At 36.6% G+C, this 72,089-nt stretch overlaps 1 protein-coding gene and 1 long non-coding RNA gene across 4 annotated transcripts; one reads left to right on the top strand and one right to left on the bottom strand.

Annotated features, from left to right (window-relative positions):
* The first annotated feature begins 35,342 nt into the window (after positions 1–35,342).
* LOC110897770 (probable transcriptional regulator SLK2) lies at positions 35,343–40,881 on the top strand. Of its 2 annotated transcripts, XM_035981541.1 has the most exons (11): positions 35,343–35,492; positions 35,970–37,049; positions 37,140–37,271; positions 37,772–37,820; positions 37,970–38,184; positions 38,270–38,338; positions 38,946–39,046; positions 39,177–39,270; positions 39,790–39,859; positions 39,970–40,202; positions 40,278–40,881. In XM_035981541.1, exons 2-11 carry the CDS (start codon positions 36,144–36,146, stop codon positions 40,752–40,754), a joined length of 2,346 nt encoding a protein of 781 aa, XP_035837434.1. In that variant the 5' UTR covers positions 35,343–35,492; positions 35,970–36,143; the 3' UTR covers positions 40,755–40,881. The 2 variants fall into 2 exon arrangements, with proteins under 2 accessions (XP_035837434.1, XP_022000194.1); XM_022144502.2 differs by having other exon boundaries at positions 39,970–40,881.
* Positions 40,882–66,851: 25,970 nt separating this feature from the next.
* On the bottom strand, positions 66,852–68,559 carry LOC118485436. Of its 2 annotated transcripts, XR_004876099.1 has the most exons (4): positions 68,272–68,559; positions 67,910–67,943; positions 67,404–67,450; positions 66,852–67,127 (listed from the first exon to the last, which is right to left on the bottom strand). It is a non-coding gene; the product is annotated as an uncharacterized LOC118485436 (long non-coding RNA). The 2 variants fall into 2 exon arrangements; XR_004876098.1 differs by having other exon boundaries at positions 66,852–67,450.
* Positions 68,560–72,089: the final 3,530 nt, after the last annotated feature.

Below are 72,089 nucleotides of genomic sequence, written 5' to 3'. Positions count from 1 at the left end.
CTAGTCAAATTTACTGTTCCGACAACTCAGATTTAAATAAATACATAAATATTGTTCAAATGCTTCTAGAGACTCGATCGACAAGATCTACAGACAACTATGCTCTAGACGCTTATTCCTAGCTCGCTTTCCTAGCAGATAAGCATCCTAATTGCCTGTCACATACGTTAAAATAAAGTCAATACATAAAATGTAAAGGTGAGCATACAAGTTTGTTATAGAATATAGAGTTCGAAATAGTTTACGCATAACCAGCACGTACATAGAGGAAAACGAAGCATGTTAATTATCGACATGGATCAATCGATACCGGTGACTGCGGGTTGACTGTCCGAGACAGTACGCAATACATGATTACCACCGTAATCCATGCAAGTAATTGTCCTTAACAACCCCCGTGTGACCGGGTGCTGAGTCCAAACTATAGTACTACGTCGTTAAGGCAGGTAGACAGCATTCCACGTGTAAACATAACAACAAGCATTCATTTAGTCACGTAATACATGCGAATCGGTTAGCATTCAAATAATTGAGTAGTGTGTTCGATCGTGATTTAGATAAGTAACGTATGTAACACCCAAAAGTGCTAAAGCAAAAAGGGTTCGAGTATACTCACAGCGGTTGATTGATGGATTGAAGGGATCGCTTGAGAGTAGGGTTAGCCTGAATAGTTCGATAGCATAACGATGAGTAACATTTAACGTGTTACAGGGTAACAAGTGATGATGGGTCGAACAGCCTGGTCGTTTCGAACAGCAGGTTCGATCGAACGGGTTGTTCGGTCGGTTGGACAGTCCGTTCGGACAGCCTGTTCGATCGGTCGGTAGGCTCGATCGGTTAGACTGTTCGAGTGGATTCTTTCTTCCTTTGAGTAGGATGTGTTTGTGTATGATGGCTTGCCCTTTCGAAGTTTTCGTTGTAGTATTTGAGAACACTGAAGTGTCCTTACCTTTCAGGTCGGTCGATCGATCGAACGGCCTGTTCGATCGGTCAGCTTAACCGATCGGTTAGGGACTTCAGAAATGGGTCCTCAGTAGGATGTCACCTGATCGGACAGCATGTTCGATCAGGTGGCACTTCAATACGTCGAACGAGTTGAAAATCGATTAAGGGTTGAAGCATAGTATCTCATGATCCGAAGAGTAATTCAACCCAACTCGTAGTTCGATCGAACAGCACTTCGTTCAATACTAGACTTCATGAAATTTTCAAAGTGTGGGGCCATATGCTAGCCGATCGGCTGGCATGGTCGATCGGCTGACATGTCCGATCGGCTGGGCTGTTCGTTCGAACAGCCTGTTCGATCGGTCAGCATCCGGACCTGGTCGGCCTGTTCGTCTAACACTTGGCTGTTCTGATTGTTTGACGTTATATCGAGGTATTTTGACAACGAGCTGAACCATAACACTTTCGTTCTTGCTTGTTTCTCTTGCTCGGACAGGAATCACCCAAGTCCGGCCGGTGAACGGTTCAGAACGGTAGTTTAACGTTTAACCCGAAATCGGTGAACCTCGTAGATAAAATCCGAATCTTGAACCACTCAATCATTAGAATGATTAGTGAGTTGACTCAAGCTCCGTTTCTACCGGTTTGAAGACATTGAGTGTAAAAGAGTTGAAAGAAAGTTAGAAATCCTTCTTTCAATCCTTCACACCATGTAAATGTTCAGATCTATGATAGATCTTAGTTTGTTTATGTAGAAATCGGCTAGATCCAAGTGATTCTTGGTGGATTGAGGCCAAAACATGAAGTTCTTGAAGAACACCATGATGACATCATCTTAGAATGCTTAGATCTTGATGATTTCACGGTTAGAAATCAAGATTTGAAAGATAGAAAGGTGTAGGAGTGCGTATTGATCAAGAAAGTACAAGATTTAGGATGAAAACTTACCGGAATCGAGAGAAATATGAGAAAAGAGGAGGAGCACGAGCTGGTCGTTCAGAGAGTTTCCAAAAGTGGAAAGAATGACAATGACAGGCCTATTTATAGGCTCCAAAAGAGGAAAAGGCTGGCCAATCGGCCAGGCATCCCGATCGGACAGCCTGATCGATCAACAGCGTGGTTCGAATGTTCGGTGCGATGATTTCTGATATTTCGATTTCGATTGAAGACGATACGAGTATGATAGAGTTTCCTATTCAAATTCCTTTTAATCCCAACCACTATATCTACATACAAGCATTTATATTTCACACTATCCTTACGCTACCATTCGTCATAATTCTATTTCGATTGAGTTCGATTGAGTTTCGAGTTTCGATTCGATTTATTCGATTGATTACCACACAAAACATAAAGTAAGCACGCACAGGTAACACATAAGGCACACACACACGTAGTATAACACCAAATTAGCATAGTTCGAGTTTCGAGTTCGATTGATGTTTTGATTAGCGTGATTATTGATTGATTAACTTTATCGCATTGTTACTTCCTACTATTCACAGTCGTAAATTGTTTCGCGTCGATTAAACATTCGATTACTTCGATTTCTCTGATTAACAACACTTACTCCACATGATACAAATAAAACATAAAATAGACTAATTACAGTCAAAGAAGTCAAAGTTGACTTGGACTTTGACTTTGACTTTGACATTCGAAAACACGGGGTGTTACAGCCTCCCCTTGTTTAGGGAATTTCGTCCCAAAATTAGGCTCGAAGCTGCACAGCACCGTGAATGATATTACCAATTTCTCGCTTCAGGTCTTCATTTAAACAACTGTGGGTACTTAGCCTTCATGTCGCTTTCGAGTTTCCAAGTGAACTCCGCGCCTCGTTTGCCTTCCCATCGGACTTTCACGATAGGGATGCAAGAGCGTCTGAGTTGCTTGGTTTGGCGATCCATGATTTCGACAGGCTTCTCCACAAAGTGTAGCGTTTCGTTGACCTGAAGGTCGTCGAGAGGTACAATCAGATCATGATCAGCTAGGCATTTTCGGAGGTTTGACACATGGAAAGTCGGGTGGACGTTACTAAGTTCCCCCGGTAGTTCGAGTCTGTAGGCGACTTTTCCGATCCTTTCCAGAATCTTAAAAGGTCCAACATATCGAGGCGTCAGTTTCCCTTTCTTGCCGAATCTGACCACACCCTTCCAAGGTGATACCTTTAGGAGTACGTAGTCGCCAACGTCAAATTCAAGGGGCTTGCGTCTTCTATCGGCGTAACTTTTCTGTCTATCCCTGGCTTTCGACAGGTTGTCTCGAATCTGGAGGATTTTGTCAGTCGTTTCTTGTAGTAACTCGGGACCGGTTAGTTGCGAATGACCGATCTCGTGCCATACAATAGGCGATTGACATCTTCTTCCATATAAAGCCTCGAATGGTGCCATTTGTATGCTGGCATGATAGCTGTTGTTGTACGAGAATTCGACTAACGGTAGGTATTTGTTCCAACTACCACCGAAGTCTATAACACATGCACGGAGCATGTCTTCAAGAGTACGGATCGTTCTTTCAGTTTGTCCGTCGGTTTGAGGATGAAATGCGGTACTTAAGTTAAGCGACGTACCAAGATCTGCTTGAAACGTTTCCCACAATCGCGAAGTAAACCGAGCGTCGCGGTCTAAAATGATGTCACGAGGCGTACCATGATTACAAATGATCTCGTTGGTGTAGATTCGGGCTAGTCGTTCTACCTTGTAGTCTTCCCGTATTGGCAAAAAGTGGGCTGATTTGGTCAAACGATCAACTATAACCCAAATGCTGTCGTGACCTGATGGCGTGGGCGGTAGTTTGGTTATGAAATCCATAGCCATACTCTCCCACTTCCATATAGGGATTCGAGGTTGTTCGAGTAAGCCAGAAGGTCGTTGATGTTCGACCTTAACTCTTGCACAAGTCAGGCAACTTCCAACATAGAGGGCAACATCACGTTTCATGCCCGGCCACCAGTACTTGTAACGAAGGTCCTGGTACATTTTGTCGGCACCGGGATGAATAGAATAGCGGGATTTGTGGGCTTCGTCCATTATAATCTTTCGCAAATCGGTCCGCTTAGGGAACCAAATTCGGTCCAGATAATAGAAAATCCCATTCGCTTTGCTTACAAGCTGAGCTTCATCGTGACAGATCCTCTCTTTCTTCAAAGTGCGTTCGTTAAAACAAGCATGCTGGGCTTCGCGGATGAGGGTTTCGAGATTATGCTGGGCTTGGGTATTGCGAATACTGAGCAAATAACTCCGTCTTCTGAGCGCGTCGGCAACAACATTTGCCTTGCCTGGGTGATAACGAATCTCATAGTCGTAATCGCTAAGAAGTTCTACCCTATCGACGTTGACGCATGTTAAGTTCTTTCTGATTAAAGATGTGTTGTAGACTCCTGTGATCGGTGAAGATCGTACACTTGGTATCATACAGGTAGTGTCACCAAATCTTCAATGCAAAAACAACTGCGCCTAGCTCGAGATCATGGGTTGTATAGTTCTTCTCGTGGATTTTGAGCTGACGAGATGCGTAAGCTATGACCTTGTCCCGTTGCATGAGAACACAGCCAAGACCAAGGTTGGAAGCATCACAATAAACAATGAAATCGTTGTTTCCGTCTGGCAACGTGAGAACAGGAGCATTGCAAAGCATATGCTTGAGAGTTTGAAAGGCAGACTCTTGTTCGGTTCCCCAAACAAAAGACCTGTCTTTATGCGTAAGGGCGGTAAGCGGCACAACGATCTTAGAGAATCCTTCGATAAATCGTCGATAATAGCCCGCTAGTCCGAGAAAAGAACGAACTTCGGACGGTTTCTTAGGCGTAATCCAGCTCTTAACTGCGCCAATCTTCGCAGGATCGACATGAATACCTTTACTATTAACGATGTGACCCAGAAACTGAACCTCCTCCAGCTAGAATTCGCACTTGGAGAACTTGGCATAGAGTTGATTCCCCTGGAGTAGCTCGAGAACCAAATGTAGATGTTGCGCGTGTTCGGCTTTCGATTTAGAATAAATCAAGACATCGTCGATGAACACAATGACGAAACGGTCAAGATAAGGCTTACACACGCGATTCATCAGATCCATAAAAACTGCGGGTGCGTTGGTTAAATCAAAAGGCATAACAACGAACTCATAGTGGTCGTATCGGGTTCGAAAGGCAGTTTTAGGGATGTCTTCCTCTTGAATGCACAATTGATGATAGCCTGAACGTAAATCGATCTTCGAGAAACACTAGGCACCTTGTAGCTGGTCAAACAAATCGTCGATTCGAGGTAGAGGGTAACGGTTCTTGATGGTTAACTTATTCAATTCCTGGTAGTCGATGCACATCCTGAACCACCCATCCTTCTTTTTGACGAAGAGGACTGGTGCGCCCCAAGGAGAGGTGCTCGGGCGAATAAAGCCTTTTTCAAGTAACTCCTGGAGTTGGTTCGAAAGTTCCCTCATTTCAGATGGCGCGAGTCGATAAGGAGCTTTAGCAACAGGGTTAGCTCCAGGAATAAGGTCGATACGAAAGTCGATATCACGACTTGGCGGTAGTCCGAGAAGATCATCAGGGAACACCTGAGGAAATTCACGAACCACTGGAACGTCTTTGACTTCGGCCTTCTTTTTCTTTTCCTTCTCCGCTACTACAATGTTAGCCAAGAAAGCTCTGTATTCCTTGTGGAGATACTTGCTAGCTTGGACGCATGACATGAGCTTGAGACCTTTTGAAGCTGTTTCACCATATATACATAACAGATCACCATTCGCGAGCGAGAATCGAATCATCTTATCAGAACACACAACTTCAGCATGGTTTTCACGAAGAAAGTCCATGCCTACTATGGTGTCGAAACTTCCGAGTTGCATCGGAATAAGGTCGATAGGGAAGATATGATTGTTGAGCTCGAGAGTACAATCACGGAGAACAGAGTTAACGGCGATAGTTCTTCCAGTAGCGACTTCAACTTCGAATGACGAGGGGAGATAAGAACGCTTACGACTAAGAAGCTTCTGGAATTCAAACGACACAAAGCAGTTATCGGCTCCAGTATCAAACAAACACGATACATAAATACCATTCACAAGGAACGTACCATTAACCACGTTGTTGTCAGCCTTAGCTTGGCGGGCGTTGATGTTGAAGGTTCTGGCACGGGCTACTTGCTGCTGCTGTTGAGGCTGCTGTTGGTGCTGTTGGGGCTCTTGCTTCACAACCCTATTCGGGCACATGTTTGCAAAATGGTTAGGATCACCACATGCAAAGCAGACTCGAGCACTGACCGCGGGTGCTTGAGCTGCAGTTTGGCCTTGAGGGGCTGGGAGCAGAGCTTGTTGAGCAGTGGCTTGAACTGGGGCTTGACGAGGACCATAGCGACAGTTAGCAGTGAAATGACCGTACAGATTGCAGTGAGCGCAGAAACGACAGGCGATTCCCACCGGATGATGATATGAGCATGTCGGGCAGAGCGGGTGGGGACCTGTGTAAGCACGCTTTGCTGGCGGTGCATTGGTCGCTGGAGCTGGTCGGTGATGAGATTGCTGTTGAGCCGGTACGGCTTGCAGAGGAGCAGCAGTTGTTGTGACAGCACAGTTCTTGTTGCTGGAGCTGTTGTTGTTGTTGTTGTGCTTCTTCTTGCGGCGTGATGACTTGGAGGGTTGAGCAGTGGAGTCGGTGGTTGGTGCGGTAGTAGCTTGATGCAGAGACTTGGATGGCTTATCCCAGAAACCAGCTTTTACTCGCCTGTCATTGATCTCGGCGGCAAGCAAGTAAGTCTCTTCAATTGATGATGTCTTGGCGGCGTGAACAAAGTCGGCAACACAATCAGGTAGAGCTCGAATGTACTTCTTGATGGCCATGTCTGGCATCTTGACTTGATCGGGACAGATGATACTAAGCTGCTTGAAGCGAGCAGTTAAAGCAATGTTGTCTCCGTCCTTCTGCTTGATGTTCCAAACTCGTCCTCCAGCTTTTGGCGTTCATGGGGAGGGCAGAATTTGTCCATCATGATAGCCTTTAGCTCTTCCCAGATCAGCTCATAAGCTGCATCATTCCCGCATTTGTTTTGTTCGGTCGTCCACCAGTCTAGAGCTCGGGACTGGAAGACACCGGTCGCGTTGAGGGTACGGAGATTTTCAGGACAGCCGCTTTGGTGCAGAGTGACTTCAACCGAATCAAACCATTGAAACATGGCGGTAGGGCCATCTTCTCCGGTAAACTCTTTTGGTCCGCATGCCTTAAACTGTTTGAAGCTGAAAACGGTCTTGTTAGCATCCTTAGGAGTTTCGGTTCGTGACTCCTCAAACGATTTGCTGACGTTTTCATACACCTCGCTTACAGCTTTTGCCACACTCTTGGTAATGATAGCAGCAAGACATTTGTCTCTCTTCTCTTGGCGGGTAAGTGGGGTTCGGTGTCCAGATGATGACATGGTCTGCAACAGACATTGTCGTGGGTCTCAGACACAACAAATCGAATCTCACCTCACACGTCTACTACTTACTAAAGCTTAGGAACACGTCGAAACACGTATCACACAAACACATAGGCACATAACCACAGATTCACGTAATCACAGAAGCACATAAGCACATAAGCACGTAGGCACGTAGAGCACAAAGACACATAAACACAGAAGCACATACACATTCAATCGCAGATGCAGTCAGAATACAGAAACCTATCATTCAAGCTCGTGTGTCGTTTCGTATAGTAGATCGAGTAGTATAGTATAATCGTATGGCATGTCAAGCATAGTATAAGCGTATATTGTAGCATAACTTCGTCTAGATTCGCAGCGATTTGTTACCGTTTTGAGATAGGTGGGCAAGGCGAGTCGTGTGTGTCGATCGAAGTGATAGCAAAAATCGAATGATGTTCCAAAAATTTAAACAAACATAAGCAGATAAGTACACGTAAAACACATAAAATCGATGAACAATCAGAGTAGGCAATTGCGGGCTCAGAATCGAAACACATAAAATCGTGAAATGGATTGTCTGCGGCTACTAGACATCGACTACCCAAAGCGATTCGACTATTCACAATAGACTTGTAGTCACATTTCAACTTTCGGGATCGTGTTTCTGCCTCGATTCTTGGGCATTCAACACCTACTCCCTAGGTCATACTCTTGAGTTCAGGTCGTTGGAGCCCGTCGAGGCTTTGGTGAGAAAAATAAAATCCAGAACAAGTTGTCAAGGTTAGGGTTTCACCCCCAGCTTAGCAACTTCTTCCTTGTTTTAGTAAAATTTGAGGAGATTATTCATCAAAATATGGATTTCACTCCTGATTTGGTATAATTCTCCTCGTTTGTTACCGAAAATAATAAGGAAATCATTGATAAATTGATAAAACCAGCATTGACCAAGCAATTCAGTCGAGAGTTTGCGGCTTTCACACCTAATCTCGACTAAATCGCTTGACTCTATTTGAAAATTCGAGTGCAGTGATAGCGAGAAGTATAGCTGGGGATAACCTATAAGCTTCGGTCTGTTGGTTCCTAACTATAGTCTAGGTCTCTAAGATAGCGACCCGGACTAGGTCGTGTCTAGCCTAATTCCCTATAGTTATGGCTCTGATACCAATCTGTCACACCCCAACCGGTGGCGGAATCATCGGGGCATGGCACTGAGCGAAACAGATTGTCCAGAAGTTTCCACAACAACTATCATTACTATTTAGTTTAAATGATACGTCCCATACCGTATCCCAAATAATAAAACAAGTTATTACAGATAAACATCTAGTCAAATTTACTGTTCCGACAACTCAGATTTAAATAAATATATAAATATTGTTCAAATGCTTCTAGAGACTCGATCTGCAAGATCTACAGATAACTATGCTCTAGACGCTTATTCCTAGCTCGCCTTCCTAGCAGATAAGCATCCTAATTGCCTGTCACATACGTTAAAATAAAGTCAATACATAAAATGTAAAGGTGAGCATACAAGTTTGTTATAGCATATAGAGTTCGAAATAGTTTACGCATAGCTAGCACGTACACAGAAGAAAACGAAGCATGTTAATTATCGACATGGATCTATCGATACCAATGACTGCGGGTTGACTGTCCGAGACAGTTCGCAATACATGATTACCACCGTAATCCATGCAAGTAATTGTCCTTAACAACCCCTGTGTGACCGGGTGCTGAGTCCAAACTATAGTACTACGTCGTTAAGGCAGGTAGACAGCATTCCACGTGTAAACATAACAACAAGCATTCATTTAGTCACGTAATACATGCGAATCGGTTAGCGTTCAAATAATTGAGTAGTGTGTTCGATTGTGATTTAGATAAGTGACGTATGTAACACCCAAAAGTGCTAAAGCAAAAAGGGTTCGAGTATACTCACAGCGGTTGATTGATGGATTAAAGGAAGCGCTTGAGAGTAGGGTTAGCCTGAATAGTTCGATAGCATAACGATGAGTAACATTTAACGTGTTACAGGGTAACAAGTGATGATGGATCTAACAGCCTGGTCGATCGAACAACAGGTTCGATCGAACGGGTTGTTCGGTCGGTTAGACAGTCCGTTCGGACAGCCTGTTCGATTGGCCAGTAGGCTCGATCGGTTAGACTGTTCGAGTGGATTGTTTCTTCCTTTGAGTAGGATGTGTTTGTGTATGATGGCTTGTCCTTTCGAAGTTTTCGTTGTAGTATTTGAGAACACTGAAGTGTCCTTACCTTTCAGGTCGATCGATCGAACGACCTGTTCGATCAGTCGGCTTAACCGATTGGTTAGGGACTTCAGAAATGGGTCCTTAGTAGGATGTCACCTGATCGGACAGCATGTTCGATCGGGTGGCACTTCAATACGTCGAACGAGTTGAAAATCGATTAAGGGTTGAAGCGTAGTATCTCATGATCCGAAGAGTAATTCAACCCAACTCGTAGTTTGATCGAACAGCACTTCGTTCAATACTAGACTTCATGAAATTGTCAAAGTGTGGGGCCATATGCTAGCCGATTGGCTGGCCTGGTCGATCGGCTGACATGTACGATCGGCTGGGCTGTTCGTTCGAACAGCCTGTTCGATCGGTCAGCATCCTGATCTGGTCGGCTTGTTCGTCTAACACTTGGCTGTTCTGATTATTTGACATTATATCGAGGTATTTTGACAACGAGCTGAAAGATAACACTTTCGTTCTTGCTTGTTTCCCTTGCTCGGACAAGAATCACCCAAGTCCGGCCGGTGAACGTTTAACCCGAAATCGGTGAACCTCGTAGATAAAATCCGAATCTTGAACCACTCAATCATTAGAATGATTACTGAGTTGACTCAAGCTCCGTTTCTACCGGTTTGAAGACATTGAGTGTAAAAGAGTTGAAAGAAAGTTGGAAATCCTTCTTTCAATCCTTCACACCATGTAAATGTTCAGATCTGTGATAGATCTTAGTTTGTTTATGTAGAAATCGGCTAGATCCAAGTGATTCTTGGTGGATCGAGGCCAAAACATGAAGTTTTTGAAGAACACCATGATGACATCATCTTAGAATGCTTAGATCTTGATGATTTCACGGTTAGAAATCAAGATTTGAAAGATAGAAAGGTGTAGGAGTGCGTATTGATCAAGAAAGTACAAGATTTAGGATGAAAACTTACCGAAATCGAGAGAAATCTGAGAAAAGAGGAGGATCACGAGCTGGTCGGTCAGAGAGTTTCCAAAAGTGGAAAGAATGACAATGACAGGCCTATTTATAGGCTCCAAAAGAGGAAGGGGCTGGCCGATCGGCCAGGCATCCCGATCGGACAGCCTGCTCGATCGGACAGTCCGTCCGATCGGCTGGGCTGTTCGACCGGCTGACAGCCTGATTGATCAATAGCCTGGTTCGAACGTTCGGTGCGACGATTTCTGATATTTCGATTTCGATTGAAGACGATACGAGTACGATAGAGTTTCCTATTCAAATTACTTTTAATCCCAACCACTATATCTACATACAAGCATTTATATTTCACACTATCCTTACGCTACCATTCGTTATAATTCGATTTCGATTGAGTTCGATTGAGTTTCGAGTTTCGATTCGATTGATTCGATTGATTACCACACAAAACATAAAGTAAGCACGCACAGGTAACACATGAGGCACACACACACGTAGTATAACACCAAATTCGCATAGTTCGAGTTTCGAGTTTGATTGATGTTTCGATTAGCGTGATTATTGATTGATTAACTTTATCGCATTGTTACTTCCTATTATTCACAGTCGTAAATCGTTTCGCGTCGATTAAACATTCGATTACTTCGATTTCTCTGATTAACAACACTTACTCCACATAATACAAATAAAACATAAAATAGACTAATTACAGTCAAAGAAGTCAAAGTTGACTTGGACTTTGACTTTGACTTTGACATTCGAAAACACGGGGTGTTACATCATTGGTGGCCAAAATCTTACAAGTTGGGACTGTTGTAGGCAATTTTTGAAGTTGGGATTATTACCGGCCAATTAGTGAAACTTGGGATTATTAAAATCCAATACCCCTAAAATTAATAAATCATTATAAAGATTACAAAAGAAATAACTAATTGTATTTTTAGTACAAAAGTATAAAAAGGATGTTATATCAAAGTGTGTAACATGCAAGCACCCACAATTAGCGTTAGCAGTGGTGAAGTTTGAAAATTTCCACCGGAGAGTCGGAAGTCACGTAACCTAAAAGTATATACCTAAAAAAATTATTTCTTTATAAAACCGAGGGGTTGAAAACGTATATACCTAAAAATTCTATACGAAACGTACATACATAACACTACTGAGCGAAAAGTTCGGGCAGGCCCACCGGCGCCTTCATAGTTGCGCCACTTATTAGCGAATCTCTTTCCTCTGTATTGTTGCATTTCTACTTGTTTCTTCCTTTTCTTTATGTATAAACTAAATTAATTCTAAGTAAAGAAACATCATCAAAAATTCAGAATAAACATTTATACATGTAGAGTAAACATAGTGAAAGAGAAGGTATATAATTTTATAGTTAATAGTCGTTTTATCATGGCTGTCTAGGAGGAGGGCTGGGTGGGCAACCTCCCTTCCCAGGGACCCAAACTTTTAAAAAGAATAATTTATACATATACTTTGAGCTTTATATATATATATATATATATATATATATATATATATATATATATATATATATATATATATAGGTACAGGATCAGAAGAAAACGTCCAAAACTGTGAGAGCGCACGTGGTGCGGGACATGATCAGGGTCTGAGGGGTTTTTTGTCTTTTCAATATTCTTCTTTTTTCCCGATTTTCGCGTGTGACATGCTGCTTCATTTTTTGCGTGCAATATAATTTTGGCGTTAACTAGAATCATTAATTACTTGGCGTTTTACTGTTTTTTCCCCGATTTCTTCTCGTTGAATTAATTCTTTTTGTGTCACATAGTTAATTTTTTTTGGCGTTATGGCGTTTTCCAGGTCATTTTTTTGGCGTTCGTGGTCTTTTGTTAATAATTGATTACCATAGATTAATGCTTATAAGATTACAATAATACGAAATCAAAATAAACTAATAGTCTTCTGTGGATGGGATTACATCAGAGATGTACCCATCGCTTTGTTCATCACTTTCTTCAGATTCATCATCATCATATTTTAGATTGGCGTATAACGCCATTGGCGTCTCTTTTCTTTACTGCAGCCTATTCTTGAATATCATTACAACCCTGGATTTTGCATCGTTCGAAGGTGCTAAATCACAGAGTTGTTCAATGAGAAATAGCCTCCTTGTCTTCAACATTTCCTCCATTGTCAATGAAGATTGCACCTCGTGTTGATAAGTCACTTCAACCGTTCCTGCTTCTTCATGCATCACCCAACTGCTAAGGGTTGGTAGAGGAGTATCGTCAATATCATCATCATCATCATCTTCTGCCAGAAATTTTCTCTTCAATCTTCTTATTACAGTTCGGGTTATTTCACAATCGTTGGCCATTAGAACCCCAAAGGCCATGATATCCCTCTGAACCCCTTCATCCATACCAAGTATGGCTTTGATTGTCCTTACCTTCACCCTTCTCCTATCAAAGAACTTGATGTGCACAAAATGCAACATATAAATTACATCAATTGTGGCAGAAAACTAACCTTTTTTTAGTACTAATGTTGGAAAAAGTGTGCTTTTGTCTTCCTTTTGTATTTTCAGGATTAAATGAGCTCAAATAGACAAAAGAAGCAAAAAGACTGCTAAATCTAACATAAATACAAGAAAAGGAACAAACGTGGCATGCCCGACCTCCCGACAACATCTTCCCAAGCAAAACAAGAAGACAGAAGACTGAACACGCCCCGTGCTTAGTGAGCACGGGGGCGTGCCCAAGTGTCAGCAGAAAAGACAAAGTTGTAGAAGCTTCCATCGCCCACCACGAGGCCGTGCTTAGCGGATACGGGGCCGTGGTCAACTATAAGATTCGCGGAATCCAGGCAAATCTTGATAGTACAGATATGCTTCTACACACGGGGTCGTGCTCAGCGAACACGGGGGCGTGGTCAACTAATGCAGACAAACTACATTTAATGAAGAAAGAGAGGAGGATGGACACGGGGCCGTGCCCAAGCTTCTGTTCAGCCTATAAATAGAAGTGCTTGGAGCTCTTGCAACTTATCCTTTGGCACACCACCTCTCTCACACTTCACCCACCACCCACCACCATCACAACACCATCATCCACCACCATCATCCATTGTCCATCATAGAGTGTGTGAGTCGTCTCGGGATCCAAGATTGATCGTAAGAGTTCTTGACAATCAAAGGCCATGTTTGCCTAAGTCTCTTACATCACTTGGTGAAGACAAGTGTTTAATGTAATACTTTTTATTTTTAATCTTTTGCACTTTTTAATTGGTTTTGTATTAATGACTTTAATTACTAGTTTCTTATGTTGAAGGTGATTCTTCCTTATCGTTTGTCCGTGGTGTCTTGGCATTATTTTACTGTCTATATAAAATAAAAGATTTTCACCATTTATATCTCCACGGTCTATATGGAGGTATGTTGGCTACCTGGTCGGGGGTTAAGGGAACGGTTTGGTAAGAGTCTTGCCATTGTTCAGTGTATAGATCCTGCAAAGGACCTGGGTCAAATTTAGTAGGACCTCCTTCAATACCCAACGGTATTGGATGGCGGGGGTCCGAACTCTTTGATCCCCATATAAGTTAAACTACTATTAAAATTTTAACCCGGCTACTTAGGACTGTATTACTGCTGACTCAGACTACTTAGCTGAGGGTAACGTCGCCTTTAAAAGAGGGGCCTACCACATTATGCATTAATAACTTAATTAATTATCTTTCAGTAATCCGACCCTTTAGGATTGTATCCTTGCTAACTCAAACTACTGGGTTGAGGGTAACGTCACCTTCAAAAGAGGGGCCTACTACAATAACTAAGATAATCTCTTAAAAAAAGTGCAAAAGTGCGAAAATAATCAAAGGTTACACTACACACGAGTCGGATCCAAGTGATTCATCTTGTCTATCTGTTTTTATTTTTATTTTACTTTTCAGCATTTTAGTTAGTTTTATTTTTCTAGTTTAAAAAAAAACCTTTTTCTAATATTTTGATTTGATTAGACGTTGAGGATAAACCGGTACTAAAAGCTCTTGTGTACTTGGACGACCTCGGTATCTTACCAACACTATACTACGTCCACGATGGGTGCACTTGCCCATATGTGTGTTTGGTGTTAGTGAATATCGTGTTTATAAATTTAAAACTTGGCTAAAAAGTGTAAAAAGGATTTAAAATATACACGTAAATTATATTACACCTAACGCACATCAAGTTTTTGGCGCCGTTGCCGGGGACACAAGGATTTTAAGAAAGTTAAGAATCAGCGGCCTAATCATTTTTTCTATTTTATTTTTTATTTTATTTTTTAGATTTTCTTAATTTTTCAGCTTCTACAGAACTCAGCACGGGCCGTGCCTGGTCGGACACGGGCCGTGCCCAGCAGTGTCACTGGCAGTTTTTTTTTCCGAGTTACAGAGAGCTGAGCACGGGGCCGTGTCGGTGCAACACGGGGCCGTGTCCAACTTCCCAGTAACAGGGATCCAGAAAACAATCACTGTATCTCCGACCACGGGCCGTGTTCACTGAGCATGGGGCCGTGGTGAACTTTCTGACCAACATTCTTTTCTGTTTTTATTGCAAGACTTGGAACCCAGGCACCACATTTGAACTTTCTACGTAGTGTATGAGCTCCAGTTCTAGTAGAGATGTAACCGCGCCGCAACGCGCGTAGGTCTTAATACTAGTTTAGATTTATATATGATTCACATGTGTTTAATTAAATTATTTTATATTTAGATATGATTCACATGTGTTTAAATAAATTATATTATACTTACCTCGTCCAATGGTCTCATCTCTTTGTGCACTTTCTTCATGGTGTTCAATCATTGGAGGTATTCAAAAAGAATCTTCCATCATCTTCAATGTCAAGTGGAGACGAGTATAATGGTTTTGTAGAGAGATGAATACGGTAGTTAGTGGAATGGAAGGGTTGACTAGTAACTTAGTAAGTCATTTGGTATAAATTTTCATATGCGTGATTTGTATACATGTTTTTTGAAAGCTAAAATATACGTCAATTTAAAAAATAACAAACATGACGTTTAAAAAGCTGATAAAAACAAGTATATGTATTTTGTTTGATGCTATGATGAGAATGACAAAGTGAACATAGATGTTTCCCACTATAAGCATTCACACCAAGCAAGAGATTCTAAATAATTTTGCACTTCCATCCCAAGTAATAAGACGCACACACAACCATCCGCCCCTTTTATTGATAGGAGAGTCTTCTATACAACAGTGAGCGAACAGTGGACCTAATAGAATCAATTTCCGGGGGGGGGGGGGGGGTGGACTACCTTAACGTTTTTTATAATGTTATTTATACGCTAAAATCCAAATTGCCACTATAAAAGTTCGGTTAAGCTCCTCATAGAAAAAACTTATGTTCATCACTGCCTCTATAAAGATACCCCTTCAAGTAACATATAACATATACTAGATCTAAAACCTGTGTAAAACACGGGTAATTTTTAGAAATTTTACATAATGCACTTTATTAAACAACTATTTTTTTTCCAACTATAATACAAATAATAACCTATTCTAAGTAAGATTCCAGGCAATAAAAAGCAGATCACAAAAAAATATCTTTTGATTTAAAACTTCAACACTACAAAAAGAAGAAAGTGGTAATAATTAGTAGACGCCAAAATCTCTAAAACTATATACAACAAAGTCAAGTCCATATGTTGATCATGGTACCTTATTAGCCTCCTATCACTTTCATCGTTTGCTCACACCACTTGCAATGAATTGACCTAAAAAGCATCATAGTTCAATTAGGTGTTGTTTGTTTTTTAAGAGGTAATGTTGGTGCATATATTATATGTCTACCACTGTGCGAATAGGGTAGATAGAGCGTGTGTTGAATATTGTATAGAATAGTGTGAAATCCAGTACAAACTGAAAGGTGTTGTGATGTAACAGCTCCTTCGTACGAAGGGAGTCCCTTCGTATGAACGGACACATGAGCCGGTTCATACAGATCCACAAGACCACACCCGGTTCATACGAAGGGACCATAGGTAGGTTCCTACGAAGGCATGTTGCTTATATATATGGGTGTTAGGGTCTTGTGTTGGACAAGCTTTTGGTTCCCTGAGGGGAGATGCTGTCCAACTGGTTTTGCGGGTATGTAACTTTCATATATTAATAGAAACCAGATTATAAGTGACTTGTTCGGTGTCGTTCTCTACTTCTACTCATTTCTTATCACTTAACCGGTTATTTCGGGACCAAAGCTCCGTCAAACCTGCCTGATCCTGGACTCTCAACTGGTATCAGAGCTACGGTACTGATTCAATCGATTTAACAGTTGATTGAACACCTAGGCTCATTAATTTTGGATGTGGAGTGAGTTTTGACGTAAAATATCGAAAAAAATCAAATTGAAGGTCAATTCACGGATGGAATTCGAAATTGAAGACATCATCATGTTCGGAATTGATTTTCGCATAATCCTGTGAAGTTTCATCATGAAATTCAAAGAAATAAAGATTCTGGATTGAAAAATGTGTTTGGAAGTGTTCATGAGAAATCAGCGCAGCTTCGTACGAATCGGCGTTACAAATTGTTATACAGTTTGGTATGAATCCACTAATGGGTTCGTACGAAGGGACATTCCTGGGTTCGTACGAAGGCGCATCCGGGTTTGTACGAACCGACATGAGAGCTTAATTGTCAAATTTCACGGCTTCGTACGAAGGGACATTTCTAGCTTCATATGAAAGGACACTTGGTTCTTAATTGTCATTTCGTTCGGAATGTTAGCCAACATATTTGATGATGCAATCAAAGATTGTGGAAATTAGTGGGGTAGTCATGATACTGATGCAACATGTCTATTATCTAGAGTATCTGACTATTTATGGTCCGTAATGTAAAATCCGCAATGATGAAAAACTGACGTTTGGGAAAAATTGTCATATTCTCACCATAGTCAAGTTTTTCAGAGATAAGAAAAGACTGAATTTGCTCAGTTTGAGGGGAGAATTCAGTGATAAGACCTCATAATTTGCAAAAATGAGAGGGAATAAAAATTTCATAGAATATATTGAAATTCCGGCATTTTTGAAATTCGTGACAGTGCAACAGTATTCGGGTGGTTCCGACTTCAGAATTGTCTGGGAATGTGAATCTGATCGTGGATGATAGCTTCTGAGATCTAGATTATCCGAGAGTGTGAATCTGATTGTGGACGAAAGCTTCGAGATCTGAGTGCTTTACCAGATGATTTGTTATCCGTAAAAGATTTGCTGGTTGTGGAGATTACTGTTTACACGGATCTGTCATTCTTGAAGGTGCTTAAAGTTGATCACGGAAACCGGGATTCAGATCATCATGGGTAATCATAGATTTGACGTTAACCGGTGGGGTATTTGAAGTTTCTATCAATTGTCGGTTGGATTTTTGTACAATAAACAGATCAAGCAGGCAGAATGCGCGATCGATGGTGCTGAAATGATATATCAAAAACCGAATGCGGATGTTGTTAAGGTTGAAACAGAGCTTTGATTAGTTTCAAATTGATGATTATTCGTGAAGATTGCAGTTTAGCAAATCGGATGAGGAGTTGTGAATTGTGTAAACAAAGACCTGAAGATTTATTTTAGGGGGAATATGTACAACATTGTCAAAGCAAACCCGAATCATCAATTAAGGGGGAATCGATTGAAGATTTCAAGATGCCTGATTGAAGTTGCAGAATATTCAAAACAAGGCTCAAGGTTTTCAAAGTGACGATTCGATAGTGACGACTAAGGGGGGATCTTTTGGTGCATATATTGTATGTACGCCACTGTGCGAATAGGCTAGATAGAGCGTGTGTTGAATATTGTATAGAATAGTATGAAATCCAGTACGAACTGAAAGGTGTTGTGATGTAACAGCTCCTTCGTACGAAGGGAGTCCCTTCGTACGAATAGACACTTGAGCTGGTTCGTACGGATCCACAAGACCACACCCGGTTCATACGAAGGGACCATAGGTGGTTTCGTACGAAGGCATGTTGCCTATATATATGGGTGTTGGGGTCTTGTATTGGACAAGCTTTTGGTTCCCTAAGGGGAGATGTTGTCCAACTGGTTTTGCGGGTATGTAACTTTCATATATTAATAGAAACCAGATTATAAGTGACTTGTTCGGTGTCGTTCTCTACTTCTACTCATTTCTTATCACCGAACCGGTTATTTTGGGACCAAAGCTCCGTCAAACCTGCCTGATCCTGTACTCTCGGGTAAAATGTATGTAGTCTTCGTACCACATTTGCAAACATCTGTAGAAGAAGGATCAAACCTCTGCAGTCTGCAAAAAGAAGGTTGTTTGTTTTTTAACGTATGCAGACTTCTAAAATAAACTGGTAGTGGTGTACGGATGGTATGTGGTGAGTGGTGGTGTTTAACTCTCTGCAGACCTTAAAAGATCTTAGAAGTGGCTGGGCAAAGTCTACACCAAGAAGAGCTCGCGCAGGCGTTTTTTAATGAAACGTCTTCGAAAAAACAAACAGTCTGCGTGTGGCAATGTCTGCGCGGCGCAAACAGAAGAGCTTGCGCAGAGCTTTTCAGAAAAAACAAACAGCACCTTAATCTGGTAAGGAAACCAAGATCTATATAAATTATAATCAACTGTAACAAACCTCGTATATTGTTACCCCAAATACAACCCTATACAAACTACAACATAACAACAAATGAACTTTCACTTCAAAACCCAAAACAGGTAGTTGGAAATGAACAGCTCTAAGATAGATTTAGAAGTATAGAACTGGAATTGTAAACCAAGTAACTTACGAGATATCTGCATACATCCTCGTATTTGTGATCATGATTTATTCCTTTCCATGAAAGAATTGGCTGCTGTAGGACGATTCCTTCCACTTCCCATAGTGCAAATTTAATCAATCTACTACATCATTATTTAACACCCACGTGTTATTTATAAAGGAGTAAACATGAATATAGGGAACGTAAACATCTTTTCATTTGCATTTAAGCCGCCTTATGTTAGTGCTTCTCATTTCCGACTGAAAAATCTCAACCTGTTCAGATTGACATTTTTGAGCTGGAGATGAGAAGCACTAACATAAGTCGGCTTAAATGCAAATTAAAGGATGTTTACCTCTCCTATATTCAGGTTTGCTGGCTTATATATAATATATATAGTGAAGGAGTGTTAAATAATAATGTAGTACCTTGCATCAACCTACGATATTAAACTGCCACCAGGGGATAACTCAAGCTCGTTATTAGTGGGATCTTGAAGACCAACACAAGTCTACAATGCCAGAAAGAATAATGGATAAAATTTAAATCAGGTTTGATGAAATATATAAACTTTTCTACCAATTTCCATCTGACTAAATATAAGAAAGGAGATCAAAACAATAAGAAAGGAGATCAAAATGATCTTTAGACTGACCATATATATCAAAGTAGAGAGAGGAGATCTATATATATATATATATATATATATATATATATATATATACAGATGAAGGTTCATTGGGGAGCACTAAAAAAGTGGGGAACAACGGGGAAGCGACTCAAACGAACTCTGATTGGACTCACTCCAGAGGCGTTGGAACCGACTCGTTGAACCCTAACTAAGATCTCTTAACCCTAAACCCTAAATCTTAACTCCTAAACTCTAAACCCCTAAAGCTAAAAAATAAGGCTAAAACCTAAGCTAAACCGTAAAATCTAAACTATAAACCCTAAAAGCTAAACCCTAAAGCTAAACCCTATAGCTAAACCATAAACCCTAAAGCTAAACCCTAAAGCTAAACCCTAAGGCTAAACCCTAAATGCCAAACCCTAATATATTTAGGGTTTAGGGGTTATGATTTAGGGTTTAGGATTAAGAGATCCTAGTTAGGGTTCGACGAGCCGTTTCCAATGCCGCTGGAATGAGTCCAATCGGAGTTCGTTTGAGTCGGTTCCCCATTGTTCCCCACTTTTTTAGTGTTCCCCAATGAACCTCACACTATATATATACATATAGAGTAGGAGTTGGGTAGAAAGTGTATTTTTCGTAGAAAGTCTAGGAAGCAATGAGAATTGGACATGTGATATTGAGTTATTTTAACTAGAAGGGCAATTATGTAATTTACATTTTAATTTTATTTTTGGAATTTATATTTCATTAACTAACATTGCATGATCTCGAAGGTAACTGATTATGTCCATGATTTTCAGAATTTTGGTTGTGTTTCGAATCCAAATCTCATTCAAATCATATGTATATACAGTTCTTTCTATCGTTTTCTTCTTCACCAGCAGTATTCGTATTCAATAATTTTTTCAGAGAGAAAAATCATGGCTTCAAACACACTTGTTGATTGTGGAGATGGTTATTAACACTTAACTGCAAAACCATCAGCTTGTTCTTGGTGATGTGTTTTAACAGCAAGCAGATTCATACAGTTGTGTTTTAGCATTCAGATTCATACAGTTGTGTTTTAACAGCAAGCAGATTCATACAGTCGTGTTTTAGCATTCATGTTGGTAATGCTGGAGAATTTCTTGACGCTGTGTTTCATTATTCAGATTCATACAATTGTGTTTTAACAGCAAGCAAATTCATACAATTGTGTTTTAGCATTCAGATTCATACAGTTGTGTTTTAACAGCAAGCAGATTCATACAGTTTGCTTTTAGCATTCATGTTGGTAATGCTGGAGGATTTCTTGACATTGTGTTTTAACAGCAAGCGGATTCATACAGTTGTGTTTTAGCATTCATGTTGGTAATGCTGGAGGATTTCTTGACGCCGTGTTTTACCATCCATGCTGGTAATGCTGGAGGTTTTCTTGACATTGTGTTTTAACAGCAAGCAGATTCATACAGTTGTGTTTTAGCATTCATGTTGGTAATGCTGGAGGATTTCTTGACGCTGTGTTTTACCATCCATCCATGCTGGTAATGCTGGAGCTTTTCTTGACATTGTGTTTTAACAGCAAGCAGATTCATACGCTGTGTTTTACCATCCATGCTGGTAATGCTGGAGGATTTCTTGACGCTGTGTTTTAACAGCAAGCAGATTAATACGATGTGTTTTCTTGATGTGTTTCTTCATGAAGGATAGAAGGAAGAGAGGGAGAGAAAGGGAGAGAGAGAGAGAAATCGCAAGAAATGTGGGGTGGTTTTGGAATGACAATTATTTCCATATTTAAAACAAACTAAATGACATATCTACCCGTGATTAATTAAATAGTCCTATTTTTAAGAAACACATATTACCAAAATGCCACCAAGATGATCTCAACCATTAAACACACCCATTGGATGGCCCAGATCGCTTCCTAGACTTTCTAGGAAAAACACACTTTTCGTAGGATCCCCACTCTATACATATATATATGTGTATATATATATATAGGGGAGGGTTATCTTGAGAACGCTAAATATTGCGAGAACCGTGAGAACGAATGAGAACACCAATCAAAACCATTTTTTTAATACAACTCTCATTGAAATTAAAATACAACATCAAATAATTCATTTCTCCTCTTAAAATTACTCTTATTAGATTTTTTACACATGTGTAAATATAACAAATTTACATATGTGTAAATGGCAAACTTACACATGTGTAAATTTTCTTTATTTATGAATTCACGTAAATTTAAACATGTAAATTTAATTTCTAACATTGTATTCAGATAGTAATGATAAATGTAAAAAGAAATTTTGAATTTGAATTGTTTTTGACCAAGTTCTCATAGTTTTCTTATTTGTTCTCACGGTTCTCACATATTTAGCGTTCTCATTTAAACTCTCCCCTATATATATATATATATATATATATATATGGGTTAAAATGAAAACCACCTCCAATTACGAAACCGTGAGAACCACTGGTTGGAAAGTGGAAATGGATGGATGAGATTGAAAGTAATTAAAACTAATATTAAATCCTTTTTGTCTTATTATATTTTAATATTTTAATGTTAAAAGGGTAATTTAGTAAATTTGTTTTTTTGTCTTATTGTATTTATTGTATTTATTACATTTTTTTTCTTATTATATTAATTGTTTTTATTAAAATCAGATTTTTTTATTAAAAACATTTTAAAATCACATTTTTTTACAAAAAAAAAATTCAAGATTAAAAAAAACGGTTTTACGAGCCGTTTTATTACCCCCCGTTTTTAAGGCGTCGATTTTTACGCGCCGTTTTTACGCCCAGTTTCTTATGCCCCGTTTTTTACTCGCCATTTTTAACGCCCCGTTTTTTTACGCGACGTTATTTTACACCCCGTTTTTTTACAAAAAAAAAAAATTTACGAACAACTTTTTTTTACGAAAAACTTTTTTTTACGAAAGCTTTTTTACGGTTTGAAACTTTTTTTACGAGAAAATTTTTAAGGGTTTAAACTTTTTTACAAGAAACATATTTTTTTACTAAAAACAAATTTTTTTAGAGTTTTTTACCAAAAACATTTTTTTTTCGGTCTTAAACTTTTGTGCAAAAGACCTTTTTACAATTTTTTTTTTTGACAAAAACTTTTTTACCAAAAACAATTTTTTTACGCCTCTGACCCCGATTTCGGGTTTACGAAATTTGAGAATCGTAACAATAGAACTAACCCAAAAATCACGACTCAGTGAGTGTCTCAAATAAGTTGAACTTATCATCATCGACTGAAAAAAAATATAAATCCCAACAACAAAAAATCAAAACAATGTGTGGATCTTGAAAAAAAACATGGTTTGGCTCACAGTTTCCAATAATCAAGGCTGCAAAGTGGGGTTGCATGTTTAAGAATCTACCATTCGTCGTCCTTGCCACGCCATCGTCATCAATAAAAAAATGTTTCGTGCTATCACTGCCAAGCGACACAAAAGCCTCACTCCCTGATCCGCTAAAAAGTAGCAGACAACTTCAACAAATTCGACAACTTTTCGATCGAACAACAGAAATAAATACCACCAGTAAATCGTATAATCAGTCAAACCATGTGCACCGCCGGTGCCACAGGGACCACCGGCACCAACGGGCACCATCGGCACCACAGGGCACCACCCCGTATCTTTATTTTCAACACAAAAAATCAATGTACAAAAACAAAAGGTATAACCAATCCAGAAGTCACTATGGGGTAATGCTAAGATGGGACAAAAAGACCACCGACACCGCCGAGATGGAACAAAAGAACACCTACACCACCGGGACCACCGCCACCATCAGTATCATAAGACCCAAAATCGAATTTCATTCAAAGAATGCAACCATTAGTATCACAAGACCCAAAATCAAATTTCATTCAAAGCCATTTGTGTAATTGCAACCATCAGGAACAAATTTCATTTAAAGAACGCATATTTCCACAAGACCCAAAATCAAAAGAAAACCTAGCAAAAAAATCAAAAGAATGCATATTTCGACAAGACCCAAAATCAAAAATCATATCCAAATTAAAAGAATGTAATGGTAATTTTTCCCACCGTCGTCGCAATCGCTACCCCTCATCCTCCTCATCTCCTCCATTCAACACCACCCGAACACCAGAAAAATAGATCACCGACAGTTGCCGGAGTCGTTGCTGGCTCTGCCGGTCTTGTCACCGGAGAAGGAGGGGGGGAGGGGTGCGGCTGCATATTAGGAGTATATGGGTTTTTTGAGGTGGGATGGGGATCAGAGGATATGAGGGAAGACCACCACAGCATTGCTGCCACCGTCTGTGGTGGTTCCCTTATCGTCTCCACCTTGAGCCGCCTCTAAATGCCGCCACTGCACAACTCCCACCAACCACCTCCCACCACCGTCTTCCCCACGGACCAACCACCTCCCACCACTGACTTCCGCCACCGACGAACCACCTTTTTTCAGATCTGATTGTTTTTGAAGATGATGGTGGTGAACAAGTTTGAGAGAGAGAGAGAGATGAGACCAGGGATTTCATTTTGGGGAAGTGATGTGATGAAAGGTCTGGAGAGTATAAAAAGCAACAGAGACAAAGAGATTTGACATTTATAGTAAATGACCAAAATAACCTTTAGATTATAAATAATAGTGTGTAGGTGGCATGATCTGATTGGTGGAGAGTGGTTCTCGCGGTTCTCGCAACTGGGGATGGTTTTCTTTTTAACTGATTCCTATATATATATATATATATATAGGTCAGTTATTGTACAAAATGCCTTATCGTACGAGATTCAGTATCAACGTGTGAAAAAAACTTTATAACATGCGAGTTTGGTTTTTTGAACCAACATGCGATTTTTTATTAACATGCGAAATTGTTTTTTTATAAACATGCAATTTGTTTTTTTTTTCTTTTGAACATGCGATCTTCAAAATTTTACAACATGCGGCCTTTGTTATAACATGTGAATTTGTCATTGCGTACGCTTCGTACACTAAGGCAAAATATACGATACACTTTTTCTATACACACACACACACACACACACACACACCTGAACTTCAACTGGATTTGAATATGTCAAGGTGTTCAGTATCATCTGCAAACCATTTGTTAGTTTTTCCCAAAGTAGAATCTTTCATGTAGCATAGAGTATGTTAGGATTTGTTGAGCAATTAACATTATGCAGTAAATAAGAAGACTAGTTATAACACTATGCACAAATCCGACAATGGACAAGAGAGATAGGTGCTGGCTAAACGGAACTTATGAATATGAATTTTAACTGAACGAATATGAACACTTAATTGAAAAAAATCTTTATTCGTGTTCGATTTTTAAGTAATTTGAACATATTCGTGTTCGTGCTTGTTTATGTTCATTCGTTAACATTTTAAATGGAAATAAACAAAGAAATTCTCGAGCAAGTTCGGGACTCTTCGCGTGTTTTTGCGGACGAGAACATTCTCCATCTAATTCATTTCCATCCTTATCCATTGAATAATCATCCTAATAAACCATTCAATTCAATAAGAACCATCATTCATATAAGTAAAAAGACAACTAAAAGAATAATTACAAAAAGGTAACTACCTACCTCTTCTTCCTCGGCCTCTTCAGCATGCTCCAACAACCTTCTAACGCATTCACCTCTTGAAATTGTAGCATAACCGTCACCGACTACAAGTCTGCCATGAACACATTATTGACCTTTCAATGCAAGAGCTTTGACGGAAACTTCGTTACACCATCTGTTGGTTCTCCACGCCCTTCACGTGATGTAACATGATTTTAGACCGGTGAGATATAGACTGTTAGCTTGAACCCTTATATTTGATCTGACGTTTTGGAAAGCTAATATATCATATTTGTGTTCTCCAGTTACAACAGCCCATTCATAATGTGTGTATGTTCCTGCTGAGTCAGCATAGTTTTCATGCTAATTAGCCTGGATTGTGTCAAGAGTCACCTACAAAGAATAATATTCCCTCAAGTCAGTTACACTTTTATAAAGAGTTTGAAAGTCCTATACACCGGTTTACAGATGAAGTCCAACAAAACCCTAAATTTGTCGATACTTTAAAAAACCTTAATTCAACATGAACAAAAAGAAAACTAACCACCAAAACAACATTTAACATACTCGTGAGGTTTAGAGAATGAAAAAAGACCAAGGCACCATGGCTGCAACAGGGTTGCAGGCAATAACCTGCCATCCTCCACAGCTGCCACGTCCAATTCTGGGCACCTAATACCGGGGTGTGCATATACATACGATGAACCTGATGCACCCAAATCTGCAAAAAAAGTAACATCCAGTCCTGGTCTTATCCAATAAAGATTAAGAAACAGATCAAATAAGAAGCTACCATAACCCGCAGGTCCTCCATATGAACATAACATCGAAATCTACCCTTTTTCAAGTACGAGTTAACTATTTACTGAACATTGCAAAATCTGAGCGAAGTCAAAGATGTTCTTTCAAAATTTTCGATCATACGAGTTATTTTAGATTTTGGTCTGTCCTAGACACGTATATATTATTGCTTGAAATCGCTTTATACATCATAAAACGAATAATAATTTGAACCAATAAATCTTTAAACTCATAAAATAAGTAAAACTAAACTGTGACAAGAAAGATTAAGATGTTTAAAATTTAAAGTGTTAAAATAGTAACAATTACATATGAAAATGAAAACTAATCAAACATTTAAAATCTAATAGCAAGAATTAAGAAATTTTAACTTTAATTCCATCGAGTACTGAACTTTTCGGTGTATATCCTTGACCTTTGGCATGAACTGCAAGTCTCTATCACCACAATCTATGTTACTCGCAACACACAAGTCTCGAACTGAAGTGGTGGCATCACTCTCAAGTTTCTAGAAACTTGGTCTCTTGTGAGCAGACCAAGTTGCAATCCATCAAAACACCTTTTCAACTCTTGAAGAGTAGCCTTATCTGCATAAACTTGCACTTCAATTAGTTTAATAAATCCATGCTTCAAATCATCAGATTGTGCAGAGTTGATGCCATTGTTATTATTGAACTGATAAAGTAAATGAATCAGTGTATGATGCAAAACCTTTAAATTGACAATGCTATTATATAGAGAAATAAAAATTAAATACAACCCAAAGGTCCTAATTAAATGCAAGTATTAAATAAAAATTTATATTTAAAATCCGTGTATATTTAATGATTTAGGAGGGAAATACATGTACATTTAATGATATAGGAGGGAAATTATTAAAATACACATAAATATAGTTTCAAAAATGAGTTTTCATTGGAAAGTAAATAAAATTAAATATCTAGAAACCTAAAGGCCGAAATTTAAAGCTTCAAAAATAGGTTATCATAACTAGGAATCGTCTCTTCATTTACCATATCACCCCTTGTCAACACTATAAAAGACGAATGATTAGTTTAATTGAAAACATTAACAAATTACTTTTAAAAAACTCTTCATCTAAAAACACCACCAATATTCTAAATGGCAAATAGAAGTTTTTTTTTATCATTGGGTAGATACTAACGCTGTTAAAAGCAATTTTCAAGATGGTCACTTGAAGAACAGAGAACAGACAAAGAAATCAACATAAAGGTTGTTATCCTGAGTGAAAATTATTAGGGTAAATTACACTTTTCGTCCTTTATGTTTGTATCAGGTTGCAATAGATGGCTTTTAACTTCAATAATTACAGTCACAGTCCTTTATTTAGGAAACCCGTTGCATGTTTTGTCCTTTGCCCCTAACCTGGTTAAAATTTTTAGTTAACTATGCCATGTGCATTGCACATGAGGGCTATTTGGTCATTTTACATGTTAAAAAATATATATTATAATAAATAGAATTGAAATACTTTAAAACAATTAATTAATTATTTAATATATGTTATATATATTATATATATGTATTATTTGACATAACCTGCACATCTAAACCACAACTATCACCCATCTCCACTACCTCCACCACACCACCACCACCGCCCCAACCACCACCCTAACCCCTGACGACCACGACCACGAGCACCACCCCACCACCACCACCCAACCCTCAGTTCATAAACCCTTGTAGATCTCAACCTCAGATCTTAATATTAAGAGAAACTATACTGTTTCACATCACCACCAAAACCCCCCAATCGAGAGCTTAAGAGAAACTATCATGTTTCACATCACTACCAAAACCCCCCCAATCAAGATCTGCTGACTCGGAATGGTGACGACGCTTATGGTGGTCATCGCCGGTTCAAGGGAAAATATTGTTTGTGATCCAGATCTGGATCTGATTTACATGGTGATGGTGGTTCAACAAACGGAAGATATATGGAAAAATATCTAAATCGAATGTTTATCTCAAAAGCCCTTGCGAAGGTTTTTAAGAAATTTATAGATGTTGGTGCTAAAATTCCAAGAAGTTGGTTGCACCTTCATCTCAGATGTGCAACAACATTTTATATGATAAAGGATTTAGTGGTAGCAGGCTTATAAAAAAATAAAAAAAGATTAGTTTTTTTTTTTTTTTAAGATTGGTGGTGGTGGTGAGTTTGGTGGTGGTGGTGGTACTGGTAGTTGCTAGTTTGTTTAGACAGAGAGAGGGGGGAAGGGGGTTAAAGTGTCTCCGGGGGAGAAAGAGAAAGAGAGAGAGTAGGGGAGATAAGGGGCATTTATATTTGATGTTATTTTCTATTAATTTATGTTCTAAATAATCAAGTAAAAAGACTAAATTGTCCTTAAGTGAATATATTTAACTGAAAAATTTTTACCTGGTTAGTGCTAAAGGATGAAAGGTGTACTGAGTTTTCTAAATAAAGGACCGTGACTGTAATTATTGAAGTAAGGAATAATGGAATTTAATAATCCCAACTTTCACCAATTGGCCGGCAACGGACCCAACTTCAAAAATAGCCACTGACGGTCCCAACTTTTGACATTTTGTAAAACATTGGACCCTTGCTAACACCGTCCAAGGGATGTTAGTGGTGACCGCCAGTGGTCCAATGTTTGAAGTTGGGACCACCCTCTCCTACTCTCCCATCAAGGGTCCAATGTTTTACAAAATGTCAAAAGTTGGGACCGCCAGTGGTTATTTTTGAAGTTGGGTCCGTTGTCGGCCAACTGGTGAAAGTTGGGATTATTAAATTCCATTATTCCTTGAAGTAAAAGCCCATCAATTGCAACCCGCTACAAACATAAAGGACGAAAAGTGTAATTTACCCAAATTATTATAGCAAACCTGGAGTAGTATTGCATTGCTTGATGAAGTTATTCATTCTGCTCCGTCAAAGTTCAAGGATAAGGCAGAAAAATTCATTACACAACTGTTGAAACATGATCAGAAGATTTGTGACATGTTAGTTGATCTGGAAAATAAAAGAGGAGATGAAATTGAATGGAAGAATGCGAGAGTCTTAGAAATCCTAGGAAGTGTTCAAGGGAGGGTGTAATGTTTTAGTATTTTTCAAAATCTAAGTTTTGTAATAGTATTTAATATCGAATGAACTAAATTCGGACTTTTTTTTATGTTTATCATAATCAGTGATCAGAATCACAACATTTTTTTATTTGTTTTACACTCAAACAAATATTATAAACAACATCAAATATTCAGTAACATATATTAGACACAATGGATTTTTTCTTGAAAAAGATGATTCTTACCAACAGTAACTCCGATTCTTTTCTTTCTCCTCCAAAATAAAAATTCATGTCACCTGCAAAAATGTGTAAAAAAAATAATGATGATGAATACAAGATCTTCAGAAGGCTGAAGATCTCAAACGAAATTAATATTGTTGGTCAGAAACTTACTTCAGAAAAGCCTACATCTAAAGTTTGGATGGAAGGTATGTTGAGTTTTTTTCTTTAACTCATCTTGTCTCCCCTCTCCCTCGATATATATCCAATGCACACCTCAAATTCACACACCAGTATGACTCTGGTGAGACATCACCATATGCACATTTATAAGAAATTAGATGTTCACCTATAACTTGCATAGATTCATAGGATTAGAGGGTATAAATGAAGAAGATAATCATGGCTGCATTGGAGGTTGCAGGTGAACATCCACCGTCTCTTAAACACGCCACACCACGATTACATCCTTAACTCAGTTTACACTTTACACCCACGAAATCATCATTGCCTAACTTAGTAACCCAAATGCTAAACAATGGTTGCGTAGCATCGATGTCATTAAACCCACAACGATATTCAACTAAGAACTAAAAAACAGTAAGTTCATCACCATACTCCACTAAATCATTGTATGCACATTTATAATAAATTAGATGTTCACCAGCAAGTTACATAGATTCAGAGGCTCAGAAGGTGTAAATGCAGGATTTAACCATGGCTACGTTGGAGGTTGCAGGTGAACATCCACCGTCTCTTAAACATGCCATGCCATGATTACATCCTCAACTCGGTTTACAATTTACACCCATAAAATCATCATCGCCTAACTTAGTAACCCAAACGCCAAACAATGGTTGCATAACATCGATGTCAATAAACCTACAATGATATTCAACTAAGAACAAAAAAAAAAAAAAAAACAGTAAGTTTATCAACATACTTTCCTCCTGAAAGTGTATACACATTTATAAGAAATTGGATGTTCACCTGCAACTTGCATATTTTCATAGGCTCAGAGAGTGTAAATGCAGGATATAACCATGGCTGCGTTGGAGGTTGCAGGTGAACATCCACCGTTTCTCAAATACGCTACGCCACGATTACATCCTCAACTCGGTTCTTAATTTAAATAAATGAAGTGATATTATGATGTAATAATGTCATAAGAAAAGCTGAGTTGGCGTTTCTGAGAGATCGACACATAAGTTTTTCTTATGTCATCAAAAACTCTCCTTTAATAGAAAGGGGAGATGGGAGATAACAAACGCTTCTCCGTTATGAAGACTGGTTAACTGTCCACCTTGCCTGTACAGGTCATCCTGACGTACGACCTTAAAAGTCGTGGTTTTGAGACATTAACATTACAGTTTCCATCTGAAATAATGAAATCCAACATCAAAACTTTCAAGACAGTTTTCTACAAATCTGAACCTTTGTTTCTTGCCTTTGTTTCTAAAAGTCCATGTCTACATGCTCGATGCAACCTATTTTTTTTTGTTGTGAAGTTAAACAACTCAAGAAGAACTCCATTATCCTGTTCAAATAAAAATAAAGCATTAAGATTAAATGACTATTAAAATTTGTGATTAAAAGATTAAACAATACTTGCAAGCGCTTGATAAATGCTCCAATAAAATTCGATTTATAAAATGCACTGTCAAAAACATATAAATTAGAACAAATAAAAATCATACAATCACTAAACCAAACCTCAATTAGTTGGGATGAAGTGCTGGTTTCATGAGGCATAATCATCCTAGGGAGAATATGAATCCTCCCTAAACCTTCAATCATGTGCTTTTCTTATTTCACACGAATCAATACACTAATCACTCTTTAAACTAAGCAAATAAAAAAAGTACCAGCCAGGGATGACGTAGATGATAATCACTGTTGCAGCTCCCATGTATTGGATCTTATCTGCACACAAAAAGCAACCATGTATTATATTATCAATGCACTTAGTAATGACGTAAAAAACTTAAAATCCATTATCTGTATATTAGTGCTTCCCTTATTAAATAAAAGAATTCAACAAAGTAAACCGATTGCGCACAATAATAAACACAAAAAAATAAAGCATCAGTTTGGAGTTGCACATTAGTTCAAAATGTAATACCTATCTTCTTATAAGCAAAAGTTGAGGTGTGTTTAATGGGAATAAATAACTCCAGTTTTTACTTGAATGGTTTACTCTGGTATGCAATAGCTTTTTCCTTTTACCTGACATAAAATACTATTTATTCCCAACCCAAGCATTTTCACAAACAGTTTATGAGCACATGACAACAAAAGGGTTTTCATATAAATCTTTGTTTCCTAGTATCCACATATGGGTTTTCGGTTCATGAAGCAATAAACATAATAGAAAGAAAAACAAAAAAGAAATTCATACGAATCAGTATTCAATTTCATCATCAAATTGCAAACTCATAAAAGGTGTTACGTTTAGGGGTGTTCAGAATTCGTTTTCGTTTCGAATTCGAAAAATTCGAAATTCGAATCGATTCGATTATCAAGAATCCGTTTCGAGTCGCAAGAATTCAAATTCAAATTTGATTCCATTCGAGTCAAGTTAATCGAATACGAATTTATAATTTTAAATTCAATTCGATTCGAAATTCGAATAAGAATTATGCATTTATTTTTTATATATAATATAATATAATTTAATTGGGCTGTATAAAATTACCCATTACCAAACCTATTACCAAGCCCATTACATATGGCCCATAATGGAAACTAAGTATCAAACCTATTAAAAGATTTATATATAGATTTCTAACCATAAATATATCAACAAAAAAGACGCCTCCTTCCTCATCTAATCATTGGCGCACAACACATCCTTCCTCCTTCATCAGCCCATGACACCATCCCCCATCGCCACACCATCACATTCCATACCTTCCTCGTCGTCACACGCTACTCAGCCACCATCATTCGTCGTCTCACAACGCAACAACCACAGTTTTAGGCACCATCACTCAGTCACATTTTTCAGCCACCATCACAAGGTACTTCCATTTCTTCACAGACATTATTTATCATGTTTTTAGGCTCTAGTTCTTGTTAATTGCGGATTATTATTTTACTGTTTTGTTAATGTAAATTTAGGTAATAACTCAGTGTGTGTTGTTAATGTATGGCTCTCGAATCTCGATTATCTGTTACGTTTTTCATCCACCATCATCGTATAACAGATTGTTTTTAAGTGAAAATTATTTACAGAATGCATACCTGATTGCAGATTGTTGTTAAGTGAAGTATAACAATTTGGTTTTTAAGCCAAAAGCATAACAGTTTGTTATAAGGTGTATAACTAAAATGCTATGTTTTGCGAAATGCAGGATCTTATTGAAATTGAAAAATCTACTTCAAATCCTAGTAATTCTACAACAGCTTCATCTAATGCTAAGAAAGGGAAAAAAGGAATATTCTAAAAGGGCACCAGTGTGGCATCATTTCAGTGAGTTTTTCGATTCTAGTGGAAAAAGAATGGCAAAATGCAATTACTGTTGCAGGGTTTTTAATGTTTCATCAAATAAATGTCGTACATCTCCTTTGAATAATCATTTTCTTGCTTGTCCATCAAATCCTAATAAGGAAAGTTCTAATCAAGCTAATTTGGTCTTTGGTAGTTCTAAGGTTGATAATGAGTCTAAGGTTAATTGGTTGCTTGGACATTTGATCAACAAGCTTGTAGGAGAGCTATTGTTGAGATGATAATAATAGATGAGCCCCCTTTTAAGTTTGTTGAGAATAGGGGTTTTCGAAATTGCATGAAAATTGTTCAACCCTTACTTGTGGTTCCATCTAGTTCTACAATAACTAGAGATTATTATGAGATGTATCTTTATGAAAAGAACAAACTAAAAGCTTAAATTAAAAGGGATGCAGTTAGAATTTGTTTGACGACAGATACATGGACATCTATTCAAAAAGTTAATCACATGTGTTTAACAACTCATTACATTGATAGTAACTGGGAACTACAAAATAAAGTCATTAATTTTTGTCCAGTTACAAGTCATAAATGTATTGAAATTAAGAGAGCTGTAGAGTTATGCTTACTTGATTGGGGGTTTCAAAATGTTTTTACTGTAACGGTTGACAACGCTAGTAGTAATGATACAACTATGGAGTACTTAAAAGGCAAGTTTGCAAAATGGGGTAATCTTTGTGTCTTAAATGCTAAATGGTCTCATGTTAGAATCGAGATGCGACCTGCGACGACTTTTAGGGTTAAAGAAGCAAGACCTTTGATGGCTTCTACACAATGCAACACTGACGGGGACGAAAAAAGAAGCAAGATCTGCGATAGCTCTCCTCTCTCCGTATTCTTCCCCCTCCTTCTAACCGTGCATAATGCTGAGTCTGAGTGTGATTGTGTTGTACTCAGAAAACAGACAGATGATTATTTTGTTTGGACAATGGAAAATTACAAGATTTTTTGAAGATGAAAAGTGAGTTCTGGAGGAGAAGGAGGAGAGAAGAAGAGTGAGTTAGATGATAGAGATACACAGTATAAACACTCTGCTAACATTAATTGAGCCCCCTTGTAAAAAATCGTTTCTCATATTTTGAAATTCAAATGAAGAGATTAAATGTTTTAAATATGAAAAGCATTTATAAATAAATGAAAGTGATATATGATGTAATAATGACATATGAAAATCCGAGTTGACATAGCTGAGAAGTCGACACATCAACTTTTCTGATGTCATCGAGAACTCTCCTTTAATAGTAAGTCGAAATATCCAAATGCATTACTAACACACACATATATATGTATATATATGGGTATTAGATTGTCACCGACCTTTGTAAGTAGGATTGCGTTGGTACCACAAATCCACAACTATAATATATAATGGGTTCAAAAATTCATTTGAAAACAACAGTCATGATGATTACAAACATTGTAAACAAAATGAGTTTTGATATAAAGTAAAAGTTAGGATGACAAGTTAAGAGATATTTAGCTAAAATTATGCAACTTTGATGTAAGTCATTAGAATGAAGTAACTTTAAAGTATTTTACATGGAAACTTAGCTATATGTTACCTTAAAATTTAAAACTTTTGTATTTGTTATTAATGATAAAAAATTTGTACCGAATAGCAATATCGTATGGATGTCGTACCGGTATCGTACCATATCAGTATCGACAGAACATATACGATACAATATTCAATTTTAAATTTAGCTTAATTTCGGTATCATGTGATAAGGTATCGGTTAGGGACTTTTAGTGGTAATGTATCATACCTGTACTAACGAAACATATACGGTACCGTATTTTTGTTTTGGTTTTAGCAAAACTCTGATACAAATACTATACAGTGTGATACCGGTCTGGTAGGCCCGTACCATTCTCATCCCTATTTGTCATCACTCACGATAATAAAGTGAATGGTGGAGTTAATTGAAAAAAAAATGATCAAAATCAGAAACAATTTTTTTTAAAAAAAGCAAAAATTGCAGACAAGCGAATAGTGCAGGGACTATTTAAGTAAATTTAACATAAAAGCAAAGTCAAAAGGCCGACTTCTGACTGACTCGGTTTATCCATCACTTTTCCTTTCCGGTGGGCCATCAAAACCGAGTCGAACTCAGTCCCACCGAGTCATACGCACACACACACACCAACCCAAACAACGACCACACCCGATAATTCCCCTCAAGACCTACCCTGTCAAAGAACCATCCATCTCTCACACCAGATCTCGCCACGTGTCCCTACCTCACCTGATCACCGCCCGATCTAATACACCACACGCGTCCCAACACTAACCGGCTACACCCAGTCACCTACCCCTATCCACCGGCTCTTCCGGTCATTATCCCCTCTCCGATTCCCGCTAGATACATACATAATTACATAAACTCCGATCGAATTACACTCCGATCTTTGAGCTCTGTGCTGCTGATAATATTATTTCATAAGGTTAGTAGATTTTATTTATATTTATGAAAATATTATTATCATTTTTCTGTACCTTAATTAAATTTATTATTCATATTCATGGCCGTTAGGTTTAACTATTTGATCAATTTGCTTAAACTGTGCATAAAGCAGATCTTTGTTTGTTTTTGCTTTTTTTCCTTTTTAAATATATGAATTTGTGCACTAATTTCGATTTAAAGTTGCAGGTTTTGTTGCGTATTTAAGTTGTTCATGTAGAGATTTGATTTATTGTTAAGTTTCTGTATTAATGTGATGAAGTTGTTTGTTATTACGCTTTTTAGGAGGTAATTTTTTGCGGAAATTTGGTGTTTATGTGTTAATTTATTAGCTGTTAGTTTGCAAATCAGGTTTTTGTTTATGAATAAAATTAGGTTTTCTGTGGTAATTAATTGTTGTTATTAATTTATTAGCGAACTATTTTTTTGTTAATTTTCCGTTAATTGTTGTTGATTCTAGGTTTTGTGTGAAGAACGGCTGTTGTTAGACTTGTTTAAGGTTGAAAATCTGTTTCTGTCGGAGCGTATTCAACGAATTTAGGTTATACTAGGATAACGGATTGTGTAAGGGTAATCGGAAGCACTGGCGCTGGATAATTACTTGGATTCGAGCCAGCAAGCGGCCCTATCGCGAATGGGCGCTTCGCGGGCTGGCGTTGGGCTGGGACATTCTGCGGCAAGTTCGGGGATATTTTTTCAAGGAGACATGCAGTCTCAAGGTTTAGGTAATTCACATTTGGGTTCTTTTGGGAACTCTGTGAATCCGTTTGCTGGAAACATGCGGTCGAACATGGTATTACCTGTGTCGGGAGACATAACTAATAGTATTGGGGGAAGTTCATTGGTTACTGATGCTAACTCGGGCCTTTCAGGCGGAGGTGGTCCGCGTCTACAAAGAAGTGCGAGTGCGAACAATGAGTCGTATATGCGATTGCCTGCATCGCCTTTATCGTTTACTTCGAATAACATAAGCATTTCGGGATCCTCTGTTATAGATGGACCGTCTGGAATGCAACCTGGGTCGAATCAAGATCCACATTCTCAACAAGCGGATCCCCGTCAAGGTGGTGGAGCTTCTGCCGGCATGTCGTTACCTCCTATGCGGGGTGGGCAAGTTTCACTACCGAATGGTTCAAGAGCTCTCGGATCATTTGTTCAAGACGATGACAATATATCACACTTGCAAAAGAAACCTCGATTGGATATCAAGCAGGAAGACATCATGCAACAACAGGTGTTACAGCAGATATTGCAAAGACAAGATTCGATGCAGTTACAAAGCCCAAATCCACAGTTACAAACATTGATTCAGCAACAGAGACTAAGGCAACAGCAACAACAGTTGCTGCAGTCGCTACCACCGGTTCAACGAGCACACTTGCTTCAACAACAGCAACAGCAGCAGCAACAGTTGCAGTTGAGGCAACAGTTACAACAACAAAGCTTGCAACCTGCAAATGCAATGAAACGACCTTATGATGGTGGTGTATGCTCAAGAAGATTGATGCAGTACTTGTATCATCAAAGGCAACGACCAGCTGTAAGTATAATTTTCTCGGTTTTCCTTATTATAGTTTCATTTTTTTATGCATGATATTTGTTTTAACTAGTTGTGATTAAATATATACAGGATAATGGTATTTCCTACTGGAGAAAATTTGTTGCCGAGTATTATTCTCCACGTGCAAAAAAAAGGTGGTGTTTGTCTTTGTATGATAACGTTGGCCATCATTCATTGGGTGTATTTCCTCAGGCAGCTATGGTACGCTTTATATATATATATATATATATATAGAGAGAGAGAGAGAGAGAGAGAGGTGAAGTATAGGGAGAAAACCCACTTGAGTTGAAAAAACTTAAGAAACCTTTGCAAAAACCTTATGTAACAATTTTTCAAAAAAATAGGGAATGTAGTATACATATTTTAGAACTTAAAAAAAAAGGCGCTGAGTAGTTCTTTTAAAAAAATTGTTAAAAATTTCATGTTACATAATATATATGTTCAAAACATTACAGATTTTGTACATTTAAAAAAGCTATTAGGCACTTTTGTGTTTTTTTTAATAAAAATGTTAATATGTATATTAAATTCCCCTGTTTTTTAGAAACAAATGTTACATAGGGTTTTCTAGGGTTTTTTTTTTTTTTTTTAATAACTCAAGTGTGTTTCTTTTTTATCCTTCCCGTATATATATTCCAACACAATGAGAAGAGACACTTTTATGATTGATTGCATCTCGGTCTCGTTTCGTGCTTTTTCAGGATGCATGGCAGTGTGATATTTGTGGGTCAAAATCTGGAAGAGGCTTCGGTATGTAATTCACTAATTCCTAATACATATTTTATATTGAATATTGATTTAAATAATTTTAAATTCTGGTTATGTTTTGTCTTTGTATCACATTTTGGTATTATTGTAACTCTGGTTATATTCTGTTGGTATTTATATATTTTTAACAGAGGCGACATTTGAAGTACTACCAAGACTTAATGAAATCAAATTCGGTAGTGGTGTTATCGATGAGCTTTTGTTTTTAGATTTGCCTCGTGAATATAGATTTCCGTCTGGATTAATGGTATTGGAGTATGGACAAGCTGTTCAAGAAAGTATATACGAGCAGCTTCGTGTGGTTCGTGAGGGTCAGCTCAAAGTTATTTTCACCCCCGATTTGAAGGTGATTAGACCCAAATGATATTTTTACAGAAAATACAAGAAATACTGACGCAATATCTGTTTTTTAATCGAATCTATCTTTTCAGATATTAACCTGGGAATTCTGTGCACGGCGCCATGAAGAGCTTCTTCTCCGTAGATTAGTTGCACCTCAGGTACAAAAGCTCAATTCCTTATGAATTTATGAATCTGTTTTAGGCTTGAAAAAATGGTCGGGTCGGGTCATTTAATGGGGACGGGTCAAAAAGAGTGGTTTTTATAAAGTATCAAATTTGTTTGGGCCGAAACGGGCTCTGGTTAAAACTAGTGAAATTACCCGCGCGTTGCATCGGGAGTTTGGTCGACATCGGTTCGGTTCATTACTGTATCGATACGATACCGACACCCGGTATAACAACCGGAAGAGAAAAAACATAGAAATAAAGTCGAAAGAAAAATTTATTGAAGTTTAGGGACCCGGTATAAACAACCGAAAGAGAAAAACATAGAAATAAAGTCTAAAGAAAAGTTTATTGAAGTTTAGGTGCCCGGTATAACAACCGAAAGAGAAAAACGTAAAAAATAAAGTCAAAAGAAAAGTTTATTGAAGTTTAACGGTTGTTTGATAACTTTATTAAAGTTTAGGGTCTAAAAACTAAACTCAGTAAACTATAGGGGTGAAAGTGTAAAAGGTGTTGATATTATTCTTCAATCCACACCTTTTAATATGTATATAATATAATATAATGGGTTTTGTTTGTTAATTTTTTGTTTGTTTTAAAGGTGAATCAGTTGTTACAAGTAGCACAAAAATGCCAATCTACAATAACAGAAAGTGGTTCTGATGGGGTCTCTCAGCAAGATTTGCAGACAAACAGCAACATGTGAGTACTAAGCACTATTTCTATCAGAGTTTTCAAAATGGGCGGGTTGAATAACAGGTCATCTTTTGTGGGTCTAAATGGATCCGGTTAACCCAAGACATATTTTGTGACTGATTGTGTGGTGTGGCAGGGTTGTGACGGCTGGGCGCCAGCTTGCAAGGAGCTTAGAGTTACAATCATTGAATGATTTGGGTTTTTCCAAAAGATATGTTAGGTGCTTACAGGTATGTTTTCTTCGTTGTTACTATTTTTTTATTGAGTAAAATGTCATTTTCGTCCCTGAGGTTTGGCCAGTTTTGCGACTCTCGTCAAAAGATTTGTTTTTCCGCATCTAGATCCAAAAAGTCTGAAATCTTGCCATTTTCATCTGGCTCGTTAACTCCATCCGTTTTTCTACGTTAAGTCAAAGGTTTTTTCGTCTTTTTTGTGGGCAATTCGGTCTTTTTCACTTTATGTAAAAAGACCGAATATCCCTGAAAAAGACAGAATTGCCCATTAAGTTAGCAAAAAAAAGACAGAAATACCCCTGACTTAACAGAGATAAATTAATGGAGTTAAGAAAATGGAAAGATTACAAACCTTTTGGATCCGGATGCGGAAAAAGAAACCATTGGACGGAAGTCAGCAAAACTGGCCAAACCTCAAGGACGAAAATGGCATTATGCTCTTTTTATTTCTTTTTTGGGTCAAATTTTCAGCATGTATTTGTTAATAATTATTCGCAACCTGGATTTTATGCTTAGATATCTGAAGTGGTCAATAGCATGAAAGACTTGATGGATTTCTGCCGAGACACTAAATCTGGCCCTATCGGTAATGTTAACTCGACCAATTATGCTTTTTATTTACTCTTTTTGTTCATAATCATTATTTTTTATTTATTTTTATAATAGTTTTGTTAACTATCCTATTCCTTTTTACAGATGGATTGAAAAATTTCCCCCGACAAACAAACTCAGCGAAATCACAAATGGAACAAATATCTAGCATTCCGGGTCTTCCAGCAGACCGAAACGGGCTCAGTAAGTTAGTGTCGCTAAATCCCGGTGTCAGTAGTCCGTTAGTCAACAATAGTCAACAAATGGGTAACCGAGGAGCTCCTCTAAGTGGTTCAGTTCAGGCCGCACTTGCACTTTCAAACTACCAGAACATGATGGTGAGAAAAAACACATCGCAACAAGAAGCCTCTTCTTCGTTTAATAACCCGAACCAAAACGGATACCCGTTTCAGGGTTCCACCAATATGGCGGTTGGCGGCTTCCAACAAAGACCCATGTTCTCACAGTCACCTTCTCACAGTGGTAGTCAGGCCATGCAACAACACATGATTCAGCAATTGCTTCAAGATATGAGTAATGGCGGCGGCGGTGGTGGCGGTGGGCAGAAGCCTTCGGTTTCGGGGCAGAGTGCCGCTAGCGGGAGTATGGGTCGGGATGGTATGCGATACGGGATTTCACAATCCGGGACATCACCACGTCCACCAGCTGTGCCAACTAGAAGCAATAGTTTCAAAGGTGCTTCACGTAGCGACTCATCGGCAGGTGGCGGGGCGGGTAACGTAGGCGTTGACAATCAGAAGGCGTCAACGAATGATCTGCCGCATATGTGTGATGATATTGTTCAGGATATAGCGAGCGAGTTCACGGGGAATTGTTTTTTTGAAAATGATGAATTGGAGGAGGGAATGGGTTTTGATTGGAAGGCATAAACTTTATGTCCATGTACAGTTGTATTGAATCATCATAATATACCTTAATCTTTGTTTTATCTTCAGTTATGAACAAGTGTGAATTCTGAAAAGTATCTGGTAAACAAGTTGAGCCGTTTGTGATCTACTTGATATCGGTTTTGTAAATGCTCGAATCAAGTTGTGTTTAAACAAGTCCAAGTCTAAATTAGAGCTCATTTAATAAACGGGCCTGAATTCTAGCTTTATATACCAAATTTGATTACGTCTGTGAGACTAAACAAGCCTTTCATTTATATAAATGATATTTTGTATTTAATATACTATAACATATTACATAATAAATATTTTGTATTTAATATACTAAACGATCCTAAACAGGCTGCGAGTTTTGAGAACTTAAAAAACCGGCCTGACGAAATTTGCACGGGAAGGCCGAGTTCTCAGTTTCTTGCAACAGCTGTAAGGGGCCAAACACACCACTTCAATTTTTTTTACAACCTTCTTTGTAACGTTTTAATCTACTGGTGTGCAACAAATGGGGGAAACTTGCACGGGAAGGCCGAGTTCTCTAAGTTCTCACAATTCTTAGGAGTTTTCTCTTGATCTGAATCCCATGTAAACATCAGATAAATAATACATAATAAACCAGCCATTTCAAACTTTAAAATTACACGTGAAGCGAATTTGATTTTAGCTTGAGTTCAGTTGGGTTATATATGAACTGAGTTTAGATGAGCTGAATTGGCTCCTAGCATAAGTTGACCCAAAAGGGCCCTCCAAACTACAAAAAAGTCTGCTGAAAAACAATAGACCAAAGTACAAAATATATAAAGCCCAAAACCAAACAATAAGCTTTACCCATGCATATAAGGGCCAGTAAGCCCAGCCCATACATATGAACCTTCAAGCCTATATGTGTCTTTTAAATAAGTCATGTGGCCCAATATCGTGAGTACAGAATCCAAAGACAAACCTCCTTTTTGATGGGAACAATCGATCTGGGTCAATAAGGCGAAGCTTGAGATTTCTGATCGGGGGTCGAAGACGTATATACCAAAAATTTCTATAAAACTGGGGGGGGGGGGGGGTCAAAAACGTATATACCAAAAAATTTCATACGAAAACTACATACTCTCCACCACTGAGTGAAAAGTTCGGGGGGGAGGGGGTCGGCCGCCCCCTCCCGCCCCACAAAGCTACGCCCTTGATCTTAGTGGGTTCAGATGGTTGTTCAACAAGAAAGTCTCCCACATGATAAAAAGCCATTTGCTCATCAAGAAAGTATGTTGAGGTTGCATGCTGACCCATTGATATTGAAAATTTAAATTGGACTGGATCATGGCCCAACCATGAACCTCATAATTGTTGGATGGACCATATAAACTGTCTTTCGAACAGTTTCCAAGATGTATATGGAAATACAGACTGTAACACTCAATAGGGAAACCGAAATCAACATCTCCTTCAACTTCTAGCCACCATATCTTTTAAAGATATACAACTGTGTTAGATATACGAAATGAAAAATAAATAAAGTGTAAAACTTAATTCAACATATGGACCATAGTTACGCAACATATATCAACAATGGTCTAACTTTTCTTTTAAAACAACTTTTTAATTTTTTTTTTAAAATAAAATAGCAATGCTATACTTAAATTAAATTAAATGTAATAAAATTCTTGATTTTAATGATTTTTTTAAATATTTATGAATGGATATAAAAGTTACTGGATTTTGAAAAGCATGAGAGGCTTTGATGGTGTTCGTGGAGGACCTCCGCACAAGGCCCGCAATTTCGAGGGGCATGCAATTTAAAAAAAATCTGATACGTATATGTTATTTTTTTTTAAACAGTAAACATATACCACTTCCAATATAGGCTCATTTACAAATCATTTTTTATGGTTTAGAATTTAGCTCACTTGAAATTAGGTTTATTGAGCCCAATGTTAATTTGAACTTTTTTTTTAAATAATAACAAAACATAACGGAAGGGCACATTTTTTCAATCTCGAACAGGGTACGCAAATTTTCAGATACGCCTCTGCTGAAAAGAATTGGTTAATCGGATTTGACCCGAATAAAGGTTTTATCGTTTTACTATTCAGATATTCTTAATCTTTTATCATTTACCGTATTGCCTCAAGCTCAATCTTAAACACCGAATAAGCTTGACTAATAATCTATATCTATCTATACTTTCTATAAAAGGAGAAATCTGAGTGACATAAGAAGAGCTGATGTGGCAGCCAGAGAGGCTATCCAACAATGCTTTTCTTATGTCATTATTGCATCATAAAGCCTAATATCTAAAATCACTTTAAAATTCACGCAAACCTCTGCCCTTCACTTAAGAGTCAAACATCTATACTTCATTCGCAATTAAAACCTCTGCTCTTCACTTTACATTCAAACCTCTGCTCTTCGTAACCAAAGTAAACCTCTGGCCAGATTCAAATTTCTGGCTCCAGATTCAAAATTCAAACCATATATTCGAACCCTATAAATAAGATATATGAATCTGGCTCCACATTCAAATTTCAACTCTATCTCTCTCACCCATATCTGCGAACATATCTCTCTGTCTCAAATGCATAGCTCTCATGATTCAGCCAGCTAATCTCCGATTACAGTTCTTTGTTTGAATATTTGTTGATTCTGTTTACACATTATCATTCCAATATCATGTGTTCGAACATTTGTAGATTCTGTTTACACATTATTGTTCCAGTATAATTGTTCCAACATCGTCGTTCCAATGAAGCTTCCCTTCACACATCTACGTTTTAACATCGGTGTTGCAGTATCATTGTTGCAACATCGTGAAAAGTTGCATGTGCTACATTCTTTGATGGGAGAGTTGCATTGTTCCAACATCGTTAAATCAAAATTCAGCTTTTCTTATGTTAGTGAGATTTTCTTCTTTTATAGAAAGTACAGATTGGTGCAACATCGTGAAAAGTTATATGTGCTACCTTCGTTGATGGGAGACTTGCGTTTTAGGTTTGTAGGTTATTTTTATTAACTGTAGTTTTATTTGATTATGAAGAAACAAGTGTTGATAATGTTGATAGTTTTTATTGATAGTGACATTTTAGAATATGTAAATATGCATATTGAGAGTATTAAATTAAATAAACATAAACATATATAGAAAAATAAAAATTTACTGAAATATGTATAAACTATTACACACTAGAGTTAGCACTTGCTAGGATTTTGTAGACTCTGGACTTTCTCAATGTGATTTCATGCTCTCTTTTGTTTTTCAGATCAGTTAACATGTTGCAGATTTTCTGATCCTGTTTTAGAAGTTGTGTCAGAAACTCTTCTGCGTTCTTCTGGAAATCTGATGGAGGAGAGTGGAGGACTTTATCAAGCAATGATATGTTGTTCCAGGTTTTGTTGTAATTAGTGTCATTGATTATGCTGACTTTTCTGTTTAGTTCTTCGTCTGTTCTTTTTTCTTTGAGTGACCACATCAAGAATTGTGTTTTAACATCGCTGTTGTCTGACCAGTGGTAGGAGCATCTGTTTGCCATGTAGATTTTTGTTGGATTTTCTAATTTTGATTTGTTTTTGACAGACAATGATTTGTAAGACAATTTGTTGATGTTTTGAATCAAAACTAATCATCGGTCTTTTATAGTGTTTAAAACGCGTCTATATGGTAAATGAAGAGGTTAATTGTAATTATGATAATCGGTTTTTTCTTTGAAGTACTAAAATTTGTCTTTTGGGTTTCTTGACATTTAATTTTATAGTTTTCCCATAAAAGCTGGGGTTTGAAAATGTTTTTGCATTAAAAGACTGCTATTTTGAAATATAAATTAATATGTTTATATTACATCTACACGTTTTGATTGATTAGATTATTAAATGTACAATGAGTTTAAGTTTGATTTCTTTCACTATTATATAAACTCATTGCCACTTCGCCTGTTTTTCATCACGTTTTCCTACGAAGATATCATACTTTCACATCACTTGAGTAATATAGTTTGTTAAAATGGCGTCATACACTTCTGCAAAATCAGATGATTTAAAGCAGCGTTTTATCGGGCAAATTCAGGAACAGGAGTATGAGGATAGGGCTACTCTTCGAGAGCTGAAGAGATGTTTTGATGGACTGCACGTTGGCCTGTTCATGAGAGAGCTGGTTTCCAGAAATCTGATGCGGATGCCTTCAACTTTTGTTCGTGATCATTGTGTTATCAGTAATATAGAGTGCGGTGATAGAGACATGGAGTTCATGGTGATGCTGAAGGACATACATCAAGAGGTTTAGCAATTGATGGAGTTGAAGCTAAAATTTCTTAATTCTTGTTGTTATTGTTAGATTTGAAAGTTTCGTTGTTCAGTATGTTATGTAATTATTGATCTTTTAATGTCATGAATAAATGAATAAATTTTAATCTTATGAATCTTTGTTGTTGCATTTTACTTTTACTTATTTAGTGTTTGAGTTTGATTTAGATTATGTTGATGTTGAATTGTGTGTCAACAGATGTTTGGTAAGTCAATAGAGGTTTAATAGGATTAAAGGTTGGTTTAAGGGTGAACAGAAGAGTGCAAAGATAAAAACAAGGTATAAAATATGATCATTAATAACAGTTTTTTTTTGAAGAATTTGCTCCTCCAAATTACAAAGACTCAATATTTGGAGTTGTAAAAGTTCTGTTGTAGTTAAAGTCTGGTAAAAGAGAACATCTACTGATCAGGAAAGATTGAAGAAGCAAAGGTGTGCTATGGGAGACCGGATGTTAAAGAACAACAGATGATATTCAAAATATGTTGAGCCAACAAAGGTTTTTAGAGTAACAGTGGTTAGGTTAATAGCAGATGTTGGGAGTTTGTTAGTCCATTAGATTAGATGTTGCACAGTAGGTGAACATTGTAATTGCAAACCTTTGTATAAGCATGCCATGTTATCATTCTTCTCATTCTTATGAAACAACTGTTTATCCTAACGACTGTTGCACTGCTAAATAAATGAATAAATTTTAATACTATTAATCTTTGTTGTCGCATCTTCATTTTAGTTATTTTAGTAAGTATAAGTATTATTATATAATTTCGAATAACATCTAAGGAATGCAGACTGATATTGTTGTTGATGTGTAATTGTCTCTGGGTTTGATTTAGATTATGTTGATGTTGAATTGTGACTGAACAGATGTTTGTTAAGTCAACAGAGGTTTAAAAGGATTAAAGGTTGGTTTAAGTCTGAACAGATGATTGTAAAGACAAAATAAAACTAGAATTTTGATCATCAATAACAGTTTTTTGGAAGAATTTGCGGTACCAAATTACAAAGAGTCAATATTTGCTGTTGTAAAAGGTTTGTTGTAGCTAAAGTCTGACAAAAGAGAGCATTTGCTGATAAAGAAATGTCTGAAGATGCAAAGGTCTGCTATGGGCCAACAGATGTTAACGAACAATAGATGATATTCAATCTTAAATTGCTCAACAGAGGTTTTTATAGTAACAGTGGTTAGGCTAATAGCAGATGTTAGACTAACGACTGTTGATTTACTGCTGTTGAGAACAACTGTTTTTTAAACCTCTGCTTGCCTACAAATACACCCACTGCTGAAAGGTATCCTCTGTTGTCATAACTTCTGTTTATCCTAATGACTGTTGATTGACTACACTGCTGACTGTTATCAATTATCACAAGAGAGGTTCTGACGTGGACAGATGTTAGCTAAAAATAAAAACACTGCTGAAAGTTATCATCTGTTCTGATAACTTCTGTTTATCTAACGACTGTTTGACTTACATTGTTCCCAACCTCTGTAGTCGGTCAACAGAGGTTTCCAAACAACTGTCATCCATTGTCACAAGAGAGGTTCTGACGTGGACAAATGTCACACCCCCAAAATCCACACGCGGAGTATCACCGCCTGGAGGCGTGACATGACCAGGATCAAGCCACCAATCATATTGAACATAGCATTTAAATATTAAAAGTAATCAACACAACCCATCACAATATAACTGGTGTTCAATAAAAACATAATTTAAGTAGCGGAAGCATAAGTATGTAAACCCAATGTAAATTATAAGTTCAAATGTTTAAATGTTTAACATGGCATCCTCGATCCATGTCTCACAACGACCTGCTCCTCCTTGTGCAAGCTCCATAAGTACCTAAGATCCTGCAAGGCATGCAGAAGAGAGTCAACAAGTAGTTGAGCGAGTTCACAGTAAACAATTCAGTAATAGTAATAGTAAAGTAAGCCTTGTGTTCGTTCGTTAAGTCATGTATCGTATTGGTTCGTATCGCGGCCCTCTAGGCATGTATGCGAAGATTAGGGAAAGTTTCCAAGTATTCTAGACTAGGTATGTTTGTATCGCGGCCACCCTGGCATGTATGCGAAGTTTAGAGTATAGTTCGCGGCCTTCCTAGGCATGTGTGCGAATGTTTAGTCATAATATCGCGGCCAACCCCTGGCGTGTGTGCGAAGATCAGTTCTATGAGCATCACTAGTCTAGTCGTATCATATCAATAACCCTTCCTCACCCGAGGACCATATAACTAGTTACCATAAGCTAGATAAGTACAAGTAATAATCCAAACCCATTCCCACCCTGGGAACCCCATGCCTTGGCTGTGTGAACTCACCTTGGTTTGCTCGGCAGATAAACAGAAGGGTCTCTTGAGCTAAGGGTGGTCAACCACATCCTATTACGGTTACCAATCGTTAGGACCGTTTGTAAATGAATCACGTATTTCATACATGTATCAAGTAATCACGTATTTCACATTTATCACGTAGTCTACAAGTAGTGTACAAAGAATACCCATCATTTATTTTGTACCAACATGTATGACACAATCTTCGCATATTATAACAGTAATAGTTTGCACAAAATAGAGTAAATAGTTAAGTGGGTGTGGACTAATAAACGTATTGGGCCTCTCCTAGTGTGCTACCCAATCAAGGTGTGCGGCTAGCTGAAACCTGGCTCAAAACAACCGGGTGTGCGGTCCGTTTGAATTTATGTTATCTTGTGATGTAAAAAAAAAATGAGTCCGTTACATCAAATTACAAATGTGCGACTCGATCCTACTGTGCGGCCCAATCTAGGTTCATGTTGCCCAAGTGTGCGGTCCATAGTAAACTTCATGATTTAGGATTCAGTGTACGTTTGCATGAAATTTGTGCGGTCAAAACAAACGTAAGAAGCAAAGGTGTGGGACCAGGCATTTACTGTGCGGTTGGTCATATCATACATTCCTATCTATCATCATCCTAGGTTCAACCGAAAAAAAAAACAAAGAACAATGATCATTCAATTCAAATCATACATCCTTCTAGTGGGTTGTACCCCATGCATATTCACTTGTGCATTTCATAAAAACCCACATTACCATTCACTCAACAGTATCATCAATTCTTTTCTCACAATCAATCACTCAAAATATGGAAACTAGGTTGTACTTCACGCATGTAAGGTTGTATTTCTACAAAAACCCAGCTTCACTTTCGACATGTACACAGCAACATCAAACATCATGTTATTACCACCATTATATCCTACTATCATCTTAGTGAACTGTTTTTATGAACAGAGCATCCCATTTAGTCATCATAATTCATTATTTTGAACAACATTCAACATCTTTCATTACTACAAGAAGGATCATTATTATCAAGCATATAGGCATGATCAAGTACATAAGCACAGTCGAACATAATCACCTTCATGATGTCACGCATACAAGTACTCACACTCATGCGAAGTAAATTATGAGGCTTATGTACGGTTATGTGTTCTTTATGTTTTATGTTGGTTATATATACTCTTTATGAGGATTATGATACTGAAGTCGAACCGGAGCTCGTTCCCGTACATAATCCTTATGTTTTCTTTCGGGTACACGCATACATATACATAGTTACGTAAACAAGTATTACTAAGATTCATGTACCGTGTTCATGGCCTTGACACGAAATCGACCGGTACGAGTAAAGCGAACCCCGGCATCCTATATTACATATATCACGTGCAAACTAACACTTATCGTCCATACCATCATGTATAATATCGAGCCTAAACTGTTCATATACATGTCATCGCACAGCCCGTACTTTCCTATAGTTTCATCAAACATGTACAATACATACACAGATCATCGAACAAGTCTATATATTCTCATATAGTTTCATGAAATCATTCAATCACAGGCAACAAACGAAGCTAAAGTCGGACCGAAACAAACACCGAAACATAACTAACCTTGAAAAGATATAAAGTGAGATAGCGAGAGAGAGAAGAATCGATGAAGATGGGGGCTGCTACTGCACGTCGAAGAAGAGGGGTTGTCACAGTGTCGCCGGTTGATTTCTGGTGTTTAGGGTTTGCTATCGCATGCATCAACATATATATTGAAAGAGAGGGTTGTGGCGGTTTGGATGGAATGGGCCGAAGAGGGTTTGTTGGGGCTGAGTTCTTATGTTTGTTGGGCTGGGGTCGACCAAAAGAAAGTAGGCAACAGAAAGGAAAAAGGGCGGCAAACTTGTGTCAACCATTTGCATATTTGATTGTTATATTTTCTTTTCTTTTATTAATTTATTAATTTATTTATTTTTATTTTCACAAGAAGGTATTTAAACATCCACTAATCTAATATGTGTATATTAGTCAAGTTTATGGTTCGGCCCCGTAAGTTTCCAGTTATGCGAGTGGGTCGAATCGATGTGCACTAAGTTCAAACGCTTCAGGTCGGTTCAACGTGATACAAATAAAATGTAATTATTTCATCAAATAGCAACACGTAGGATTTATAAAAAAAATGAAACGAACAGGTTTTTCCCTCAAAGTTACGGGTTGTCACAACAGATGTTAGCCATCAGATATTTGTAACTATTGCCACGTCAGCATTCACTTTTTCTCTCTATATAAAAGCTGTTTCATTCCTAAATCGAGTTTCTACCACTGCCATCTCGAATTCAAAATTCTCAAAAGTAGTTTCCAACATATTAAAAACCCTCCAACTTAAACCTTGTTTCATCCCAAATCACCTTCTTCTCCGATCATGTCTCTGAACATCAAAAACCCTCACAACGACCTCCCCATCTTCGAGAAAACCAACAAAAATACCAGCTTTCACTCAATAATTGACCTTTTAACGCCATCAAAATACAAATCAATCCTTACTGCCGATGCTCTGGTTCATACGGAAACACTCTGACATTTTTGGTTTAATGCTGAAATAGAGTCTGAAGATAATAATCCGGTTGCCATCACATCTAAGGTCGGGAAAAGTGTGGTACGAATTTCTCCATCTACAATTTCCACTACATTTGCATTGGACGACTTGGGAGGTAAGACCAACTTTGAAAAAGCTGAACTTCATACAGAGTTCATTGAAATAGGGTATGATGCACAACTGAAGGAAGTTACTATGTACAAACCAAACTTCCCTCCGCCAATGAAATTTTTGTTTCATACTCTTTTAACTTGTCTCTCAGCCAAGACCACCGCACTTAATGAGATACGTTTAAGCATTCAGTATTTGGGTTATGCTATTTTAACAAAATCTGATTACAATTTATCACAAGCACTGTTTTCTGATTTGTTGACTAATGTGAAAAATGTGAAAACAATTGAATAAAGGTGCTCGTAATAATGCTTTTCTGTTGTATCCAAGACTTCTAAGCTACTACCTACGAAAACAAGTGTCACAAACAAATTTTGAACAAGGTAGCTTTTCAAATAAATAGTCTTACAAGTAAAACTTTTACAAGACTTATGGATAAAGAGTCAAAAGTTTCAAAAACAGAAACAAAAAAGGATGATACTGTTTTAGATGCATCCACATCTGTTGCTCAAACCTCTGTTGTTGAGCCAACTGCTCCTGGTGATCATGACACCACAACCGATGTTGTGAAACTCACACAAGCAAAATGCAAAAAGAAATCTGCCACATCCAAAAAAGCCTACCAAAACCAAACAACATGAAAAGGTTCCTCTGGAAGATGAGATCCCAGAGGTTAACCTAGTGACAACACAAATGTCACTTGAAACCACTGCTGTTACTTCCTCACAATTGTTGGAAAGATCTCAACCCATCCAAACTCCTCATGTATGCTCATAAAAGGATCATGTTGTAAGCATAAGGGTACATGAAGTAGACCTTTCATATGAAAGTATGTTTAAAAGTCCCTCTCCCAGGGCAATCTCGCTTTCTACACCACAACTCTCTTCTCAAGTTCCATCAACAATATTACCTCTGTTTGAAGCAATTGAAATTTAGAATCAAAACAGTTCCTCTCATCCACACATTACTAAGAGTAGAGCCCAATAAACGACTGTTTCTGAACCAATTCAATCTACTATCCTATAAATAGTTGAGGAGGTTATGCTCGTTGAGTTTTACGAAACTCTTGGTGGTAGTTCAAGTGGAGCAACCATTACAACTGTTGAACCCATTGGTGATTAGTTGGACAGTGGTTACATCATTAAGACTCCCTTGAAGGCAACCACTGATGAGGTTACAACTGTAATCTCTGCTTCAGTGGGAAGTCCCCAGAACCAAGAAAAGGAGCATTTGTTTCTGATAATATAGAGTCTTATCCTATTATCAAAACAAATACAACCACTACAGGTGGGAATTCAGATAATCCTATTAAAGTAGGTGATGAATTAAGTTATAAGATTTAACGGTTAGAGTGTCTACCATTGAAACAGATGTTGCTGAAATGAAAGAATTGATGAAGCAGATGATAGAGCTTTTTAAAAGTCAGCCTACCACACAGCAAATTTCCAATGAGCTTTGGAATTCTATGCAACCCATACTTGAAGCTCAGAGGAATTTGGCTGAAAGTAACCATAATTTCAGTTTGGAATTTATCAGAAATATGGTTGATGTTAGGTATAAAGACACACAAGCAGACGTTATGAACATTAAAGAACATCTGCTCAAACTTACTGGCTCCACCCCTACATCAATCTTTGAGAAAGATGATGATGATGCCAAAAAGGGGGAGAAAGATTCACTGAGAAAGTTGCCACCAGATTCAAAAGCTAAACAAAAACCAAAGGTGCAACAACAGCCAGAGTCAGCTGAACAATAATCTTCTGCAAAAGCTTCAGAAGCTGGAAAGGAAAAAGGGATTGATGAAATCCTAAACCAGAAAGGTGAAGAGATAGCTTCGGAAAAGCAGAAGAAGCAAGATACAAAGGAAAGCACTGCTAATCTTACATAAATTGTATCCTCTGCTGAACCTAAATCCAAACCTCCTCTAAAAAAACTACCACAAAAGAAGGAGAAAATAACTTCAATACCATCATCACCCATTCTACCAATAGATGCTGATACAATAAAAGTATCAGCAGATGTTAGCCAAACAGCTGCTGAGATACCAGTTTTTTCAGCATAAGTTTGTCAAACATCTGCCATGGTCATTTTCACCACAGCAACAACATTGGAAGCACATCCAACATCTAAAAGACTTCCCACACATTCACCTTCACCACCAAAATGTTCTCCTTTACCAAAAAAACCTAAATCCAAATCTTCGCCAGAAAAATCACCACAAAAAAAAGGAGAAAATAGCTTCAACAGCATCATCACCAATTCACCTAATAGATGCTGATACAACAAAAGTATCAGCAGATGTTAACCAAACAGCTGCTGAGATACCAATTATTTCAGCAGAAGTTTATCAAACATCTGCCATGATCATGTCTGAAAGGCCAGTAATTCCTAAGCTTCAGATGCAACTGAGGGATGATTATGTTGGAAACATTATGAAGTAAAAACCATATAATGCAACCAAAGATCAATTCAAAGACTAGTCAGCAGATGCTCTTAGAGAAGAAATCGACAGAATCACAAAAATGCGCAATGATCCTCTGGTAAAGCCAACTCCACCTAATTGGAAGAAAGTCAAAACAGTGGATTCAGATGAGGCATTGAAGTTTAAAAGAATAAGAGTAGAGCTTGTGGCTTCTGGTTATGGTTCAGCTAGATCCATTGCCAGATGGTCTAAACTGAAGATAGTTGAGACCTACAATGTAACGCCCTGCGTTTTCAAACATCCTACATTTAGAAACCTTACGTGAAATTCTATCTTTGGAAATCTTGTGTTCTTATAACCATTCTTTCATCGTAATCGTTGTAAAATACGGAACTTGCTTCGTAAATAAAACTTGTACATTACACTTTTTACCTAGTTAAATCATGTTTTATTTCATATTTCACCTTGTTACAAGTTAGGGGAAACATTGTTGCATATTATTACACAACTTAATTAACAAAATTACTCATTATAATGTTTTAAAAAAAATAAAAAAAATAAAGAAATATGGCAGCCCAATTCAACAAAATTCAGCCCCATATAGTTGGGTTTTGTGGGCTAGTTTCAAGGTGTAACCCCTTCTAAACACTTCCAAAGCCCAACCAATTGAAACCCTAATCCTTCCCCCTATAAATACCACTTATAACCAGCCTCCCTACCACTTTTGCAACCCTAAAAACTCACAAAACATCCACCAAACCGTAGCTGAAAGCAAGGGTTCGAGTAGATTGACACCCCTTCACGAAAATGAGCATAACTCACTCAATTCTTATCCGATTCACTCGATTCTTTTTCCTACTTGCTTGTATAATCATGGGGTTCGATTCCTAGACTTCTCCTTGGAGAAATCAGACCTGGAAATGCCCCGAAATCGTCCATAAACTTTCTGTTTGTTTTTATGTTCATCAAAAACTTGTTTAAACCTATGTAACTTGTGTTCAACACATCTCATACCTATGTCCTAATGCTTACAACTTATCCCATGGTTGGTTAAGCTTAAAAACAAGGTTGAGACATTTAAAATCAGAGGATTAAACCTCATAAACTTGGTGTTTTGTTTAGGGTTTTTAACCCACAAGTCATGTCAAACTTTGTCTTTGATACATGAGTGATTATGGAACAACTTGGGTTGTCCAAACATACAATCCTCACATGATTTGATGATTTCTCTTAGTTAGTGTGTATATTTCTTATTCTTTATTGTATGTTCATGACCCTCCTTGGTTGTTTTTTTTACATCAAGTGTAGTGGTGAACACATAGAGGTGCCTAAATGGAAGACTTGATCTTCCTACCTCCTACATGACTTCTATGACATTTAGAGGTACCAAAATGAAGATTTTAATCTTCTACCTCATGCTTGAACTATTGGACATATATTATATAACCTAAATATATTATTCGAATAATCGAATCTTTGATGATGAACTAGTGTTCATATGTCGGGGTACTAGATTACATCATCCTAGACTATGATAACTTGTCACGATTCTAATGGAACCTTGTTCCATGAAAACATCTAAACTCCTTCGAGTTTCCTAGTGTCAAGAACAAGCATCATATGTACTAAATGATTATTTTCCATGTTATTCTCATATCTTATTTTTATGTTGTTTTAAACACCGAATCTCGACTCTAAACATACTTGAACCTTAACCCTTATACATTCGGACTCTAAATCTCTACTCGTCAACAATTGGATAATCGGAAAACATATGCAAACTTTGTGAGTATACTCGTACTTTTCCCCTTTTTACTTTTACTACTTTTGGGGTGTAACATGTTTACCTATTGAAACTTACACATGAACTTTTGTCTAAACACATGAACATTCCTATAACATGCTTGTATATGTGATGACTTGATACTTTAAATTTGGGTGATTCTTATGTGTTGAACTTATCATTAACTTCGTACGAGCCAAACCTTGACATATGTAGCGCTATAGGATTAACGACCCGCCTCTACTGAAACTTTGGTTATGTCATGAGCAAGTTGCGTTTTCTTGGTTTGATATGTTAGACACATGCCATGTTTAAATGTTTATCTTGAATCACATGCTTGCTATGAGGAACTGTTCAAACTTATCTTTTGCTATGTACGTATCAAACTTGTATACTCGCCTTTGCTTTTGCATTGAACTTTATTTTAAACATGTTACAGGTTGAGGATGATGATGCTATGAAATGAAGTAGCGTTGATGCCTAGATACACATATAGACGTTAGGGTTTAAAATGTTGTATCAAAATTTTGTTATGTTATCATGTTGTTTTGTTAAACTTGTCGTATTTGAATTTCTTGTAATGTTGACTATTTGAAGTTATGAAATGAAATGAAATTTGGATTTTCTAAATATTGTCACAAATAGCGTTATGATGTCTGTAGCAATCTTCACACTTCGTCTCATCCCGATGTTTCCGCCATTGGTTGGGGTGTGACAGATTGGTATCAGAGCCATAACTATAGGGAATTAGGGAAAGTAGGAATGCTTTAGCCTAGTCTATAGTTTTAGAGATTTATTCTTATGTTTTGCTTGAAACTACTTGCATGCTACCTTATTTGTTCTTATTTATTCCTTTTTTTTTTTTATCTTTTAAGCATATATGTCGCTTATGTGTTAACACTTGGCATGCTATATTTGCTTTATTATGTGCTAATACATGTTTTATTGTCCCATTCATTATGTGCTATTCTTAATATGCTTCATTGTGCGTTTAAATTTGTTTGTTTATTCCTTTAACATACTCTTTCCCTCATGCATTTTACTCGACTATTCTAAATCCGTAAACACTCGAGACGAATTCACCAAAATAGGCGTGAAACCCACAATTTGGTGAACGACTCTCAATCTACCTATTCTTTTTTTTACACGAGATATCGCGATTAAGCTAGGAGTGAAATCCACATCTTAATGGTAAATCTCAAATTTCAAGTTCTAGTGGACCCTCGTCAACACGTCGAAATTAAATTTTGACCCGACGAGTACCAACCACACTTAGGATACGAAATCGTCAAGTTAGGGGTGAAACCCGCACCTTGTCGACTAGTTCCACTCCTTGGCATTTTTTTCATAAATCCCGCCAAGTCTCAAAATTTCGATTGATTTGGGACATGTAGTAACCGGAAGGGTAAATACCGTTAACCGACTTGTCGGCGAGAGTATTTTACTTATTAGGCCAAAGCATGCTCCTCAAATTTAGAAGACTTTTCGACCACTTTGGTTAGTCAAAGTTCCGTTTGGAACACTCCAAACTTTGGTCAAACATGTGTTTCTATTGTTCATTTTATACGATGCAATCTTTCAACCTCGAGTTTACCTTTGATTTCTCTTTTCACACGCACAACATATCGAACCTTTTCGATACACTTATATATGCATGATTTTCATATAATTTAAATTCATATTCTTTGTAACAACTAGTGGAGATGTATCATCGAGATTGGAGTGACTTCCTTACCTTGACGATTGACTCCACCCCTCTTCCCCTAAAACGACCTCACCAACGAGTTAGGGGTGATTCCCTTACTTAGGTGACCGTTACCAAAACTCCTCTTTCAAAATATTTTATTATGCAAACCCGATCATGTTTTATACCTAAATCATTTATCATTATTCAAAATACCTACTTATACCGATTTCAAAATACATTGTTTATCAAACGTACTTCTTATTCTACCATCCATTTTCACTCAAATCATATACACGAGATTCTTAATCAGGTCTTAAAACATTTTATTTCACGAATTTCAAAACCTTATGAAATGCTACCTATCAATTAATCGGTCTAATGAATCTCTTGCCCATGAACTTCATATCCGACTTATTAACTAAAATACGCTCACATTATATCATCATACTAGAGACTTCCATTCTTAATCGAAATCAACCTAACCTTTCTCAATTACTTATAAGATCTCATGGATGTTATATGATCGTTTTACCAAATACTCTTTTCAACATCAATAAATCATTTGTTAAATTTATTTTTTTAAACAATCACTAAGTCCTTTTACTAAATTTCTTTTCTAAGGGTCGACGTTTTCACAAGAACTTTCAAAGTCCAAAATTTTCATGTTTTGATGCAAATGAAACAAACCAGTTATTTAAAAAAAAAAAACCTTCTCTACAACGCTTAACTCGTCATCCAAATTTCAAAACACGTGGGCTAGAAGACTTCATGGGGACCGACAATTTTCAACATACGTGAACTCCTTTTTTTTAAACAAAAGTAGCATTTCAATCATTACAAAATACGTTAAGCATGACCAATGAGTACTTTATGTTCCTTTACATATACAAACTATATTCTACCTTTCAAACCAAGCTCAATCTAATTTTGATTCGACAAACTCAACGTTTTGTTTAAACAACTATACATGCACATCATCATACACATTTTAGTCGATATCTCGCGATAACATCATTTATATCGTTCGTATCTACATACTTAACCTTTTTTTTCTCCGCAATGTCTCAACGTACACCATATACGCAATATTTATTTTTCATACCTACACCTATGTTCATACGTCTTATGCTTGTACTCATACACATACTACTTATACGTTTTACGCTTCTGCTTGTACACATACTACTTACACGTTTTATGTTTATGCTCATACATACATGCGTATTCATACTTAAACTTATGCTCATACTTTCATCCTTACTCATGATTCGTACATTCGTACCTATACGCGAGCGTAATCCGAGGGATTCGCTTACGTGGGTCCCATACATGCTTAAACATAAACATGCTTACATACGACATTCTTCTACGTACACATTCTTATTTTCAAATTCATGTATACCTTGATTCATACATAACTAGTACAAGCTATGTGGATCATGCGACAATCAGTATAATCGCGGGTGCACACGGGATTATAGTGATAGGCGTATGAGAACCATAGAGTGTACTACTGTGTATGGTAAGACACGGAACGTAACATGACCCCAAGTAACGAAACGGACGTAATGTGGTTAAAACATGGTGGATACGCCGCTGGTACTTCCTATATATAAGTGTTTTCACCATGTTACCAAACTTTCGTAAAACGTGCCATGAGAAATTCAGTGTGTTGCAGACCTTTTGGACCTAATACAACTTCACGCAACTCACAAAAGCATTATATCCGATTATTCATGACGAGACTTCATCCTTAACACACTACGTTCATCTATCCAACACTTATGCTATTCACATACTTGTACTCTTTAAGAGTCATTCGTTCATTCTATACTCGTATTATTTTATACAAAACTCGTTCGCAATCCAGCTTGTTTAAACATTTGAGTCCTAACTTACCTCGTTACCTATAAAATAGCCTCCCTATTCTTGATTCTTGTGAAACTATACTTAGTATACCTCTATTGCTTTATTTAAAGTAACAAACCTTTTCGTTCCTCTCAATAAACAGGTTTTACGAAAGTATGATTTTTTTATACTATCCTTAAAAACTTCCCCTTGCAAATCTACCTTGACGTTCTCCAAAATTTGGTACTTTTCAAAACTTTCAAACTTCCCAAGTTTCAATTCTTAATGATCACCTTTATGCCAAAAACTCTTTCAAGCCTTCCTCTTGAATAAATTTCGGGACGAAATTTCCTAATGGAGGGGAGACTGTAACGCCCTGCGTTTTCAAACATCCTACATTTAGAAACCTTACGTGAAATTCTATCTTTGGAAATCTTGTGTTCTTATAACCATTCTTTCATCGTAATCGTTGTAAAATACGGAACTTGCTTCGTAAATAAAACTTGTACATTACACTTTTTACCTAGTTAAATCATGTTTTATTTCATATTTCACCTTGTTACAAGTTAGGGGAAACATTGTTGCATATTATTACACAACTTAATTAACAAAATTACTCATTATAATGTTTTAAAAAAAATAAAGAAATATGGCAGCCCAATTCAGCAAAATTCAGCCCCATATAGTTGGGTTTTGTGGGCTAGTTTCAAGGTGTAACCCCTTCTAAACACTTCCAAAGCCCAACCCATTGAAACCCTAATCCTTCCCCCTATAAATACCACTTATAACCAGCCTCCCTACCACTTTTGCAACCCTAAAAACTCACAAAACATCCACCAAACCGTAGCTGAAAGCAAGGGTTCGAGTAGATTGACACCCCTTCACGAAAATGAGCATAACTCACTCAATTCTTATCCGATTCACTCGATTCTTTTTCCTACTTGCTTGTATAATCATGGGGTTCGATTCCTAGACTTCTCCTTGGAGAAATCAGACCTGGAAATGCCCCGAAATCGTCCATAAACTTTCTGTTTGTTTTTATGTTCATCAAAAACTTGTTTAAACCTATGTAACTTGTGTTCAACACATCTCATACCTATGTCCTAATGCTTACAACTTATCCCATGGTTGGTTAAGCTTAAAAACAAGGTTGAGACATTTAAAATCAGAGGATTAAACCTCATAAACTTGGTGTTTTGTTTAGGGTTTTTAACCCACAAGTCATGTCAAACTTTGTCTTTGATACATGAGTGATTATGGAACAACTTGGGTTGTCCAAACATACAATCCTCACATGATTTGATGATTTCTCTTAGTTAGTGTGTATATTTCTTATTCTTTATTGTATGTTCATGACCCTCCTTGGTTGTTTTTTTTACATCAAGTGTAGTGGTGAACACATAGAGGTGCCTAAATGGAAGACTTGATCTTCCTACCTCCTACATGACTTCTATGACATTTAGAGGTACCAAAATGAAGATTTTAATCTTCTACCTCATGCTTGAACTATTGGACATATATTATATAACCTAAATATATTATTCGAATAATCGAATCTTTGATGATGAACTAGTGTTCATATGTCGGGGTACTAGATTACATCATCCTAGACTATGATAACTTGTCACGATTCTAATGGAACCTTGTTCCATGAAAACATCTAAACTCCTTCGAGTTTCCTAGTGTCAAGAACAAGCATCATATGTACTAAATGATTATTTTCCATGTTATTCTCATATCTTATTTTTATGTTGTTTTAAACACCGAATCTCGACTCTAAACATACTTGAACCTTAACCCTTATACATTCGGACTCTAAATCTCTACTCGTCAACAATTGGATAATCGGAAAACATATGCAAACTTTGTGAGTATACTCGTACTTTTCCCCTTTTTACTTTTACTACTTTTGGGGTGTAACATGTTTACCTATTGAAACTTACACATGAACTTTTGTCTAAACACATGAACATTCCTATAACATGCTTGTATATGTGATGACTTGATACTTTAAATTTGGGTGATTCTTATGTGTTGAACTTATCATTAACTTCGTACGAGCCAAACCTTGACATATGTAGCGCTATAGGATTAACGACCCGCCTCTACTGAAACTTTGGTTATGTCATGAGCAAGTTGCGTTTTCTTGGTTTGATATGTTAGACACATGCCATGTTTAAATGTTTATCTTGAATCACATGCTTGCTATGAGGAACTGTTCAAACTTATCTTTTGCTATGTACGTATCAAACTTGTATACTCGCCTTTGCTTTTGCATTGAACTTTATTTTAAACATGTTACAGGTTGAGGACGATGATGCTATGAAATGAAGTAGCGTTGATGCCTAGATACACATATAGACGTTAGGGTTTAAAATGTTGTATCAAAATTTTGTTATGTTATCATGTTGTTTTGTTAAACTTGTCGTATTTGAATTTCTTGTAATGTTGACTATTTGAAGTTATGAAATGAAATGAAATTTGGATTTTCTAAATATTGTCACAAATAGCGTTATGATGTCTCTAGCAATCTTCACACTTCGTCTCATCCCGATGTTTCTGCCATTGGTTGGGGTGTGACATAGAAAAAGCTGGAAGAACTTAGAGCTGAAGATCCAAATATTCCTCAAAACCCAGTCTACCCTAGAACTGCTGCTCTGTCTCAAAAGATCCATACTCCAAAAAACCTTCTCTCATCATCTGCTTTATCTGAATCCATTGCAAATTTAGTTAGCAGACCATAATCACCAAACTCATCTTCAATAATTCTTTTCCCAAGAAAACCAACTGATCCAAAAATAGTAAAGTGGAAGTCATGCTCAAAAACCCAAGTATTAACTTTGATCAGATCAGATTGTAGTGTTGAAAAGATTCAAATGGGTAGTGCATATAACCTGAATGCATACGATCTCCAAGATTTGTTGGACCTTCAACTTGAAAGGGACGATGAGGAAGACATGTTCTCCCTGGATTTTGAACTACAATTCAAAGGACAAATCAGGGAGATGTTGATGAGAAATAAAAATCAGTAATAAAGAAGGGTTTTGTTATCATCTGTTGTATAGGGAGATTGTTGGATCAGCAGTTGTGACATTGTCTCCTGTAGCATATTTAACCAGGACACAACATGTAGCAAAGGACATGTTGCTGCGTAACAAACTCTTGATTGAGCTTTGATGAAAGTTGTTTAGGCAGGTGATCATGTGTTCTTAGTTAATGTTTGTTGAAATTTAAGTTGTATTCGAATTTTATTAAGTTTGTTAGACATCTTTTATATGTACTTATGTCTATAAATAGTTTATATTGTCAATGGGTGGGTATTCTCTTTTTTTGAATAAGATACTGCAAAATAATCGTATGTAACTGATATATTAACCGATGATCTATATTTATAGTTGTCTTTTAGCTATAATAGATAACACGTTTTGGTACAATATCTATATACCTATCTATACATTCTATTAATATGTGCTATGCATGGTTTTCTAAGAAACCACCCGTGTTTGCACACAGGTCTTACCGCTAGTACTATATAATAAAAGAAACCATTTATGAGACACTTATCATCATATTAGGCCGTGTCTTATGGATAGTTATTATTTTAGTTTAATCTCTTCTAATTAATTATAGATAACTCTCCTAATAAATATTATTTAATTTAATCTCTTATGGATAATTATTATTTAGTTTACTCTCTTTTGATTAGTTATAGATAACTCTCTTACTAAATATTATTTTGTTTAAACTTTTCTACTAAATTATAGATAATTGTCGTTCAAAAAAAATATAGATAATTATTATTTAGTTTAAATTTAATGTATACTTCTCATTTATAATATTAATATTACTTTATATATAAAATTAGATTTATTACGGGTTTTTTTAAATATAATTTATATTTTATCACTCAAATAGCTGCTTATTTACTTCTTGAATAACATGTTTGACCATTGTATATTCTTTTCAATAATCATCTCCTCAGTCACCATATCTATCGCGTACCGAGTATATACATTAGTTTTTTTAAATATAATTTTCTTATTATTTGGTATATAAAATCACATTTATTCAAGCGGTGCTTTACACGAGGGTTTTTAAAAATATATATTTTTTTTATTATTTAGTAAACAATATTACATTTATTCAACCCGTGTAATACACGTGGTTTTAAAGACATAACTTTTTGTATTATTTGGTATATAAAATTACATTTATTCAATCCGTACTATATGGTTCTTATAGATATAACTTTTTATTATTTAATATATAAAATTACATTTATTTAACCCATGCAACAAAGAGGGTTTTTAAAGACATATTGTTTTATTATTTAGTATATAAAATTTATTTATTCAACCCGTGTAATACACGGGGTTATATCCTAGTATTTGTATATAATTACGTAATGTTATAACTACCATAAGGAATTATTATGCAGCATGTGCACCATAATTGTAAGACCATGACACGTTTTAACTATAAAGACGTAGCGGAAATACGAGTCTTAAAATTTTCTTTCTTTTTGAAACATCTTGACACACTTGAAGGTCCATTTTGACAGTAAATACATTCTTCGTTCTTATTAAGGAAATAAAACATAACTTATGTTAACTAAATTACATAATCGCACATTCCTGGACAATCTATGATATGACTCGATCTTCAACCGCTCACACCTTGTGATGATGATCCGTGATTCTGTGCAACCTGTGGTCGCCACATACGTTCACATCATTAGTAATTAGTGACATAATATATATAATCTAGAATGTATAACTAATGGATCACGTCGCGTTCTATTCTCATATAAATCCTGTTCCGTTATCCTTCTGAGTTCAAGCATTTCATCGCAAAATCTATCTTTTGATGAGTCGACAACTATGTACTTGCACATTATTTCGTTCTTAAAGGCAAACTCGGTTAGCATCATCAATACTCATGTGTATATTAACACCATACACATCTCCGTACAAGTCTCATTCATTTGGAAACTTATGGTTTAATAACATGCATACACATTATCTAGTTCAACTCTCTCGTGTATAATTTGGCCTACTACGAACATACATACCTTCCTACTCAAACTCTTACGTACAACTCACATGCTCACAAACCCATTGATCAAATGCTAATCACAACATCTATGCGTATAATTCTCTTACATACTTGTCTACAAGTATACTCATATCCAGTGGCGGAGCTTGACCAAAAGTTCTGAGGGGGCGGAAAGTCATGAGACCCAATTTATATATTGTATAAATACTTAGGAAAAATAATTGAGGGGTAATCCTATATAACTTTAAAATTTCGGACGAAAAATAGGAAATTTTACACTTCTAAGCTACGCCCCTGCTTATATCTAATCGTGTTTAACTATGGTTTCCATATTACATTAGATCACGTGCTTATGCATTCTGTTGATATACAATGTCTGCTGCCTACGTCATCGAGTCGTGTTGAGTCTGTAATAGGACGAAATGCTAGATTAAAAGTTATTATGTTGTTTTGTTACTTTTGTACGGAAGTAATTAATACATCCGTGCGAAGGTATATTCATTCGCACGGATGTAGTTACGTTCAAACGCATGTGATCTTTAGTCCACACGAAGGTATCATCTTGCAGTATAAATAGACGTGAGGACTAAGTGTTAGATAGATTTTGCTGGCCAGACGGCGAAGCTCTGACAATTTATTTTTGGGATTGTAAACGTTGACAAATTAATGAAAATAGGGAAAAATTAAGTAATTTTGTATTGTCACCTAATTAATTGGATTCTACACAATTTGGACTAGGTTAATAGATATTACCTGAGCTATTCATAAGGAAAACGGTCCTCACAGATTCATTTAATTTCTTTTCAACACCATACTTTCCTAGGCGCACCATTTTCTATTTATAAGCTTACTATTATGTACTGGTTTTGTCACTTCACATCTCTATTATATTCAATAAAATTTCACTTAAACGACCTTGTCATGCACATTATGAAACCACATTACATATATCAACATACATACCACATCGTCGTACAAGTTCCCCTAGGTCTCCGTTCTCACTCGTACACCACAAAACTCCATAGTAGGTTTGGGGTACCTTTGGGAAACTTATCGGGGCCTTGGAAACAAGGAAAAGTGAGAAAAACACAAAAAAAATGGTTTCCGGCGTCGGACCCGCGTAGGCAGCAAGATAAGGCGTCGGTTGCAACAGGGCAGGGCATCGCCGACGCCTAACTTGGGTGTCGCCGACGCCTCCTATGCAACCCCGACGCTGATTTTCGTTTTATGTTCATTCTACTCACTAGTCGCAAATCCCGGGAGTTCCAAGATGTAAAATAACAATATTCAAGCCCCCATATCCTTCTAACACTTAACCCCAAGATCAAACCAACTACAACATATCGCCATGTTACTTTCTATGTTTGACCCATTTAATCTCACCAAGCATTTTCCATTACATTCGAACTATAAACAGCCTAGTACAACATTTCTTACCCCATTTACTTACATATCATACCCATTTCTACATAACTTCGAACATTCATACAAACTTCATTTATATTAAGAAGTGAGTTTCGGAATTCACTTAACTTAAGCGTTCGTAATCGTGATCGCTTCCTCGCCTCCTCTTGACCCGTTAACCTTTCGTGCTTGCGTCCTTGACATGATGCTTATATGTCACCATATTTACATTCTTGTTAACATACATGATATTATATATTACCAAATCATAACTAATTCATATCTTGCATTTGACTTTCAATAATCAATCCTAACAAGTAGGGCTGTAAACGAACTGAACATTCAGCGAACAGTTCGTGAAGCGTTCGGCGGGAAGTTCGTTTATGTTCGTTTAATTAGCTTAACGAATGAACATGAACAAAAATTTTCGTTTGGTTAGCTTATCGAACAAACACGAACACATGTCTCGTTCATTCGACTGCATTCGTGAACCTTTGGTAATATGTTCGATTACGTTTGTTCTTGTTCGTTCGTATTCATTTGATTATATTTAAAAAAAATAAATAATAAATGTTTTATCTAAAAATATTGAAAACTTAAAACCCTATTTTTTTCTAAGTTAGCTAAAATTTGGACATTCTAAGACATTTTTTTGAGATAATTAAACTTGATTGATCGTTTGGTGGTGTAGTAGACATCTTGTGTTTTGATTTATCATTTGATTGTTATAGTTAACTACTTATATCTATTGTTTAAGGATAACAAAGTTTTTATTTTTTATATTCAAGTTAAATGTTCGTTTACGTTCGTTTTTATTTGCCTGCGTTCGTTTGTGTTCGAGACCGGTTCGTGAACAACTGAATTTCCTTAACAAACGAACACGAACATAAACTCATGTTAGGTATGCATTTGTTAACTGTTCACGAACATGTTAATTTCCTTAACGAACGAACACGAACATGGCCCTGTTCGTATTCGTTCTGTTCGTCTACAGCCCTACTAACAAGCACAAGGCGTAGACTTAAGAATGCAACATTCCAAATTTGTGCAATTTATCATACCATCAAGTATAATATATAATGACCCATCATGCATCACTCGATCATCATACTCTTATAATCATATTAGGAATTCTAGTAATGTTATTCTCATACTCGTTGACTTTTCATAAAGTCAACGGCCAAGTATACAAACTTCCAACTTAGGAACATATGTCCATATCGATGTAGTCGATCATACTAATGGCATTATAAACATTTCATACCCATGTAGTAAAATACATACAACCATGTAATCATCTAGTTACATACACTCATACACACCTAGTTATTTATATGCAACTCCGCATATACTAGTATTCTCATGGTTATACAACCGACAATATCATTCAAGATTTATTAATTTAACATGGTCTTAACATCAATCTTACTAATATATCACTAAGTAATACAATGCCGCTAATTACCTCTTGATCCCAACTATATAATCAACTAAACCTATAAGGCGTATCTTACCTTGAAGAATAGAGTACAAACTCCTAATGCATGCTTCTTAACAAGTCATCTCATCAATTATATTCACATATGTGATCCTTTTAAAAATATATTTCTCATGTTTAGTTTATTATCAATTACATCATACACACATCCTATATATTTTCACCCATTACTTGAATCCAATCTTATCTAGTAATCTCACCTAGACATTTTATCAAACACTTGGTGTGCGTACAACTTTCTAAGCCTAACGTACAAGTATTTCATACTCTTTTTCTTTCTTATCACTTTTACTCATCCAAAACAACTAAATATCAAGTAAATTCATGTCATGCTCAATTCATCTAATAAGAATTCATCACATACAAAATATCATACACCCGAATTGCACAAGGATTGGTCACGGTGATACACCCATGTCACCATCTTCATCATCACCAAGTGGGTTTTATGTCAAAGCATCAAATTACTTGAAAATATTCATAATTAATGAGGGGGGATTTAGTTAATGAGGGGGGATTTATTTACTGTCTTGCCACTAACTGGCCTAACTGAGTTGTTTAACTCAGTTAGGTAGCTCCTTTATGAAAAAGTAACCTAGTTAGTTAATTTAGTTAATGAGGGGGGATTTATTAACTAGGTTAGGTTTAAACTAACCTCGTTAACTACAGTTTATAATTATAAAATTATTAAAATATTAATTTATTAAATTATTCAATTAATAATAATAAATATTATAATTATTTGATTTAACCCAAATTTTGGGTATTTTACCGAATTAACGTATGAATTCCCGATTTTTGTCCGGTTTAGGGTAATCTCTTGGCAACGCTTGATTCAAGAACTAGGATTTGAATATCTTTCAATTGTTTTTACGTTTTGACATAGTTTAACGTGTTTATCCATAACATAAGATTCAAACAAGGATATGATCAAAAATGCATTTTTCCATTATGATTCAAGTCTCGAAGTACAATTTGAGATCGAATAGAATACAATGAGAGTACAACTGACTGACTTTGGAAAGTACAAGATACTATGCTATAAATAGAAAGATCAAAAGTACGAGGCGTTACACCATATTTCACCAAACAAATTCAAATAAAACGAAGTCTTCAAAAACATAATAAACCAATATATAACGGTTGTGCTACATGAAACTAAAATCTAATCGACTTTTCTAAGACTCAAGGCTCCCGTAAACCATGGCAGCGACATGTTGATCGATATCATCTGCACCTGCCATTTCTTGGTTTGATTATTGTTACAAACCTTCCTTTATCTGAGCTCGAAGCCGTCAAATTTTTAGAACCTTAAGCTGAAACAACTTTTCTTTCTCTTCAAATTATAAGTAATAATTCACTGCTGAAAAAATAATAATAAAAGAGTTGTAGCTACCTTATTACATTTTGAGTTTCTAATGCAACTACAGCTGATCTTTATGTGTTTTTTTAGTAGAACTTTTAATTATCCAATTCCAAATGAAAAGCTTTTAAAATTTACTCTATATTAAATGCATTTTCATGTTTAATATTTCTTGCTACTCTGTATTATTCAATTCACTTTTATGGCTAAAAACTTTCAAATTAAAATTATAACAATTTAATTCGTCAATTTCTTAAGAACAATCAAAGTTACCTCAGTTACATAGCCAAATGCTCCACAACCAATAGAACTGCAAAAACCTATAAAAAAACTAATAGAGATTAAAAGTTCAATGAACATAAATCTAAAAAGCCAACTGTTATGCCCAAATTTTATCAAATGCCTGGTTTTAAAGATTCTCTTTCAAGAGAATTCAATTACATTCTCACAAACTGATTACCCAATTAATCGAATTCCCACATATTACATACCTAATCCAAAATGATAAACAGAGAAGGCTATTGTTTGCTTTTCGATTTAGTTATTGGGCTAAGTGGAAATCCAAAAATCTGGAAATATACTGTAATTGATATCGCTATTACATGTAAAGCCTTATTAAAGTGATTGGGATTGCAATAAGTTATTATGTATAAACAGTTTGAAATCGCTTATTTGCTTATTCCAAAAAGCAATAAGCATTTCTAATAAGAAATCCAAAACACCCATTAAATTCAGTTTTGGTAGTGACACAAACTTGCTAAGCACATGATAACACTTACCATGGAATCTCATCTGATTTCTTTTCCAATAAAACTGCATGGAGAAGCATATTCAAGGAAGAGTTAGGTTGCATAGAAGCATACCGTAACTATCAAACTTTCTACTAGATATTGATAAGATAATAATCACCCGCTTACCAACCATTTCGATATTCTCAATTTCAAGTAACTAAGCATTTACAGATGCTCCAAAACTTTAGCACACAGTGAAACCAAAACCTCGAATCATTCTCTAAACGTGAACATATGAAAAAACTAATTCAATCAAAGAAGCTAAAACCAGTACGCCAAATCAATTCACAAAGTAAAATTAGATTTTGACCTCGCTCAACTATTAGGGCAAAAGTGTGATTGGTCCTTACCTTCTTTGCCGGAAACCCTAGCTGATAGGAATCACGGCTATAGCTCAAACCACCCCCGTCTTTTCACCCTTTAACCCTCATCTCTGTCATCTGAACTCCCCACAACGCCATCGATCGTCTGAACCCTAACCGGAACAAACGTCGTTGACATCTCCCTTGAAAACCCTAGCCGTCGTTGCTAACACCGAGGACCAGAGACCATAAACCACCATCACTACCACCAACAATAATCGACACTGAAGATAAAAACAGATGAGATCGGAACAAATTTCTACAGAGAGAAAGGGTTTTGCTAATGTATCGGAAAAAAATTTCAGAGAGAAAAGAAAAGATTCTGGAAAGAAAAGATTCTGGTGATGGGGTGAGAGATGATGAACGCGAAGTGCGACGGTGAGAGCGATGTCTTCACCGTTCATCTGACGTCGTTACCGTTAATTTCCTATTCCTCAGTTATGTTATCAATTAATATAGTATATCAATAGGTAACTTGACATGTATATTTTAAGAAAAAGACTAAACTTCCGTTTAGCTCTATGTGATTTCATTGTTTTAACGGTTTTGTCCAAATTCTTTAAAAATAGTCATTTTCCTCCAATAGTTTATTATGTTTTCTCCATTTTGCTCCCCGCCTCTAACTCCATCCAAATTGTTTGTTAACTGAAAGAGTATTTTGGTAACTTGCCACATAAAAGTAAGGATATTTTGGTAATTTTACCTATAAAGATGAAAGAGTATTTTGGTAACTTGCCATATAAAAGTAAGGATATTTTGGTAATTTTACATATAAAGATATTTTTAATTTATATATAATATATGCATACAATATATACCACAACACATACATGCACACGTACGTACGTACGTACGTACGTACATACATACATACATACATACATACATACATACATACATACATACATACATGCATACATGCATACATGCATGCATACATGCATGCATACATGCATGCATGCATGCATACATACATACATACATACATACATACATACATACATACATACATACATACATACATACATACATACATACATACATACATACATACATACATACATACATACATACATACATACATACATACATACATACATACATACATACATACATACATACATACATACATACATACATACATACATACATACATACATACCATACATACATACATACATACATACATACATACATACATACATACATACATACATACATACATACATACATACATACATACATACATACATACATACATACATACATACATACATACATACATACATACATACATACATACATACATACATACATACATACATACATACATACATACATACATACATACATACATACATACATACATACATACATACATACATACATACATACATACATACATGCATACATACATACATACATACATACTATTGGAAGGAAATGGCTATTTTAAATGATTGGGGCAAAACCGTTAAAACAACCAAACCACAGGGAACAGAACGGAAGTTTCATCTAAGAAAAATATGTTTATTAAATATTTTAACAGACGTGAGTGACCACTTATATAAGATTATCAATGTTCCAAATATAGTATTCCATTCCAAATTCATAGATTGAGTTTTCTCTTTCGATTGTTGTAGCGAGTGTATATACTATAACGAATCAATATTATCGTTTCATTTACGTAACGTTCTGCAATGAACTTGCGTAGTTAAACGTTTTAACGTATATCTTTTGTTTGGTTTAGCGGTTCCGTAGCAACGGACGGGTCCTAAAAACTCGTTCTATTTTTATTGGTAATATGGAGGATGAATTATATATGTTATAGTTGTTAAGGTATAGGGGTATATGATTGGTGTTAAACCCGAAACCTATTTCTGTCTAATAAATATATAGTAACAGTAGCGGTAGCTAGAGATAACCGATTTGGGTTTCCAAACCGGTTCCTAACCTGACCGTTACCACATTTGAAACCGGTTTGACCGAAACTGATTCCAACCCAACCCACATTGCCACTTTGTGTATCAGTCTCTAATCTTGTTACCGAAACCGGTTTGAACCTGAACTGATTGAAAATCTGATTGGTTTCGGTCGAACCCAAACCAATTCGTATAGCATTTGAATATTTTTTTCTATAACCGATTTATGACCTGAACTGGTTTTGACCAAACTGATTTGGTTTACAACTCGAACCATTTTGAAAAAAAAACAAAGAAAGAAAGAAGAAACTGAAATGCACATCTCTAGCAGTAGCAATGTTCTGAAAATTGGGCTCCTTTTTGAACTCGAAACATGTGATAACCCCATATCTAACTTATAATAAAAGACTTCAAATAATGCCACATGGCATTCTCTCCTTCAACCTCATAAATTTTATTTATAATTATTTAATAAATTTATTTTAATATTAATATTAATAACTAATATATAGATATCTTTTATTTTTATCCTTATCTTTATCTAAAATTAATAAATAACTTCGATTTTGCAATTTAGACCTTCAGGTTTTTTACTTTTAACCCAAAGTTTTTCATTTTTTCTAATTTAATCCCAACTCTTTTTTATTTTCAATTTTGGTCCACCATACTTATCATCTTTCCCAAGTTTTTCGTTTCGTTCTAAATTTTGTGAGTTAATGCACCGCAACGTGCGTGTGGGGATCAAACATTTTTTTCGTATATTTTTTTCCCGTTTGACTTGCCCCTCGCAGCACATCTATTTTTCTCAGTTTAACAAGTTTGACCAACACGCGGGTCCTGGATTGACTTAGTTATTTTTTTTCTATGTTTTACTAATTTCTCTGCAACAAGCGTTCATGATTTAAATATTTTATGAGCTTTTCCGGTGTTGGTGGTCGTTGACAATGGTATAGCACTGGTACTACTTGACACGGTTTTACAACAACCGCTAGTGTTGTTGTACCCAAAGCATGGGATGTTTTTCAAAAAATTGTTGTGATTTTTCACTTTCAACCAAAATGTTTTCATTTTTTGTATTTTAACTTAATTTGTTTACTTTTAACCCAAAACTTTTCATCTTTTGTAATTTAACCCAAAACTTTCTTATTTATAACTTTGGTCCCCCCATACTTTTTATCTTTCGCAAGTCTTTCTTTTACGTTTTGTTCTAAATTTTGTGAGTTAATTCGTCGCAACGTGCGTGTGTAGTTCAACGTTTTTCTGGTCTATTTTATCACATTTGACAGGTATGTCGCAATGTGTCTATTTCCCCCTTTGGCAAGTTCGCCGCAATGGGCGGAACCTATATCGACTTAGTTATTCTTTTCTACATTATTTTGCGAGTTAACACGACGCAACGTGCGTGTGTGGTTCAATGTTTTTACGTCTATTTTTTCCATTTAACAAGTTTGTCGTAACGCGTGGGTCCTAAATCGACATAGTTATTTTTTTATATGTTATATATTTTAGTCTTATTTATTCGCATTAACACGCCAAAACTTCAGTATTGGTGGTCGCTACCAGCGGTGTGGCATTGATGTTATTTGCCATAGTTTTAGGCCCCCGCCGCAACGCGGGGTTGCTTAATTCTAGTTAACTATATATTAAAGATAAAGGTAGGTGGCTAAGGTAACACCAACTAATCTCATATTCTTTTCTTTTGGGTTGATAACACCATATTAACTACCTTTTTCTTTTTCTAGAGACATGTGTGTTTGTGGTGATAACATGTTTTTCTTTATTTATCTTTTTTTTTTTCATTTTTATTCAACACTATTTCATAATCTGGTGTATTCGAAAAGGTTTTTGTTGAATACACTAATTTTTGTTTCAAAACAAGGCAAG

This window comes from Helianthus annuus, chromosome 13, assembly GCF_002127325.2.
Source record: "Helianthus annuus cultivar XRQ/B chromosome 13, HanXRQr2.0-SUNRISE, whole genome shotgun sequence".
In the NCBI taxonomy this organism is placed as follows: domain Eukaryota; kingdom Viridiplantae; phylum Streptophyta; class Magnoliopsida; order Asterales; family Asteraceae; genus Helianthus; species Helianthus annuus.
This window is presented reverse-complemented; position numbering and strand designations above follow the sequence as displayed.

Excerpts from the sequence above, each read along its gene's own strand:
- LOC110897770 (XM_022144502.2), top strand. The coding sequence starts at position 36,144 with ATGGGCGCTTCGCGGGCTGGCGTTGGGCTGGGACATTCTGCGGCAAGT. Across the intron at positions 37,821-37,969 it reads AAAATCTGGAAGAGGCTTCG|AGGCGACATTTGAAGTACTA; the intron begins GTATGTAATTCA and ends TATTTTTAACAG. Across the intron at positions 38,185-38,269 it reads TTTTCACCCCCGATTTGAAG|ATATTAACCTGGGAATTCTG; the intron begins GTGATTAGACCC and ends CTATCTTTTCAG.